This window comes from Daphnia pulicaria, chromosome 4 (genome assembly GCF_021234035.1).
Source record: "Daphnia pulicaria isolate SC F1-1A chromosome 4, SC_F0-13Bv2, whole genome shotgun sequence".
In the NCBI taxonomy this organism is placed as follows: domain Eukaryota; kingdom Metazoa; phylum Arthropoda; class Branchiopoda; order Diplostraca; family Daphniidae; genus Daphnia; species Daphnia pulicaria.
Genome location: NC_060916.1, coordinates 5,786,629 through 5,857,272, shown reverse-complemented (window position 1 = coordinate 5,857,272; position 70,644 = coordinate 5,786,629). Strand labels below are relative to the sequence as shown.

The 70,644-nt window shown below is 39.2% G+C and overlaps 4 protein-coding genes and 2 long non-coding RNA genes across 11 annotated transcripts; 3 read left to right on the top strand and 3 right to left on the bottom strand.

Moving 5' to 3' along the window:
• Window positions 1-5,594: 5,594 nt before the first annotated feature.
• On the bottom strand, window positions 5,595-7,652 carry LOC124338180 (trypsin alpha-3-like). Its single transcript, XM_046792254.1, has 8 exons — window positions 7,562-7,652; window positions 7,226-7,357; window positions 6,700-6,788; window positions 6,509-6,641; window positions 6,345-6,430; window positions 5,980-6,196; window positions 5,843-5,900; window positions 5,595-5,774 (listed from the first exon to the last, which is right to left on the bottom strand). Exons 2-8 carry the CDS (start codon window positions 7,355-7,357, stop codon window positions 5,689-5,691), a joined length of 801 nt encoding a protein of 266 aa, XP_046648210.1. The 5' UTR covers window positions 7,562-7,652; the 3' UTR covers window positions 5,595-5,688.
• A 6,774-nt stretch (window positions 7,653-14,426) lies between these two features.
• On the top strand, window positions 14,427-16,021 carry LOC124338502. 2 transcript variants are annotated; one of them, XR_006917857.1, is made up of 5 exons: window positions 14,427-14,651; window positions 14,711-14,995; window positions 15,054-15,332; window positions 15,394-15,700; window positions 15,758-16,021. XR_006917857.1 is itself a non-coding variant. In XM_046792581.1 (4 exons), exons 1-3 carry the CDS (start codon window positions 14,494-14,496, stop codon window positions 15,139-15,141), a joined length of 531 nt encoding a protein of 176 aa, XP_046648537.1. In that variant the 5' UTR covers window positions 14,427-14,493; the 3' UTR covers window positions 15,142-15,332; window positions 15,394-16,021. The 2 variants fall into 2 exon arrangements, 1 of the variants encoding a protein (XP_046648537.1); XM_046792581.1 differs by having other exon boundaries at window positions 15,394-16,021.
• A 2,526-nt stretch (window positions 16,022-18,547) lies between these two features.
• On the bottom strand, window positions 18,548-19,960 carry LOC124338179 (cuticle protein 38-like). 2 transcript variants are annotated; one of them, XM_046792253.1, is made up of 4 exons: window positions 19,854-19,960; window positions 19,063-19,654; window positions 18,817-18,991; window positions 18,548-18,718 (listed from the first exon to the last, which is right to left on the bottom strand). In XM_046792253.1, exons 1-3 carry the CDS (start codon window positions 19,863-19,865, stop codon window positions 18,861-18,863), a joined length of 735 nt encoding a protein of 244 aa, XP_046648209.1. In that variant the 5' UTR covers window positions 19,866-19,960; the 3' UTR covers window positions 18,548-18,718; window positions 18,817-18,860. The 2 variants fall into 2 exon arrangements, with proteins under 2 accessions (XP_046648209.1, XP_046648208.1); XM_046792252.1 differs by having other exon boundaries at window positions 18,548-18,991.
• Window positions 19,961-22,262: 2,302 nt separating this feature from the next.
• LOC124338185 lies at window positions 22,263-25,083 on the bottom strand. Its single transcript, XR_006917688.1, has 2 exons — window positions 24,963-25,083; window positions 22,263-23,771 (listed from the first exon to the last, which is right to left on the bottom strand). It is a non-coding gene; the product is annotated as an uncharacterized LOC124338185 (long non-coding RNA).
• Window positions 25,084-28,901: 3,818 nt separating this feature from the next.
• LOC124338088 lies at window positions 28,902-31,947 on the top strand. 2 transcript variants are annotated; one of them, XR_006917653.1, is made up of 3 exons: window positions 28,902-31,043; window positions 31,442-31,635; window positions 31,710-31,947. It is a non-coding gene; the product is annotated as an uncharacterized LOC124338088 (long non-coding RNA). The 2 variants fall into 2 exon arrangements; XR_006917652.1 differs by having other exon boundaries at window positions 31,442-31,947.
• A 5,498-nt stretch (window positions 31,948-37,445) lies between these two features.
• On the top strand, window positions 37,446-46,474 carry LOC124338087 (NPC intracellular cholesterol transporter 1-like). Of its 3 annotated transcripts, XM_046792150.1 has the most exons (22): window positions 37,446-37,857; window positions 38,224-38,440; window positions 38,503-38,872; window positions 38,963-39,110; window positions 39,182-39,374; window positions 39,926-40,135; window positions 41,331-41,483; window positions 41,543-41,760; window positions 41,835-41,933; window positions 42,005-42,195; window positions 42,260-42,514; window positions 42,592-42,793; window positions 42,866-43,163; window positions 43,226-43,353; window positions 43,427-43,690; window positions 43,755-44,049; window positions 44,120-44,274; window positions 44,350-44,763; window positions 44,825-44,938; window positions 45,007-45,169; window positions 45,516-45,613; window positions 45,964-46,474. In XM_046792150.1, exons 1-22 carry the CDS (start codon window positions 37,771-37,773, stop codon window positions 45,973-45,975), a joined length of 4,284 nt encoding a protein of 1,427 aa, XP_046648106.1. In that variant the 5' UTR covers window positions 37,446-37,770; the 3' UTR covers window positions 45,976-46,474. The 3 variants fall into 3 exon arrangements, with proteins under 3 accessions (XP_046648106.1, XP_046648105.1, XP_046648107.1); XM_046792149.1 differs by lacking the exon at window positions 45,516-45,613; XM_046792151.1 differs by lacking the exons at window positions 39,926-40,135; window positions 45,516-45,613 and having other exon boundaries at window positions 37,448-37,857.
• Window positions 46,475-70,644: the final 24,170 nt, after the last annotated feature.

Below are 70,644 nucleotides of genomic sequence, written 5' to 3'. Positions count from 1 at the left end.
CTTTTTTTTGGCGGAAGTAGTGTTTGATTTTGATTCTAAACTACAAATTTTTAAATTGTGTGGTCTATATTTTCTTTAAAAGCCGTTTTCATAAGGATGTAACATTTTAAAACTTATTTTTCCTGCGTGGCGTTTTTCATTTGTTTTGAGATTGCAACTGCCATTATTTTTTGGCTTTCACCAAACCAAAAGACCAATATTGAATTTTGAGCTTCGTCAGAATTATTGTGTATAGACGTTTTTTCCGTCCTTTATCGGGTGAGTAGGGTTGGGACCGAAGCGGCTGTTGCGCTTTGGTACAACACCGCTAGGGTGTCAACCCTGACGCACGGCTACGACCTTGACGCGTCGTATGCCAAATCCCGAAGTTTTTTCTTCAATTGAATTGGTGACGAACCCACCCACACATCCCTCGTCACCCACCACCCGTTCCTTGTCACCCACCACCCACCCAACTTCGAAGTTGAGTAGGTTGGTGGTGGGGTGACGAGATAAGAGAGAGAAAGAGACGAGATTTGGGAATTTGGCATCTTTTTCGAACTTTGCATTAGAAATACGCATTCTTCAGTTTATTTTAGAAATATTAAAAAATACCATGAGAATCAGGGTGACAAACTGATTCTTACCATGTATGTTTTAAAAAAACCTAAATTTCGTGCAACAACCCTATTTTAACGTACTTTTAGGGTTTCCAAAGTCTGTCGTCCAAATATACCAACTTCTTCTCCTTGATGTAGCGGGAGGACAATTTTCCTTTCCAAAATGGCACCAGAGATCCCCCTATACTAAAATGTGAATATAGTCTAAAATATCAAACTTAAAAAACAAAAATTTGGAGTGAATAATGTACCAGTCAACATTTTCCTCTTTATATAGAGTTTCATTTTTTAAATTTCAAGATTCGTCCGTAACAAAAATACGTAAACGGGCCGAGGCCCGAAGACTTGGACTGGTGCCAGAGTGTACAGGCCTCATTCTTCATCCCCTGTACAATAACAAACGATAAAGAAGAATAGCCCAGCCCCCAAAAAATATTTAGTCAAGTGAATCGCCCCCTTAAACTAAAATATCTGCAAAAAAACCAACACCACTATGAAGCAACTTTCGTGAGAGCCTGAAACTGTTGATTGGACTACCAATCATAGATCATCATCTCTCACTCTTTGAGCTTGAATTGGCCATTAGGTCCAGATATCACGGCGATATCCGTTTCAGACCGAGACAAAGGGGCCGTTAGGAAACTTCCCTAACAACCAACAGCAGCCTCAAGCAATCAAAGAAGTAGATGAAGAGAGATATGGATAACGAGGAAGAAGAAGACATCGTTAAGGTGCTCTGGGAAGAGCTTGCGCGAACCCCCACCGGAAGTAACCCCACCAGTCGGCAGCAGTCCATCCACATCACTTCAAGCACCCAGGGGAAGAGGATGGCCAATGACAAGGGTAGGAGCGGCAAGTTGAGAGGAGCTTATTCGCCGACTGGAGCAACTAAGAAGAATGAATAAATATTTGCTCCTCTTACAGTTTTGTATCCTTGAGATTGTTCTTGCTCACCTGTATGCACAAGTAAATGCAAATCTCCCCATACTAAAACTGGCCCACAAAATGATAACACTTAACCCCTTGTTCCTTATTAAGAACATCCGAGATTGCCTTTTTTGAACTCAATGCCATCTGCAGCTCAAATGCAAACCTTTTCTTTTCCTGAGCAAGCCAAGAAAAACCCAACATTCAGGCTCACTACAAAAATAAATTTTTGAACGCTGGCCACAGAATTCTTTCATTTGCCTCTTAAGATGTACTGAACTGATAATATAGAACAAACTACGTCGCTACGCTACACGTGGTGTCTAATTCTTTGTCCCTGTTCCTCAGCTCAAAGAAGCCAAAAAGGCATGTTCAGTCGCTACAATTGGTCTCAAGAAACCACTATAGAAAGTAAATTCGTCTGTTCTTTTCCTGTGACCTAGAGTCCATGCTTGTTGAACTCTAGAAGCAGATAGTTACGAGTCCTGTCATGATTTTATTCTTAACATTGGGCGTTTTTTGAATAAAACTCTCTTCAGTTTGTTAGTATATATATGTGTAGAACCGATTGCCCTTCTTGCCCAATTTGTGAAAGTGCTTGTTATTTCTAATTTCGAAATATTTCCGTTCTGCACTGCACTGTCATTCTGAGAGCAACTCTGATATGTCTAACTTGCATGGCTCTTGGCAAATATCATAAACTGCTTACTGTTATATTTCATAATCATTGTTGCTTATTGTTTTCCATTTGTGTCTGTATTTCCTAACTTTAGTTATTTTGGGCTGGGTGGCCACTCATGATTGCTCTTGCAATCCCAGGTATGATTTTTTATTGTTCTGTCCCTTTCCACATTATTAATTGATTCTTTGTTGATTAGCCACATACTACACAAAACATTCAAACAAGTCTTTACCATTTATTGTGTCGTGCATGAATCTCAACTTCAACGAATAAATTCCATGGCTGCTTATAACATTCTCTTTGAGGTTAATCTCTGAAGGCTCTCAAATTATTGCGTCGAAACAGTTTTTAATCAACAGTTCCACCATATCGAGTTCAGCTTAGAAGGGGTAGCAGCGAGATGGCTGTTGTGATTGATTTCTCGACCAAACACCATAGATGGATTACCTGTGGCTTTTAGGCGGCGTCATCGACACAATTATGCCATGGAGTTAGAGTCTCAAATACAACACATTTCATTTACAAGGGGTTAGGTTAGGTGATACCGGTGATCATATTCTTGATGATAAAGCGATGTTCAGGGGCATCAATTATGTTGACATGGAACTTCTTATGGCGATTTCAAACTTCCAAAGGGCAATTTGAATTGTAATCATGTTCTTATTTTCTTCAGGAAGAACTTCCTGAATTAGAAGAAGTTCCTAAAAATTGGAACGGCAAGACCAACTGGGTAGGAAAGTTGTATATCGAAGAAGAAAGTCAGACAGACACTACATGGAAATTTTGGAACTGGGACTGAGAGGGAGAAGAAGAAAGTTTGGGACAAGCCAAGGGAGAAGAAGAAGAGTGGGCAGCGAGGAAGAAAATGAAAATAATACAGAGGGAGCAGTATTCAGTCTTGAATAATAATTGAATCTTTCTGTTTTCCAAATGTTCTGTATGAGAAATATTAAAATACATGAAATTTAATAATACTTACAAGTTTTTGTTGTAAGTTTTTCCCCCCAACGCCCAACACTTAGATTGTATGGTCGAGTAGATTGTAAGGTTGAGTAACAAACACAAAATTTTAGTGTAACAAAATATTAAAAACAATTTGTTTAGATTATAATCACAGAAAACATACGCTTTAATTTTTAAGCCAAAGAAAAGACGTTGTATAAGGAAACGATTTTTCCAAATTAAAACAAAATGCAGACTTATTTTTTTTCTGCAAAGCATGCTTTAATTACGTTTTTTAGTTGCAATGCAATGCTACATCAACTCGAGGCCTTCCTTAGAGTGTAAAGAACCCAAAACATGTAGAAACTGTGGCAACCACCGTTCGCTGGGCTCCATATGGCTACCAGTGGAGCAGCTTATGGGTAATTCTTCTGCTGCCGTTAAGCTATATTCAAAACTAAAAGAAAAGAAGTTGGTGTGTGCTAAGAACTAAGATAAGAACTAATTAAGAAATAATACTTCTGCTGAACTAAGATTTTTTGCGTTTGGTTTTTTTATTTCAATAAGTGTAACAGTAGTAAGTAGAATATAGAAGTAAGTGTGAGCCAAAAATAACTGAAAAAAGAGGAAGACGAGACAAGCGAACTATGTGCTGTCTCAGAAATCAGATTTTAGACTGCCTCAAAATCGAAGATAAAAATGCGACAAAAATGTTGGGGAGGAAGGGCGAGCAAAGAAAAAAGTCGTCATGATGATGAAATGTGGAAGGGGTGATAAAAAAGAATCAAAATGTTGCAAAAGATGGGGGAATACAGCGTGGTAAAGAAAACATTGAAAGAAAAGCAAATAAAAATATTTTTGGCAGTCATGTCGGCCTATAGGCCGTTGGAAATTTGTAACTACACATAGCCTATTATATAGGCAATACTCATTAGAGCTGCGGTAAAAGTTATCATAGGAAGTTATGAACGATTTTTAAAACAAAAAACTAACTGAAAAACATGTTTATTCTAATTCAAATAATAGAACAAATAAAAAGAAAGCAAAATCCAACAAGACTGTCTGTAATTATTTAACAGTGCTGCCGGAATAATATTTTAAAATTTATTTATTCATTATTAATTTAAAAAAACAGTAGATTTTCTTTTTAGTAACTACAGAAAAAATGGTTATTAGGCTGGGAGGGAAAACGAACAACGAGCTGAGAGCTAAGGGCAAAAAATTACATTGAGTCATTGCGCAGCAGATAGCAGACGAACCTCTTCGTATGTCGTAAGTCGATTGAAGTAGCATGAGAAGGGTTGCAGGCTAGAGCCGTTGGGCTCTAATGGAAACTGGTTATCTGATTTTATGTGGTCTCTGCGTGGGTATGTATAGATAAATATGGATTTTACTTTTGAACTCCTATTTCAAATTGCCTAAAAACCCCCTAAATGATGATGAAAACCGTAGTTTTTAAAAACATTAATTAAAAAAAAGATTGATTAACCCTAAACCTAGGTAATTTCATCGAACGTGGTAGTACTAGGGTTCGGTCATAGATTTTTTTTTACAAAATGGCTTATCAAATATTCAAGATATCAATCAAATATTTAATCAATTTATTATATCAAGTATCAAATATTTTACAATCAATTATTCAAAGCTTTCTGTGGTGCTGCCTTTGCCTGTTGCCTGTTTCCTTTGCCTTCTGTGCTCGCCGTCTGTGCAATGTGTTATTTTATGGGAAAACAAGTGAAATGCGCAAAAATATCTCAAAGTAAGAAAAAGTGCTGAAAGGTGGCGTCTAATTTTACATTATTTCCATTACTGTTTTTAATTTTGTTTTTTTATTAAATATTTTTCTTTCAATTTTACTCATCTTTTAAGAACCACTTTCTCTTACATTTTCTTATAGATTAATAAAATCTAATTATCTAGCAAAAATTCACTACAAAATAATAATATCGTTCCCCATTTGTCTTATTCACTCAATCCCACGACATAAAATCAATTTGTTTTTCCCTTTTTTGTTTTTGTATGTGTCAAACTACAGCAATGATTTTTCTAGTCTTATTGATCTTCAAAAAGTAAAACCCAGTTTAATAATCAGAAGAAAAACCCTTGTGAATGTAATAGGAGGTTTTTTGTATGAAAAGAGGATTTTGTTCTTACAGTTATGGGTCGACACAGTTTATAACGCTGGTAACGTTAGTATTTTTATTTGTAAAATAGTCTAAGCAGGAGAATTCCGCTTTTAATTAAGGCTAAAAATACCAAACCCCACTTAAAAAAGTACAGCACACCATGTTTGTGGGGCGTTCCCTAAATTCTGATGAACTTTCTACGATCTTTATTCAAGTCACTGTTTTGTACTGCTTACAGCTCTCTTAGGCCCTCAGGGTTTGCAAACCTATTTTCCCTTTAGTCTTTTTGGCTATTTTGAGGATTGCCCGTTTTTTTTTGTGCATAGGATCGTGTATTTATAATATTTACGGTCCAAATAATTGATTTAAGAGAAAATCATTTCCTTTTAGCCACAATGAAAACAAAATGCCCTTAAACTAGGTTAAATCTAATCCAGGTGTAGAAAAAGGTCAGCCTAGTGTAGACTCCGGCATACTTGGGATCAGCACAACCATATCCTATTAGTTACACATTTGATGGTATATTATTATATGTATAAAATATAACCCCGTAAGAAACTACATACCCCAGCTGACAATGCCAATTTGAGTCCCTTCAACAATCAGGGGTCCACCCGAGTCACCCTTTTTTAAAATGAAAGGATGGCGATTAATTTCAGACATGCAAATTAGTAAAACTAATTACACAAAAATCTAATATTACTTGACAAGTATCGGTTCCGGCAGCGTAAGCGCATAACATTGAGGCGCTTATTTTCGTTTCTTTACTTTCGGAATACATTTCAGAGCAATTGGAATTACTAATGACTTGCAAGGACGATTCCATAAGCGTATTAGATCCGTTCCCGCTCGACTCATCTTCCGCCAGGGTTTTCAATGTACGTCCAAATCCTATTACTGTGGCCCACATACCGGAATAACTAAGTTGAAGAGCATAATCAGCTTTGTGACGTAGTAAGCACAAATCATTAAAATATCAGAGAATGTAACACTTAAAATATTTAAAAAATATTTAAAATTTGTTTCTGTTTTACACCTTTAATGAAAGGGAAATCAAGAATTAAATACCTCAAAGTAGATCCGATACGAGGTAAGGGTATGGGTTTTATATTTTCAACGGGAGAATCTAACGTAATTATGGCAATATCGTTAACCTACGTAGATTTTTAATGAAAAAGCACAAAAAAGAAAATTATAAAAATATATCGGTAAAAACTAGTTTTAATACATACACTAGTTGCTGAATTATAATTTCTATGATGTACAATCTTTTTCACCCCTCTATGAATCGCCCCATTGTCGGGTGGGTTGAGAGTAGATGTATTCAGTAAAAGTTGTATCAAACCGTAATCCTTAGGTTTGATACTTAAATAGTCATTTATGAAAATTCAACAATGATTTAGAAAAAAGTCAAATGTCTTACTAATCGACACAATGAGCAGCTGTCAGAATGTGATTTGCCGTAACAAGGGATCCGCCACAGAAACATTCCCCATCACGTAACAAAGCGGTCTGCAGTTACAAAATTATAAATTAACTCAGGTCAGCTCCAATTTCACAAAAATAGGTTCTTAAGAATCGCATCCGTTATTATTTAGTGGGGAAGCGAAATTGCAACAATGGCGTTTTGTCTCCTAAAGTGATAGACGTTATACTTCTCCCATGCCAACACATCCTCTCCCTTCGTTATATCCCTCATCAAGATAGATAAGTGATGACAGGTTACTCAGGTTCTTAAAGGCAAGATAAAGTAACTTAAGGTTAGGTTGGGAAATATTTTACATGTGTCACTTTTTTTTATAATAGGGCATGTAATGCCAGGATTCGTTTTTCGGTATAAGGATGTATCATCAATCCGTATCAAGACAAAGCGTTGAGGGATATAATATATCCTATTGTTACCTAACCCATCAAATAACCATAAATTAACATTTCACAACCAAACCTACCAAAAAGTTATAGCTGTATGAATTAGCCTTATGCCCACCGACAATGTGATCTATGTCTTCGTTATCATCATATGCGTTCGGAAATGCACAAGAAATCGTGAAAATAGTGAAGATTATAACCAATGTCTGCATCTAAACAGAAAACACAAAGGAAATAATAAGATGTATGGTTTCATTCTAAAAAGACCGAAATGATAATTTCAGCTTAAAGTTGAAATTCAGTCTCCCTTACTACTGCATCGTAGTTTTTCAACTATGAAATTTACTTAATTTTTCTGATGAGATATAAGCCTACTTAAAAACTCGTATTAAAATAATTTTTTGTATTAGCCTTACCTTTAGTTACACAAGAGATGTAACAATGTCTATTTCAGATGTAATTAGTACTGAACTGTGTCTAATACTAGGACATTGATAACTATGATAACTACATATGTAGTTTTAACGTCAAGGAAAGGAGATGAGAGTGACGCAGGTACAATTTGTGCTTATTTGCTCACACCTTATGGCGTTATTGACACCATCTGCACAATATGAGAAAATCAATAACAACTGTTTGAATTGGCCGTTCAACAGTTCTACTTTGTTCAGGTGTAAAAAAACGAAATTGGGACGAATACAGCCTCTCGGATTGGGTTGGGCTTCGGGATTTAGAATAAGCTCATAGGAAAGTAAATTCCTGTATTTTTAAGTTGGGAATGGATAAAATTCGTAAGACGTAATAAGACTTAGAACGAACGAAACAAATATCCGACACCAAAAGTCCAAAATGTAAATGGCCGTTTTTTCGTGTTTTTATTCCTCCCAAAGATTGAAGGAGTCACATAGTTTGATGTTTCATTTAACGAAACGTAGCATTGACTAATTTTGTCATACCCAAATTATGAAAACTTTACCTTACAAATACCCTTTAATCCTTTTTTTATGGTTTCCTCGATTCTGATTGTTGAAAAATTCCCAAAAAAAGACTTTCGGGGTGCCTCTCTCAGTATACTACTGTAACATGTGCTGCGTTAAGAGCCCCTAAACTTTCGGTAATTTAATAAATAAATCCCTTTGGACCGAAATATATACATATATTTAAATATGTCATTTTCTTACTTCAGTTTGCCTAAAAGTCCTTTCAACTTAGTATGGCGTAATGTGGATACACTACATGGCGCTCAAAATGACCTACACAAAGTTTTTAGTAGCTGAGAGCACTTCGAGGCCCTTTCATGTAATTTGAAGGATAATTCCGTCAAAAAATTCCCTCTAAATGTATGACATAATATTAACCCCAGCAAAGCCCTATAGTGTACGGAATTTACAATTTAACGTACTTAACGCTATTTGATAGAGTTCGTAAAGTCAAAGTTTCTAAATAATTTATACAATTGTGAATAATACAGCCAAAACATTACACTTAACTCTAAAAATGTGGCTGTTAAAAAAATTCTCTGAAAAAAAGATCTGTGGTATTTTTTCATTCTTGCCAACCCTTAAATATACTGGGCAATTGCAAAACCATTTCATTACATTTCAATCTATTTGTTCAGACATACATCGATTTTGAACCGACACGTCGCGAATCAACTCCAATGAAGCGCGATTTTTACCCGAATTGAGTTCCCAACCACAGCGCTAGAGCAGATTGTCACATCCCATTAACTACTACCACTAGTTAATTACGTTTGACAACATCCAGCAACTGCCTTTTTATCAAAAAATTCGAAAAATTACGTTGAAAAGAAATTCACTTGCCTGGTGGTGTATATATATGAGGGTGTCAATTATTGTTGCCTGGTTAAAAATAAGAATATCAGTTACTTGTTACTGTACACACTAATTTCGCTACTGTTAACACTTTTTCGTTGTCAATCATCTTTCTTCGTGTCATTCACCAACTACTCCCTGCCGTCCTTTGCATCCGGGCCATTCCATGGTAACTCGATTTTTTTTTCGTGGTATTTCCAATTTATTTCAGTGTATTATGTTATTGACATTCATTGGTGCAAAATGGTACTCCCTAACTTAAGATTTATTCGTACCATTGTTACTAATCAAATTTCAATCGCTTGTAGTTCGATGGCTTAGTTCTATAATTTTCCCACTCTGTTCATTGTTTGCCCAGAAACGTGTGTAAGTTCTGCACAACTGGTATGAGTTTATTTTCAACCTATATTCATATTAATGGGAATTTTTTTTTTAATTGGTTCAAAAAGTTAATTCTCTCTATGTGTGGAAACCAAACACCCTCTGTATTTCTAGTTTCTTGAAGGAATTGCCAACAAATTTCAATTCATCGTGCGCTCCTGACTCCTCAGGGAAGAGGCTCTTTGGAACAGGATTTCTCTTCCAAGGAAATGACTCAAACATGGATCTAAACTGTGTAGGGGATATTTAACTAGAAAATAAAAAACTGGTGTGTAAACTTTTATTCTTAAAATTAATTTTGTTCTACGAACTATAACATTAAAAAAGTTAAGTTGCAACAAGAATGGCAAAACTTGCAAACGGTTGGGACAAAATTTGAATTGAAAATTTCTTGAAGTATATTCTTGATGAAATCCCCCTGTAAAGCAGGGATTGAGTCTAATGGTGGACAAAAGAGTCAAATAAATAATGTTGCTGTTTCTCTGCTTTACAGTATTTATTTCTGAGTCTCAATTATTTTAAGTAACAGTTGATGGAATAATTGTTCAATATTATACTTAACTAATGGGAACTGTTGCTGAAATACAGAGTGATTCTGTAATGCATAGTATGACAGCTGTATTTGTTCTGTAAAGATACTGTGGGAACTTTTTGCAATTTACCAATGTCATTGATATACAATACGACATTGTTCAATACCGTTTATTTGATCGTTAATGTGAGAAAAAACATGCAAACTTGAAGCAGTCTGGGGTCAGAGTGGGTGAGTTTTTTTGTTAACATATAAAACGATGCTCGTTTGAGTTCATGTATTGCCGGAATCTGTCAGTTTAAGCAGTAATTCCTGTACATGAAAGATCTAGTTTTCTTCCTTGTGGCTGTGGGAAAAACGTGTTCTTTACCATTTGACTGCAACCGGGTAGTTTCCCATGTGTATAGCTTACGTTTTCCGATGATAGATTAAAAGACAAAGCGTAATCCACCTTTTTTGGATTGAATTTTTTAACGCCTCCCAATGCAGGAACGAGTGAATTGCCCCTGAGTAGTTGTTTCATATCCTTTTCCCCACGTCTGATTCAATTGCAAGTTGCAATTTCCCAATAAACTCAAAAATGGCTTGAGCAGTGCGGTATTCAGTATAGTTTTTACTTAAACCACCAGATATAACCTTATTCAACGAATTTTCCGAATGGAAGTTGCATGAAGTTTTATTGAGTTTCAGAATGATCACTTGAATTGCATTTTTAAACGAAGCGTTCAACTGCATTGGCCCACACAACGCTACTGATACTAGTCGTAAAATTTCTTGATACATATTAATCACTCTTTTTCTTACAGTTTTGCTTCTTGGGAATCTTCGTTCCATGTAAGTATAGCTGGCCTTATTTGAAATGATGATAGATGTCTTATAAGAGAAGAGTACTCGTCTGTCTGCAAAGCACGGAAAAGACTTCGATTGCATCAGAGGAATGCACAACGTGATAAGTAAATTCCTACTCTTTGCCTTCTGGTTCATTCGGGAGTTCACTTAGTTTTACAATCGTTCCGGGAGGATAGGAATCATCAAATCTACGGATTATTTTCCTATTCAAAGATCTTTTTAATATATAAGTAGGGGAGACTGGAGTAAAACGGGACGGTTTTTGTTTCCCCCCTATATCTCCCAAACTAATTATTGAATTTCTTTAAAATTTTGTTTTTATGTATTCCATATTGTAATGAACCCCCCATATTTTTTATATAATTTTATAATGAACCATTTCCCCATAAAATACCTTTAAAGTTTCCTCAGATTTGTGGGAGGGGCCTATTTTGGGGGGTAATTGAGGACACTGGGGTGGGTGATGAGGGACGTCCTCCGTTTTCGCCTTAAAATTCATCATTAAAATTAAAAAAAATTGAAAAAGTGTTCCACTGCATATACTCTTTGAGTTTATAAATGTTTCAAATTGATTATTGTGTTAATGAACCTTTTTTCTTATAAATACAAAAACCCTTATGGAGCAGTAGGACATCCTGCGTTGCTAGGTAACGAAATCGAGCCTCTTAAAAATGCTGTACGCTGATTGGTCCGTAACTGTCCCAAATTAGCCAAAAACAGCTGTCCCGATTTCCCGGTTTAGACACTTTTTTTTTAAAGTTCATACTGTCTAAACTAATCGATCTAAAATTATAATTTCTGTTTTAAACGATCAAGAAATGAATCAGCTTCATTTCCATATTAAATTTACATGCCATTAGCGTTTATTTGTTTCTTCAAACATAAAATGGCGGAGACAAAAATTTCTAAAAAAAAACCGTTTTTTTTGTTTTGTCAATAACTCATGCAGTTATTGACAAAAACCAACCAAATTTCATGCCAAATTAGATTATACAGATTTACATAACATACTAAAAATTTTTACAGTTTTATTAACATCTACTATTTTTCCCCCCACTGTCCCTTTTGACCCGGTGTCCCGTTTTACTCCAGTCTCCCCTACAAGCACAAAGACAGCACTTGTCGCATTACATTTCCTTTTTCTACACTTACAGTTTACCATTCCACATCTAAACAATTTAACTAATACTAAAATGGTATCGATTTTTTATGTAGATTAAAACAATTTATTTTTATGATATTCGATTACCGCTTTGTGAATGCCGTCCAAGGCCGGGTTCCTAACCCCCTTAGGCTTTTATTTCCAGTGCAGTCAAGTCAAAATGGGGGTTATCTAGAGCCAGTGTTGTGACTTGTTCCATCCATTGCTCCACCCACCGAGTTTTAGATTACATTTCGTGTTACGTGTTTGAACTTCCATCATCCTTCACCGTGAGCCAGTCGTCGTGTGTCATTTATAGTTGAATTTGGGCCACGGGGGTGCTCCTTCGGTAGCCCCAACCCCACAGGCTTGAGTCGTGGTGAAAGTATCCTCGGATTTTTTTATTACCTCGAACGCTATCTCCTATCTCTCGCATACTTCCCGTTTTTCTATTATCCATTATATCCATCCACCTCTTGTAACCTCCCCTCCCCTTTATATGTCAATCAAGGGAATAAGTCATCAACCACGTGAGCCAATTTTGATGAGTCATAGTTTGTTTTTCCTCCTTAGGCTTCGGTCCATTAAGTCCTTACTCCTGTCTGTTAGTAAAACTATCAAAACTCAGCGTCGTGATATGTAGAGATGTTGAAGAACCACTTATAAAGTATGTGGCATTACATTCAAAATGAAGACAGGCGACCATGCTCAAGTCGTCGGGTTCAATTCTGGTGTATGTTTAAGTAAATTAATGATGTGTTTGAAACAATAAAATTTTTGGACGGGTTTACGGATTTCTCCACATAAGTTTTTCATTTTGTGCGTACTTATATTGGTATAAGCTTGAACAACTGGCCGTAGTTTTTTGGACCCAATGCTTTAACCAATAAGCTGTTAAATTACGGTTATACGTAATCAGGGGAATAAGTCATGAACCACGCTAGCCAACATCGATGGTGCATAGTTATATTTGCCTTAAATAGAATTATTGATCGCACGACGTAAGATTTTGCCCCGTTATGTCTTATCTTCTGCCCGTAAGAACAACTGTTAAATATAAGCTTCGTGATACGTAGACGTGTTGAACAACCACTTGAATGATAAATATGTTTATACATGAATTGTGGTTAATTGGTTAGGGTTTTCTCTCAGCACGATAAAGTTTTCAGGTTTGATTCCAGTTAAATGTTAAAGTTAATGTTTATGGAGTACTTGAAAAATGAAACAGTTACCTTATCTTTACTTGATGTGGTAGAGGTTGTTTTTCATGACTTCAACTTAAATAATTTCTTATGAAAAGGTTGGTTCTAAACTTCTGGGCTGGGATTTTGTTTTACGTACTAAAAATAGTTAGATCAACGATAGGAATTGCAACCAACAGGCGGGGTTTTGGTGAGGGACGTTCTTTGGGTGCTTTATTGTATGGCGACTTATTTTTTGCTGGCAAGTCAACAAATATTTGTTTTTCACATTCGTTCTAAGCTTTCACCTGACAACATGTCCAACTCTAGTAAGTCATCCTCTAATTTTATGCAATTTTTCTTTTGTATTCATTGTTTTTTTGTGTTTTTTTTTTGCATGTTAGATCTGTCTGTTTCTTCTCCTTCGTCGCTTTCTCCCCTTGAGTGGTTGTCCGCAAAAATAAAATGGGTGACGACGAAGTTGACGGGGTGTTTGAATACATGGATATGGAAATGATTACTCCGCCGTCTTCCCCACCTGTTTCCTTTAAACATTCCTAGACTATCTCTGAACGTCAGAATATCAAAGAGAGGACAAGATCCAATATGATACGCCGTCTGCAGCTTAAAGTAACATATGAAAAAATGAAGAGAAACAGACAATAGTAAGTGCTAGTAAGTTATTTCATGTCTGTGTTTTTATTATTTTTTTTATTTTCAGTGCTGAAGCTAGTTTGGAGAGATTTTTGCGGAATGAGCCATTAGCCAAAAAGGAGCTGGCCTCATTCCATTCAAAGATCTGTAAAGATGAGGCTGAAGCACGACGGATGATTGGCGATGGTGTTTATTTTTTGTATTTAATTAGTTTTTTTCAATTTTTTCCTTTGTTGTTGTTTGTGTTTTTTTTTTGTTTTTTTTTGTTTTTCCTGTTATAACTGTTTATTTGTTATCCAATTCTTGTTGTCCCTATTATTTCTGGGTTCTTGGCAATCATTAATAGTCAGAATAATTGAAATTGCATTTAGTTTGCTTTTTTTCTTTATTCCCACTTGATAATAAATGTTTGAAAGAATGAAATCTGATACTTGCTGAATGAGAAATTTCAATCTGATTAAAATTCAAAGTGATTTCTATTTCCATTGATTTCAAGATTTGAATTTGAATTATTAGTGTTTGAAAGCGAATCTACTCTCCACTTTATCTTACGCTACAGTCTGTATGAATGATCTGATTTAACAAATCTGGAATTTCGAGTACCAATTTTACGTCGATTTTACTTCTTCAAATGTTGGATTTGAACCAAACATTTTAAATTTGAAGTGAAACTGTCGATTTTTTGAATTTTTCCTAAGCATTTTAAATACTAAGCCATGAAATATTGATCATAAAAAAGGAAGTAGTTGGCTTGAAACATCAATCTTTTCATTTAATGCAATTCATTACTCCGCCGTCTACCCCACCTTTCTCCTTTTTTCATTCCTGGACCATTTCAGAACGTCAAAAGATTGAGGAAAGGAGGAGATCAAATCTCATACGTGAGGTGCAGCTCAAAACTCGACATGAAAAATTGAAGAAAAACAGACAGTAGTAAGTGTTACCAAGTTATTTCATGTTTGTGTTTTTATGTATATTTTTTTTCTTTTCAGTGCTGAAGCTACTTTGGAGAGATTTAAGCGGAATGAGGCATTGGCCAAAAAGGAGCTGGCTCATTCCGAAATATTGATCATAAATAAAGGAAGTAGTCCAGGCTTGAAACACAAATCTTTTCATTTAATGCAATTCATTACTCCACCGTCTCCCCCACCTTTCTTCTTTCTTCATTCCTGGACCATTTCAGAACGTCAAAGGATTGAGGAAAGGGTGAGATCAAATCTCATACGTGAGGTGCAGCTCAAAACTCGACATGAAAAATTGAAGAAAAATAGACAGAAGTAAGTGTTACCAAGTTGTTTTATGTTGTGTTTTTATGCATATTTTTTTTCTTTTCAGTGCTGAAGCTACTTTGGAGAGATTTAAGCGGAATGAGGCATTGGCCAAAAAGGAGCTGGCCTCATTCCGAAATATTGATCATAAATAAAGGAAGTAGTCCAGGCTTGAAACATCAATCTTTTCATTTAATGCAATTCATTACTCCGCCGTCTTCCCCACCTTTCTTCATTCCTGGACCATTTCAGAACGTCAAAGGATTGAGGAAAGGAGGAGATCAAATCTCATACGTGAGGTGCAGCTCAAAACTCGACATGAAAAATTGAAGGAAAACAGACAGTAGTAAGTGTTACCAAGTTATTTCATGTTTGTGTTTTTATGTATATATTTTTTTTCTTTTCAGTGCTGAAGCTACTTTGGAGAGATTTAAGCGGAATGAGGCATTGGTCAAACAGGAGCTGGCCTCATTCCGCTCCAAAATGTGCAAAGATGAGGCTGAGGCTAAAAGGATGTTTGGCGATGCTGTTAAGTTGTTTGATTTGTTTGATTTGTTTTTTTCAATTTTTTCTATTTATGTTTGTTTTTGTGTATTTTGTTGGTTGTTCCTGTTATCACTGTTTATTTGTAATCCATAAAACAATGATACGTAGAATGCAGCTTAAACTTAAATATAAGAAAATGAAGAGAACAGTAAGTTCTAGTAAACAACAGTAAGTTCTAGTAAGTTATTTCTGGTTTGTGTTTTTCTATATTTGTTTTTCTTTCAGTGCTCAAGCAAGTTTGGAGAAATTTTTGCGGAATGAGGCATTGGCCAAAAAGGAACTTGCCTCATTCCACTCACAAATGTTTAATAAGGATGAAGCGGAAGCAGTACGGATATTAAGCACCATACACATTTTTTTATTCTATTAATATTTTTCTTTTTCTTGTGTTTGTGGTTATCCTGATGTTTTTTTTTGTTATTGGTTTTTTACGTAATCTGATTCAACTGGCATTGCCAACATTGTAAATATAGACATTGGTGAAGATTATTTTGAAAGTTCGAGGGTGAAAGTGTTCAGTCTGATTATTTTCCTCTAAAAGGGGGAACTTTGCTTATCCCTTTATATTTAACAGAAATTCCATGTGTTGTATATTTTGTTATAACGTTTTTTTTAAGGAATAGAAACTGGATTTAGACAGAGAAAATTTTCCCGCATCAGTTAAGAATACGAGGGCAACGACCGCCCATTGCATACAATTGTTTAAAATTGAATCGTATTTATCTCGCTGAAATTAAAGTTCTTGATCAAATTCTTTTGTGTTTTTGCACTTCTTTTTATTTCAAAAGAAGATAGATCGACATGTCCAAGGCTGGTCCCTGTTCTTATATCTACGAAGCTAGGTAAGAAGGACTTTTTTCCAAAGCACAATTTTTTATTCAAACAATTACTAAAAGTAAATGTTACATGTGACGTTGAAGTCGTTGTTTGTGACGAAGGATCATATGTTGTTTATTATTTTAGAGTTGGAGTCTATGATGTCATTTTTTTGCAAAGAGTCAACCATATTACCCCAGCCGGTAGTAGAGAGGAGTTCTTTTGCCGGCGTCTGGTGCCAACTCAATTGCAACCACCGTCGAATCATGGTTCAATTCAATGCCTACAAAAAGTCTATGCGATGCTACTCAAGTCGCCAGGAAGATGAAAGATGCTATGCTACTGGGCTTATTCTTCTGTCTTCCTATTACAGCTGCCAGGCCTGTTGACCCGAGATTCTTTGATATTGACGGGCTAGCAGCACAAGTAGGCGGAATAATGGAAAAGGAACTAACATTCCTTCAAGGATCCTTTGGCGTTGATGATTGGCACCAGGTTTTTGATATGGCCTATATTTAAAAAATATGGGTGGCCACTCATGCGTAAATGGTTTTGCTGCAATGCAATTTGCCCTCCCAAACCAAAAAAAAATATATCTTTTTAAATTACAAACAATAGATTAAGAATTCTTCTTTGTCAAAGAAAACGATGTTAAAATCCCATAATCGACTTTTTCTTGTAAATAATTATTTAATGTGGTATTTAGTATGCCAGTAATACCGCATCTCCCTAAAAACTGCCCTCTTGGCTCAGCGTTTAAGAAAGAAGTGAGAGATTCCAACTTGCTCCCTCTGCCTTTGCCTCAACCCTCTAGTGGTTGGCATACAGAACGATACAACGAGGTTATACATCTAGAGGTTATGAAAGAATGTAGTGTGTCAGTTTAGTTTTTGGAAATACAGAAACAAATATTTTAAAAATTTAATACTATTCGAATTAATAAATTTTTAATGCGTCTTTTAAGACTTACGTAAATCTTGTACTATTTTTGAAATGTGTTTGCGAAGTGTAGAAACATCTTGTTAATTTCATTTGAGATTTGACTATCCCAGGTTAAAAAAAAGTTCATGTATTAAAATTTACTTTTACAAGTAAAATTATATATTAATATTTGATTTTATATGTAACATGTCATGTCATTAAAGCTAGCTACATGTTAAAGTGATACATGTAAAATATCGTGTAATGAGTTGAATCTAGGAAAATCCAAAGCAATGGAGGACTTTGATTTATGTGATGCCAAAATGCACGGAAAAATTGTAAAGTTGAAAAGGAGAGGAAGAAGTATTTCTTAATTTTTTTTATTTTCTTCGTTTTGTGTATATGTCCTATTGTTATCTACTTACTGTAAATTGGAAGACAGAATAAATTTGAGAATATGATTGCTGCCAAAATCCTTGTAGTTGCTACACGATCGGCAAAATCTTTCATTCTGAAAAATTAGATTTTTTTTAAGATCTGGTTTGCCCGAAAACTGATGTCAAAAATCAGAAAAAACGCCACAATTTCTGGGGCTTGTCCCTTATTTTCCATTAAATAACTTAAAAATTATGCTAGCTAGAACATTGCGGATTTCACCATTGAGTTTTTCGTAAAATTCCGCACAAGATGGTTTATTCGGGGACTGGCTGCGATGTCTTGGTCACACTTTTCCAAAAATTGTAAACCCCCAAAACCCCCAATGTTGGCCTCTTTGAGTGTTGGGCTCAGTGTTAAATCTTCAATTGACTACAATTAATATGACGTGAAAAATCTGAAAGTAAACACTGTTGTTGAGCTTGTAAAGTTCTTCATTTCAGAGTTTTCCGGGTCTTCCTACCTTGACCCGTTCCGTTGTTATCCCCCTTTAAAGAACCCTAATTTGAAAATAGCTCAACGGAGCGTTCCCAAACTTAGGGCTCGATTAAAAACCCATCCTTCCCTTTGATAGGAAAAATCTAAAAAAAAATCAGCTTAATCCTACCCATAATGGCTACGGCCAAAAAAATTCGTCGCAATCCGACGAACATTGGATTTTTTGAAAATTGGAACGCCAAGAAAAACGCCTTTTTCCATAAAGGTTCTCTCGCGCGTTCCCAACCTTTAGGTAGGTACTGTATAGTTATATACGTTGTGGAGGAACTGGGTAATCAGGTAAAATGGCTTAAAGAAAACTTTTGCTAACACTAATTTCCGAAAACTTTTATGTACATGAATAGATATATGCAGACAACTTGTTTGTATTCAATTTTAGCATAGCATAAACACAAGATAAATCTGTTTCATGGTTGTGATAGGGCAATTGTAAGAGGACAATGGACATCCAAATATTCTGAGATGCATTCAGCTAGTCAAAGAAATCCATCAACTTTGTTGAAATTGGTTCGATAACTGAAAAAAATTAGAAACGCATTCCATAAGCAACCCATTTTGAAATAAAATTCGAGCGTTAAGCATATATAATATTTGTAACACTTGGTATATTTTACTTGGACTTATGTGAAATGGAGATCATGTGATCAACAGTAATAATTTATTCCTTGGTAGCGACCGGAAATCCAGGGAAAGCGTAGGATGGATAGGCGAAGGGGAAGTTTTCAGGCAAGTAAGAAGCGGATTGCTCCTTTGCGGAATCTCGAAACTTGAAGCTGTATGCACTGGGAGCTGTAACAAGAAAATTAGGCCTGTATAAAAATTCATTGCCGTATTATTTTGGAATGAAGGGAAATATTTACCATAACCGTAGCTGTATGGAAAACCGGTGTTCTGGTAGCCAGCATATTGCGGGGCGTAGGCGGCGTACTGTTGCTGCTTAGCCGCTCCGAAGGGATACGTTTGTGCGGCTCCAAATGGATACGTTTGTGCGGCAACAAATGGATACGCTTGCGCGGCTGCGAATGGATACGTTTGTGCGGCGAATTTGGCAGGCGCGGCAAAGGCAACGGGTGCAGCACCAACAGTTACGGGGGCAGTGTAACCGTAATAAGGGGCAGCATAGCCATAAAATGGAGCAGCAGTGTAGGCATTACCGTAAGGGGGGGCAGTGAATTTAGCGGAATTGGCACCATAGTCGAAGGGTGAAGCAGCGAATTTAGCAGGAACAGCGGTATAACCGTATGGAGCAGCAGCGGCATAACCGAAAGGAGCAGCAGCGTAAGCATAAGGAATAGCGAAGGCGTAAGCCTGTTGCAAGGCCTTCATATCGCGGACCTCCTTAGGTTCTTCAACAACGACTACTGCTTCATCTTTGGGATCTTGAGCAATGACTACAGTTTCTTTGGGTTCCTCGGCAGCAATCAAAGCAGCAAGGGCAAAGACAGCAATACACTAATTTGAGCATTAAAAACAATCTTATTACATTTTACACTTTGATGTATGGAATTTATCGAACATGTGAACAGTATGTGAATTACAAATGCAGAAATGTGAAAATAACTGAAAATAATCATTCTTTTCAAATTTATTCTTAAAAAAGTAAAACATTATACTAAAACAATAAAACAGTAAAAAGTCTTTGATTACTTACCACAGCCTTCATTTTCTATGAGATTTTCTAGTGAGAGCTGCTATACAAACCACCAAGAAGTACTGATGATGATATTTGTGGCCATCACGCCGTCTTTTATACTCCGTTCAAGCGTTTCATCCCCAGTGTTATGCTTGCATCAAGGTCGAAGGACAGCCTCTTCCCTTATTTACCCTTTCCTTGGATACAGTTCTTCCTTTTTTGTGCCTCCTCAAAGTCATTGGTTAGAAAGCACGACTGCTTAAATATTGCCTTATTCGTTTTTTTTTTGTTGTCTTTTTTTCTACCCGCAACCCGTCTTCTTTTATGCCCCGTAGGCCTTATCGCTGAGGTGCACAGCACAAAAGGAGAAAACCAAATGTTACGAACAAATATCAGGGCGGGGTTCTCTCTTTGGCTAACGTTCAACGACCAGGCATTCAAAAGGCATTCGAGTTATAGGAAACTGAAAATGTTCCAAAGCATCGTTCGTCAGTTCATGACCGGATCACGTGATTGGGATTCTTTTAAACTTGAAATGAGTTATTGAATAAATCATGAAAAATTGAAAATGCTATAAGAAAACTGTATAGTTAAGTCTGTACAGTGTATATAAAATATATATACAGTAGCTAATATATATAAGCTAATAATATAGCCTAGCTAATGTAACGAAAAAAAGATTGAAGCTCAATAGATTTGTAATTTAATTTCTAAACATTCGCGGTATGACCTAAACAAAGGAGTAAACTTATACGGGCGAACAATTTAAAGTCACAATCTTGAAGAATGTATGAGTGACTTTTTTCGAAAAGGACATGCTGGAAAAGTTATGTTGATTTGTTTTTTTTCGAGAAAATTAATGGTATAAGGAGAAAACACGACAAGAAAAAATAAATTCACGTTAGGATATTTAAATTTTATTTGCCCTGGAGTAAGGGCAAAGCGAGCGGTCGGAAACTTTCTCTGTTCGGTTATAGAAGGTCATCTTTTTTTTTCTTAACGACTGTACTAAAGTCATAGTAATATTTACTTAAGTTCAAATTGCAAGATTGTCTTATATGTTAGCCTATATCTCAAGTTTCAACAGAAGCATATTTTGTCAATGACTTAATTTTTATAGAAAAATTTAAAACTTAGATATGCTATGCCCTTTTAAAAAAATAACACTAGGATCCCGAAACGACACTTAGAATTTGGCGTCAGGGTGGCTTTTCGTCAGCATCTGCCAAATAGGAAACACACAAAACGAACTACAAAGTTATATCGAGATTTTATATAATCTCTTGACATTTGACAATTTATATTGTCCATAAAAGCGCAGCTGGAGGACTCAAAAGTCATTGAAAGACTTCTTGAGTTATTTCTTCGGTTAGCGACCTATGGGTGTCCTTGAATGTATACGAACCATTTCTATTTGGACGTGGTCAAAGAACTCTTCCTATATATTCTATATTAGTTTGTCCAAGTTACTCCTTTTGAATTCTAATACCTGTAGCTTTCTCTTCTGCATAAAGTTTGATTTTTTTTTCTTCCCTAACCGGCTTTTGATCAAACTTGTGTTCTTTGCCTTCAAACTTGTTTTTGTTCTCAAGGTGAGTTTAGATTTGATTGAATCCTGGTTCCTAGAAACCACGCACAAAGATTGCATGTACAACTGAACATCCCACACAGAATAGCCGCAGTTTGTCTCTTGATATAATATAGAACATACAGCAACCGACAGCAACCTTTCCCGTTGCTTTGTTGTCGCGTTTATAAAAAGAACTCTAATTTGAATATACCGTTTAAGTCGTCAATAAAAATTTCCCGAACATTAATTCTAATTGAATTTATCGCCGCCCAGTTCATATACATCCTAAATCAAGGGATTTTTAGGGTTTTCTTTCGCTCATCTGGCAACGTCCAGAGATTTCTGTTTTGTTTCCAAACTCAAAAGTCTTAAGACTTCTCTTTTCGGTTAGCGACCTATGCGTGTCCTTAAATACATACGAATCAATTTTATTTGTAAGTGGTCAAAGAAACCCTTCCTATATTCCATACTAGGTCGTCCAAGTTATACTTCTTTCGAATTATATTAGCTACTTGTAGCTTTTTCAATCAAACTTAGAGTGTCCTTTGCCGTCAAACTTGTTTTGGGTCTCATGGTGAGTTTAGATTTGATTGAATCCTGTTTCCTAGAAACCACGCATAAGGTCTGTGACTGAACATGCATCCGACAAAGAATAGATGTAGTTTGTCTCTTGATATAATATGGAATATACAGCAACCTTTCCCGTTGATTGTTGTGGCGAGTCTAAGGACTCTAATTTGAATACGGTATTTTTCGTCAATCAAAATTAGCCAAAAATGAATTCTAATTGAATTTGTAGCCGCCCAGTTCGTGCATCATCCTAAATCAAGAAAATAGTCGTATCCAAGCGTGCATCATAGTATAGCAACCCATGGCGGAATATGCCGGAGTTTATTGACATTTACTGTACAAATACAATTTATATTAGGGGACTTTTGGTCTTCATGAAGGAAGATGTTATTGGACAATAATTCTTTTTTCTTTCTTCTTCAATCTCTTCTTTCTTTTCTTTCTTTTTTTTTCTTTTTCTTTTTTGTAAACATGCTTGTGACTGGTGAGCTGATTCTTCTGAAAGCCCCCGGAGAAGGAACGTTATCATGAGGAGAAGTTGTGTGTACGTCGATGCGTTTCGCCGTTTCGTGTATATATTAATTGATGCAAAAAAAGACAATTTCTGACGTTGGGCCGTGTACACATATCGTAGGAAATTATAGAAGATGTATTGTAGATGCGAAACACGCTCGTCGCTCCCCAAACCATCAGAAAGGGGTGTGACGATGCTTCAAAGCGGCGTGATTTTTTTAAAGTCGTCACAGAGAACGAAATGGATAATTATAATCAAAACAGCACTCGGGGAAATATATGTGCCCCCCTCCCTCAAAACACGGTAATGATTAACGGGTGAAATCTGTTTGTTTTTTTGTTTTTTTTTAAATTTAAGTATTTCCAGTACGAAGGTATATCATAGAATAAGCCAGACGTAACACCGTGTTTTGGAGGTATATATAAATGACAAGACGAGACAAAACGCATCGGGTCCTTTTTCAATAATTGCGGCGCGATCAAATCATTCAAACGTTCTCTGTCATCGACAAAACGGCGATCATGTATGATTATGAGCAAAAGTATCGGTTGTACATCCACCAGCACAGCATGGCAACTTTACAAATATACACAGATATAAATATACAATACACATATATTGAATCCACGAAAAATCAAATTAGAATTGATCGTCAAGCGAGGAAGGATAGAAAAATGGATTAAACAAGTGAGAGAGAGAAAAGTATCTAGCGTCTGTTTGTGATGTGTAGAAATCAAAAGAAAAATGAGTTTGAAGTGCAGTGTCGAGTTCGTATATAGAAAAATTCCGTCTAATAGTTGGTTGATATGAGATGCTTCTCTCACGAAATTGCAAGTCTGATTTCATTGCAAAATATATATCAATTTAGATGGGTTGCATTTGGCTGGACAGACGATAGTGAAGCGGTCGGTGCAAAGAAAGGGTGCCGTGATGGGCCAGCGAAGCGTTGGCCTGCGCCACGGCAGCCGACGACGACGTCGTGTTCGTCGTGCTGGTCGTGTTGGTGTTGGCCATCGAGGAGCTGGTGACGGTGCCCTGGCGGGCGAATCCCTTGAAGCCGAAGAGGCGCAAGAAGCCGTTTCGGAACTTGGACGACATCAGATTATACAAGATCGGATTGATAGCCGAGTTGAGGTAGACCATGACGCGACAAAAATTGACCATCATGTAGAAAATTTCGGGACTAACACTTTCCGACTCCTGGAACAGACTCAGGAGCCGGTACGGTAGTAAACAGACGAAAAAGCTGACCACCACGGCCCCTAGCATCGCCACTACTTGCCTATATACACAAACATGTATGATTCATGGGGTCATTTTCTTTTTTATTGGATACTTTGGCCATATATAATATTTTTGGAAACTCATTTCCTAAAAGGAATCATTTCGTCCAAATTCAATCAAACATTTTTATGTATAGCTATTAATATTAGTGCATGCGTTATGGGCAAAAGTTAATTTTTTTATTGTGAACTTTCCAATTGTTGATTGATAGAAGTGCCACCTCAATCCTAAGCTTAATAACTGGCTTGAAATTTCTTTTATGTCTAATTTCTTTTGAAATAGACATAGTCGGCGATGATCCCAAACTGCTGGGCTCGCTATAACGTCCAACCTTTTGCTGGATGTCCATATACTAATAATAACTCATTATACTATATAGTCGCCTCGAGCTCTGCCTTCTGCTCTGCTGTCGGACGTGTTATACCAGTAGAAAATGTTATTACGGGTCGGGTCATTAAATGTGACACTTTTAGACACGAGAACATTTTTGCGCTTTTCGTGTGAAATTTAACCCATGAACAAGTTAATACTTGGAATTGGTCAAAATCGATTCCATCGCCCGTGGCAAATGGAAGAAAGATAAATAAAAGAAAACAGTTTTAGTTCGCACAGCTGGATCGCTGCCATTATATCCTGCTGCTGGAATGGATAACTTACCTACGGGTATTTAAGTTTCCTGGCGTCAACTGACTGCTAAAAGAACATTGTTACGAGTTGCGTAGCACGTACATCTACGGGATGAGTGGGACACTCATTTATATAAGAAATGAGCGTCATCTTTTTTTTTATCGCAGTGCAGGACTTTTATTTTAATTGCCTTATGAGTCCAAGTCATGACCGAACTTGGCACTCTGCTTCCTGCTGTTGTATTTTAAAAAGTGCAGTAGCCCATAACTTCTTTCCCCTGAATTGCGAAACTCACCCTCTTCACGCCCACGACTGTCTTCTAGTATAGGCTACATCGAAAAGGTTAATGACAAATTAATTCGACCACGCAAACGGATTCATTCATTTCTTCTCCCAAAAATGTAGTTTTTTTAATACGCTGTTCATTTCTAGCGTAAGATGGCGCTGCGTGGTTTGAAAACACGCAAATTACCACAAATGAAACGAGTCAAAATTTTTTGTAACTTTTTTAAAATCACAAGTATAGATTTAGAAATAGAAAATGGTATAGTGTGATTGTCACCTGCGTGCTCTATTCGGGTTTTGATGGCGCTGGATGCGGTTCCTCCTCCTCGGCTGCCGGTTGACGCTGCCGCCGCCCAAGGAGTGATTCTCTCCGGCAACGATGGCCGCCGCCGCTGACGCCGCCGAAGATAGGCCTACTCCGACCGAGGACGGATTGCTGATCCGCGCCGGTTCTCGGATCAGATGTTGGGCAATGAGCGCATAGAGGACCAGGAGAATGACGCAAGGAATGAGGAAAAACAGCGTGAACGAGGCCATATAGTAAAACTTGGTCCAATACTCGGCGGCCGAGGGTCCGCACGACGGCTCCGTGTCGCCAGGCATGATATCGTACTCTGTCAGGCCGATGATTGGACTGTCGGTGCCACAGGACAAAAGAAAAACAAGAAAAACCACAGGGAAAAAACGGAAAATACAAAAAAGAATTCTTGGGTTATTAATACGTGATATGGTGAGCCTTTAAGCCATCAGTACATTTGTGGAAAAATTCTCATCTAGACGCGGTATAAATCGTTCCGTATATCGGTCTTTATATATAGAAATGGCCATTGGTTCGTGCAATATGATTATAACGCTATAGTAGTGTGTGTTTTGGGTCGGAAGGCTTCCAGAATGAACCAGCCAAGCGCTCGATTGTTTTCCGCTGGGTCAAAAGGCATTCAACTAAATGAAGCGCGCAAACGGCAGCAAACAGAAACGGCCATATACCAATTTATAGACCAGTCGACGGTGCATGAACTCCATGAAGGCACGATATTATATTGGCAATTGCCAGTAAAGCTTCGTGATAATATTACGCGAGTGGACGACACCCACCAGGAATAGACGACGTCCGTCCATCCGTCTTTCTTTTTTCTTTTATTATATATTTTTGATTCTTTTAAAGGCCCATTTTTGTCGCTCTAGCTGCTCTACCGGGGAATGGCACGATCAGCGATCCTTTGACTCGCCAATTCCGGCGGCCGCTATAAAACTTTGAGCGCCGCCACGCCAACAATGATATAAAAAGCCGAAAAACGGGGGGGGGGGGGGGGGGGGGGAGGGATATCAACGTTTGGCCACTCGTGTCTATCTATTCATGTGCACATCTATACACTATTGATACTACTATATACTGCTCGGTCTGATGGGTGTATGTAATGTAGATGTGAATTTCTTTCAGCAGAAAATAACCAATGGCGTCGGGAGAGAAATTGACCACACGATCGTCTGATGCTGCTGCTGACCTGGGCCGTTAGACTGCCATTTGCGTCACCGCATCTCTTATTTCCTCCCAAGAGTCAAACGATCTGGAGAAGGGCAACGAGAGCTAGGCGAAGGGGAAGTTCCTTTTGTTTGGAAATAATCTTATCGCGGGGCTGCGGGAATCTGACCAATGCTACTCTACAACCACCACAGACCGCACAGCCACTATACTATAATAAATAAACAAAAGGCTAAAAAAGTGCCGTTCATTGGCAGAAGCCAATTAAAACAACGGCAAACAACAAAACCCAAAAGAAGAAAGATATCAAAAGGGGGGCTGTGAAAAAAAAATACTTAGAGTATAAAAATAAGCAAGAAGAAGAAGAAGAAGAAGAAGCCGTAAAAGGCGAGAGAGAAGAACTATACTATAGACGCGTCCGTCGGCCAGTGCGCTGTATTTTGTTTTCTCTCTCTTTTGTTTGCCGAGTGATGGCAGGCAGGCAGGCAGCAGCGAGTCTTCCACACACATCAAAGACGTAGATGGTATAGATGGGTGAGCCATTTCTCCGTTCGTTGCCATGTGGTACCCCGCAAACTCTCTGCTTTCCACTAGTTTGGCCGCCGTTTCCAATTGGCTTGCCTATATAGAAACTGGTGTAGTATATAGTTTTTAATTATACCTCTTTGATGATTATTGGGACCGCAGTATAGTATAGCTGGACAACTCGGACCCGCTATCGTCGACTATATCCTCCTCCCACGCAAATGCCAATCCAAAGTGAAGACGCAATAAGACGACGCCATTTTTCTTCCTGGTGACTGGCAGTCGAAAGGTCGAAATATCCAAAGGCAATTACAAAACATTTTGTAGAGTTTAACTGACAATCTATTGACGCCTCAATGGCTCTCGGTCGTGACAAGTTTTCCAGCACAGCAGTACACACGTCTGCCAGTAGTTTGGTAATAAAAAGAAACCTTTCCATCAGCGATAGAACTAAAACATTTTTACCATTGCCAATAGCATAAGATCTACTATATAGTATATAGACCTAAAATATACAAGTCTCTTCTACCAGCAGCAGCACCGTATAGAAATACAAATATGTTGGTTGTGAAGCGTAACGACATTAGGAAGCGTAGCGCCCGACTAGGGTGACGGTGACTACATAGCGCGACTACATAGCCTCTCTCTCTGGCGGCGGCGCTGGGATATGGACGACTGGCACTCGGTCGTCCTTCATCGATAATGACCCGACTGCATGAAATCAGCTTTAGATATTGTTTCACCCGTATGCCCGTTCCGTGTGTGTCTACCCTATATAGACATAAGTCACGGGGTGCCAACGGGGTAGACGGTTATGTTATTATTGCCAGTTGAGAGCATATATCGTATCGTTTTCATATTAACTGGAAGAGATCGGGTATTATCTAATAAGGACTCATTTACCGTACTTGGAACACCCAAAAACCAGCTGCTGTGATGTGATGCGCGTGTAGACTCTACACGCATATCGCCAATTTCCATGGAACCACACCAGATATGACCCTGTCGTATAGTAGGTGTAGGGCCTACTAGACTTATTCGTGATCGGTTGATGATCGAGTTTCCAGCAGCACCAGCGCGCTCCTTATTTCATTTCTTCTTTATCTTTTGATTCTTTATTTTTGATATTGGCAACTTTTTTCTTTTTTTTTTTCGGTCGAGCCCAGCAGTCACGAGAGATGGATACCATACCCGTTCGGCAGCTTCCATTTTCGCTCGCCTGTTATAGCCTATGACTGTGTGCCGTTGCCCGTTGGCAATGGTTGACTGCTGGTCGGTTTCAGTTTTGTTTGACAACCGGATCTGATGACTTTCGCCCTGGCCATCAGCAGCAGCAGATCGGCGGTTTTTCCCGTTTAGCCGCGTCAATTCTTTTCTGACGGTCGTAAAGAAATGCGTTGCTGCTGTAGTACACTCGACGTCGAAATATATAAGCTGCAGCCAGCAGAGATATGTAGAGACAAAAGGCAGAAGAACTCCCAGGAGAAAAATCAAAAAGTTTGAAATTTCATCGTCATCATAATCTAGCCGTAGAGAAGACCACATAGTATGAATGCCGTTTCACATATTTCGGAATATTTGTGTAACTGTTTCAGTACGTACTAGAATGCAACGGACGTCATAGCTAGCTATATTAGACACGTGCAGAAGAAGCAGCTGTAGACGCCAGCAGGTCGGTGAAGAAAGTCCGGAATATTTTTCTTCTGCGTGGGCTCTAATTGATAATAAATGACTGTACGCACAAAGTCGAAATGACAAAGCTGCAGGTTTTTCGTTTTTGTACAAGTTTTACAAAGACAATTGGCGCCGAGATGCGCCGACAGAAAGGAGAAAAAAAAAGAAAAGGAAAACTTGGCGATCTATGTTCAGTTATGAGACGTGTGTAACAGGGCGTCGGTGTGACTATGGCGACGTTCTTTTCTATGCACTCCTTGACTGTATAAGTGTATATAGTGTACAAGGGAGTGGGTATATGGCTGGGCAGCAGCATCCTTTTCATTCCTTATTCTTTTTCTTCTTTCATTTTCTTCTTCTTCTTCTCCTCTTTTTTCTTGTTCTATCCTTTCTATACACACACGCGTGTATACAACAAAACAGGCGCTCACCACACTCTCTCTTCTTGATGCCAGCGGTTTGTGTGTGAACGTCACTCTTAAATAAAGGCTGGCAACGGTGACGCGGCCAGAGTCAGTCGACTATCAACCAGCAGCAGTGCAGCGGTGCGGCTGCTTCTGGCAACGACGCTCCTGCAGCATTACGCCAGACAACTATCGCCACCACCAACTTTGATTGTTTGTTTGTTTGTTTTTTCTGACATTCCATATTTTAATATCCACGACCGTTCACCGCCGTCACACAGCAATCCGGCCCCCACGCCGTTAATTCTGTTGGCCGTTTTATTATTCGTTATCGGTTCTTCTTTTTTTTCGGTTGATAAATGCGGAATACGTTGGACGCTCTCATCGTCGTATCAGAGTCTTGCGAATGAATGGGACTTGCTACAGTATAGCCCATAAGGCACATAGGAAACGGTTTGATGCATCGTCACCAGCTCAGTTGTATCGATTGCAGCGGATTCGACTTGATTTGACATGCAAAAGAGGCCGCTGGGGAGCCAACGATCCAGACGGGCGAAACAAAGGCAATAAGAAGAAAAGGAAGGAAAGAAGGAAAAAAGAAGCCGCCCAATCCCGCGCGTTTGCATGTTGATGGGGGCGGCGTGAATGGGAGAAAACGACGACACCAACGTACGTCAACGTTCCAAGTGAGCCATCGGCCTCCTCGGCTCCTGCTCGCCCCTTTGCTCGAATTTTCCCACTCGTGAGAGACAAACTGTCTTTTCCCAACGCGTGACTTGATCTCTTTTCCCCACTGACGAAAAATTTCTGGGAAAAACAAACGAAACAAACGTTATCAATAAATCAAATCAAATCAATCAAAGAAAAGGCGCCCGGGCTGATCCCGCGTTCGAATTTATTTCTCTCTCGTCGGCGCAAACAAAAAGCAAAATTCGACCAATTATTAACCGGAGCAACGCGGCAGTGTGTGTATACGAGTGCTTTGAGCCCAACATTTGGAACATAATTTAGTCAAATGGAGTTGCTGGAGCACGGCGAGAACAGGCGTGAAAGTTTCGTACTGCGTTCCTCTCTTTGAATTAAAAAAATTAATACAATTTCAGAAAGAAAAGTAAACGAATTCGTCTGATATAAAAGCGGAAAATAGTGGCAGTCGTAATCATCATCATCATCGCACAACTTGGCAAGGCGATAACAGCGATCTAACGGTTACTGGATAGGAGCACGCGCGACGTTTTGCATGTATAATGTTCCAAGAGGCCAACTCCAAGTCTTGCTCGGTCGTCGTTTGTTGAATTGCTTGCTCCTAGATATACTCGACACAGCGCAGTGCCTGCCGCCGAGATAGATCCAAAAAAGAAAAAAGAAAAAAGAAAAGAAAAAAAGAGAGCGAGTGAAAGAGATAGAGAACACAGGGCCAAGAGAGTCGGAGTAGCAGTGGCTGAAAGGAATAGAGCAACTATAGCTGCTGGGCTGGCTGCTCCCTTTGCTCTGCATCTCGCTGCATCTGACTGCTCATTTTCGTAGCTCACCCGACTCTTTCCGATGTTGTTTCTCTCCTGATCTTTTCGACTTAATAGTGAAACGCGTGACCGTTCGAAAAGCGGCTAGAGAGCCCAGCAATTGCCCTCCTTCTTTGCGGTTTACCCGAAACTCATTGCTTGGATTGTGTTGGTCAAAGGTGAAATTGCCCCCTTACGCGCGCTGGCCCCGGCCGCCCACTTGTGAAGTTGCGCTCTTTTTAATCTGTGTAAACATTTTTCTTGACGCTCGGATCCTCCTCGCTCCCGTCACAGACTGAGCGGCGTGACGGTGTTTGCCTTTTTCCTGGAACTGTGGATTTTTTTTGGGGTGAAAATTCAGTGGATGTTATTTTTCGATTGGCCGTGTAAGCAAACAGCTAGCGAAGGGGTTGACCGTGGCCAGCGTTCGACGCTGATCGAAATTGCAATTAGTGATTATGTAATCGTGAAGTGCAATAAGTGTAAGTTGCAAGTCACAGTCACCCCCCCCCCCCCCGCCGAAAGGATTAATTATAGAACGAAGTTTCTGCATATTAAACTTAGATAGTGCCGAGTGAATATTAGAATTGCACATTAGACAGCAGTCTCAGTGCTGGCATTGAATGGCCGGCCAGAAGAAGAGTTCCCAGCTCTTGTCTTCGAGTTGCGGCCCGCTGGGTTGGATTCCAAACTCCATCGGAGTCTCATCAGCACCACCTCCGGCCAACTTCAATTCAAGAGCTGGCCTGACAGCTGAGACACGACAACATGTAGGTGTATATACAGACATTATCATACTAATATCCTCCTCCGTATGCACGGTCGTCCATCTGTATATTTTCATTTCGTTTTTCTTTTCTTATTCTCAAATGTAATATTATACGCATTTGACATTTTCTGTCTCTTTCGTATCCATGTACAAACTATGTGTTTGGCTGAGAAAGGATTTGGACATGGAGACTCTTGATGTTGAATAATTTACGCAAATGTAGCGCCCATCTGCGCAGTGAAAGCGCATCACACGTAGAGCCCACTTGTGTCTCCCATCTGTCTTTTCTTTATTCTGCTCATTAGGAAAAAAAAATTCCCCTCGCATAATGGTGCCAATCATTCACAAGTGCGTCTAATCTTCTCCTTCTTTCTCACGATCACGGCGGTTCTTGCATAGGTCTACCTATCTCACTCGAGGTGATCTTTTCGGACGAAATGAATTATAGTCTAGCTGCTGCTGCCTAGACAGAAAACCGAGTGGCATATATTTGAATTTCTCCTTCCTTGTAGACCGTTGCAACCTCGTCTCTCGTCAAAGAATTCGACCAAAAGAAGAAGATTCCAGCAGCGCCCGTAAAAACCAACCAAAGGGTTCGAAAATTTGATTACATAATAGCTTCTAAACTTTAATTTTCTTTGATGTTTTCTATGATAATTATTCACAGACAACCAAACCCCTAATAAAATCGTTCGGAACGAGCGGTTGGCTCACTCAAGAGTCAAGAGTCATCATTATTAATTCATTGGGAATGGCGGGATATTCGATATAGGCGAGGAGCATTACTCAGCATGACCGGAGTCTTTTGTTCCGTTGTTCGCTGTTTTTTTCTTTTTTCTTTTCTTCCCTATCAATATATGTACTCCCACCAGCAGCCCAAAAACCAATCAACAGTTTACGATGTTGCGCGCACCGGATGAGTATTTAATATTGGGTGTTGTGATGGCTGGACAGCATTTAATGCCAGTCGATACACCAAAACGAATGCGTGTATAACAGAGTTTAGAACAGAGAGAGAGAGAGAGTGCAGAGGGAAAATAGGAAAGTATATATAAATGAAGAGAAGAAAAATGACCACCAGGAGAAATCTGCAGTTGGCCGCGGGGGTTGTAATATATAATACAACTCCCGTTTGTTTTGTTTTTGGTTTTGGTTTTCCCCGGCCGCGCCTCTCTGTTGTAACCGGTTATTTACCCGCACGTATAATCGGGTTTGATGAGGCAGTTAGGCTGATTAGAATGTGACGACTAGAGGCGCAGCAGCCACAGCGCCCATGGTCCAGAAGAGTCTCTCTAGCGCTCGATCCTTTTCTCTCTCTCTCTTCACTTTGTCTCTTCTCTGTTATTCTCCTTCATTTCCTTTAAGGTAACAAGAAAACAAGACTCGCAAAAAGAGCCCATGTCCTCAGCCTTTAGCCACACACACACACACACACACACATGTTTCAAAGTTTTATTTTTCTACGGCGACCGAGAGTATAGACAAATTAAAATCGGCTAATTGATTTTGATTTGACCGTGCGATCCTTCCCGATCAAAAACCCGACGATGCAGAATAATTTCGAAGAAGAAGAAGAAGAAGAAGAAGAAGAAGAAGAAGAAGAAGAAGAAGAAGAAGAGGAGGAGGAACTCAACGCCGCAAAGGAAGACCATGAGAATACGAAGAGCCGATCGTCGCTCGTCGTCACCAGCAGCGCTATAGGAAAGCCAAGACATTTATTGGCGGTCGGACGATGCGCTTGAGTGGCAAGAGACGGAAAAGCGCCGGGACACGCTGGATCTGGTGACTTATTCATCAGTGGCTCTGCCGCTAGTTGAGACATCCGTCGCTCTTCCACAGCCGACGAATAGTCCGTCAGACGGGCCAGCTTCGAGGACTCGCGTCCACTGCCGGCCAAGACCAATTACGAGCTGGGGCGGTGCAAGAGCGAAGTCGCCCAACCGCGCGTCTGATCCGTCCGATCCAGCCCCCGTCGGGCACAGCTCAAAACGCGCTCACGTCCAAAGACAAAATCCAGGCAAAGTTTCATTCATTTCTTTGTTTTTCCCCTTCCGCTACTTAATCATTTCTACATTTGAACAAGTAGTCCACACGTCAGCGAGAATTGAGTGTGATTGATTACAAGTCTCTCGTGTAATTAGTTCTGTGAAGAATCTCATTTCACCAATCACCACGAAATGGGCTGTAGTAATTGAATCCATTCGAAAGATAATATCTTTATATATCCAGTAGGCTACCAGACGGCTGGTATTTGTATATATATTTAAAAAAAAAAAGGTTAGACAATGCTTGTGTAACAACTTGTACAAAAAATAACTTTCCAGTTGGTCACGTTCTTATATATACGGACCGATAAGGACTTGTCGCCAAGTAGAAAAACAACAAAAACAGAGCTGTCGTTTTTTAAAAATATTTGAAATAACACTTTTGAACAGGAATGTATAGATCGAGAGCTAATCAAATGTATGATCCATTAAAGGAACGAGACAAAACAATAAGAAAAAAAAAAGAGAAAAGGCCTTTTTTCAAAAATGGTTTTGTCTTTCGAACAGGCGCGTTGTGTTGGCTCGGTTGCCGCGCGTTATTAGTCAAGAAATGGAAGTCATGGGAGATAATTAGCAGCAAATGATTTCGATCAAAACTCGTTGATATTTCGAGGTTGAAGCGAGAGTCAAAAAGATTCAAATTAAGATATTCGACACAGACTGGAATGACGGGCTGATGGCGTGTCAAGTCACACGTCATGACGTCAAGTCCTTCACAGTCATGGAAGCAATTTTATTCGTGTATATATACAAAACCGGCGCCGCATTTCGAAATCAAAGTGTATATAGACTTTAAAAGGCGCGAAGCCAGACTAACAAAGACATAGATAAATATAATGTATTGGGAAATGTATTTTTAAAATAGAGAGTTTTTTTAAATTTTAATTTAAAAAGAAAAAAAAAATGGGGATTACCCTACAAATTCGTCAAAATCTTCGAAAGTCGATATTAGTCTAGAAAATTTTACCCGAAATCAATCAAAATGAAATAAAAAGGGAGTATTCCCTCCAATAGGATGTTTAATTTTATAAATAGGATGATAACAGAGATAATTCATTGCGAGAATTGTCAAATCTTTTGTCAAATTTTTAGAGACTTTTGCTGGGATATAAATCAGGTTAAATACGAAATTCAGATTTGAAAAAGAAATTTAAATTCTGATTGGTAACGAAGCTCGATTTCTACCGCAAAATTTTCTTTCTTTAATTTTTTTTTTAGTAAATTATAAAATGTCGAAATATTCTTTCGGGAGGAAGAATTTAACGAGGAGAATTACAAGCAAATTGCAACATAAAAAACGAAGACAAGATTAATTGCGACAGACGGGAAGAATGAGAGATGCAATAAGAATGAGGGAGGGCTTCTAAATCCACAGATGAATAAAAAAATCAATGACAAAAGAATAAATTGCTATCTGACGTTTATAAACCGCTTTTAGAATGTACCGGCTACAACTGAGATGTGGCCCTACTTTGCATGCAATAAATTATGCTTGATTTCTATCTTACGGTAACGGTACGACCCATCTGGGGTGGAAAACAACAAGAAGAAAACCCCGAAAAAAGCAGCGCATGGCATATTCTCTCTCCTCTCGTTTAGAATACAGCGGTCGGGATATGAATTCAGAATAACTTGCATACATAAAACAAAAAATACAGTCCCGATGGGAGAGAAAAAAGATTGTTTCTATTAACGGACATGTAAATGATAGAATAAAAAAAGGAAAAATGAAGCCGAAAAAAGGTCATCCATTTAGATGAGTCTCATTGTTATTAATTGAAAAATATTGGGATTGTGTAGGTAGGCCAAGATAAGAACGGTATATATACAGTACGTAGGTACATACCAGCCTCTTTCGGCGTTCAACGATGTTTTTGTTAATTTTTTAAAATGATATTATTTATACATGGCCATGACGTCGAGAGTCGGCACAGCGGCCCACATTAGCCCAGCCTGACTCACTGTTTTATTTATCGATCGTTTTTATACATGAACGACGTCCGTCGCGCGGTCTGTACGTTCCTAATAGAAAAGGGTTCTTTTGTTGCTGCGCCGTCCGGTCGTGATCGTTCGTGCAATCATCCACTCGCAGCGCCTAATTAAAGCAAAATTCTGCCTTATTTGGTTGACGACCTTTTCTGGCCGTCTCTCGCGCACAGTCAGCACTGCTGTGCTGCTGCGTTCTGCCCACCCCAACTCTGTTTCTATATTTTCTCTTTTTCTCCATACTCTTCTTCTTCCTCCACCTCTCTCCTCTATATCTCATTCCCTCCGCTGCACACCTGCATCTGCATTATTCTCTTCGAAATTCAGTTCGAATTCTTCTTCTTCCTGTATTCCTTTTTCCTTGCTGGCATTGCCCATTTTGGCCAATAATGGACACAAAAAGCGCCAGGGCCGTCCAAACCAGGGCGTATCCCAACTATAGCTATTCGTTTAGAGTATTATAAAGGCACCGCGCGAGTGTATGATTCGGGTCGATCGATTGAAAAATCTAATTCACAGTTCACGCCAACAAACGAGCCAACGACTGCGGCTAGCCAGCGGTTCGGACACAATAACGAAACAACTCGAATAGCTCAGTCTCAGTGTATTATATCAGAGGCCTATATAGTAAACGCGTATATATATATATAGGGCTCACTCTCTATTGATGTTTTACGAGTGAAACTTGTTTAGGCTGGACGCCAAATGACCATCAGTTCCAGTACAAGCGCACACGCTGAATCAATGGTCTATAATCTCGGCTGTATTATATATAGCATTATAGCTGGTCGACATTTCGTGTCTATTGCCTATATAAACCGTGTCGACGGGAAGCTTCCGGCCACAACTCCTCCGCCCAAAGGTCAATCGCTGGTATGGCCGAATCAAATCATGGCTGAAACCCAGATTAGATTAGGCCTATATAGAATACTGCTGCTGGATATTATATATAGAAATGACTGATCTTATGATAAACTACTTATATTTTAGAGACACGTATATATTTCTAATTTTTCTAACGAGACTTTATACGTTGGCTCGTTAGGCGTTCGCTCGAATGGCCCGATAGTTGCGAACTTTGAAGCTTCATTATTCGTCATGCAATATTAGTCGCCATGCAATGGCATGAAAACTACCATTTTGGTTTTGATTGACGGGAGCATATTTCTTCCCGTGCCGACTTGGCCACGGGACGTTTGTCTGCGGGGACGACCCGTGTTGTCGGGACTCGGGACAACCTATTTTTGAATACAAATCGAAGGAAGGGGAACAAAAAAGATGGGGGCGGAGAGTCCGGGGGTGGTGTCACGCGCATTAGGCGCTATTAACAGTTGATGGTTTCTTCTCTTTCTCTATTATAACCTCTTATCCGTGGTGCCGTTTCGGGACCAACATTTTGGCAACCGTGAGATAGCAGGAGGCTCTCACGTTCCGCGTCCTTGTCGTGATATCTTACTGTAGCGTCTTTAAGGAATATATATACACCTTACACTGTAATCACTTGTTATTTCACGCATCAAAACGTTTGCGCTCATTCACGCAGCAGAAATGCTGACCAACTGACCATGGTGTGATGAATCTCCGTTCTCGCTAAATGGCGCCACGGCGCTCTCTCCTTTCTTTTTTTCCCCAAATTTTTTTGTATATTTTAATTTTTAAACTTGTTTTTACTTTTTACCCTTTCGGCGTGCTATAATTTTATATTCTTTTCTAATTTAAATTATTTTGGAAAAAAATTTTATTTGGAAAAAGGGGCGGTTTTGGGCCATCATGCAACTCAGCATCCGATGTTTCAAAGAATCTCTGAATCTGTTCTACATGTTCTACACTTCTACCACAGACTAAGATTATAAAGACGACTATCTCCTATACAGCCAGTGAGGATCATGCTCGTGGCTCCCGCTGCGGCGCTGCGATCGACTTGGAGGAGACTTTTCTGTGAATTTTCCTTTATCCCTACTGATTGGAGTCTTCACACACCTTAATTTTAAAAAATTACTATTTGTGCTACATTTTTACTTTTCCCTGTGTAATTTTGTTTGTGATTTCTTGATTATGTAATAAAAATGTCAAATAGATTGGTTTATTTGTTGGTGCCTTAAAAAATTGGTTTTTTAGACACCCTTTCTCGCTTATTTTGTGACGATTTATAGTGAATCGTGAAACGCTGGACTAATAGACTATTCATTTGGCGCCTAAATTGTCCTTCTTTCCCAACGGCACAAGAATCCATCGTTTCACGATTCATTATAAATCGTCACAAAATAAGCGAGAAAGGGTGTCTAAAAAACCAATTTTTTAAGGCACCAACAAATAAACCAATCTATTTGACATTTTTATTACATAATCAAGAAATCACAAACAAAATTACACAGGGAAAAGTAAAAATGTAGCACAAATAGTAATTTTTTAAAATTAAGGTGTGTGAAGACTCCAATCAGTAGGGATAAAGGAAAATTCACAGAAAAGTCTCCTCCAAGTCGATCGCAGCGCCGCAGCGGGAGCCACGAGCATGATCCAGACGGTTCCTCTCAGCCCTATAGGGACGATCGTGGTCTTTTCCTCTTATTCTGTGCTTCTACTCTACTTCAATCTAAGTTGCTGACTTGCTGAAGGCCTACTGTACTGTCAGGTCCAAATAAATGGTTAGAAACACTTGTTAATTTTTTCGATATTGAGTGTAACAGGAACAACAAAATGAGGCGAGACGTGACCTTCGTCTTCATGTTTTTCCTGTTCTCGATTTGGTACGGCCAAGTCACCTCTGAAACTGCCGATAATGAGGTAAGTGAAAGAATTTCTCCAATTCATAAATTTTTTGTCAGGACTGGTTTGCTCTCGCGATAATTCTAACATTAGCTAAAGGGTTTATGGCACCAAAAGAATGTCGTGTTGTTTAAGATCCCAAAATTTACTGCCCAACGAAGTAGTAACAATGAGGCGTCTTACAAAGTCTACATTCTATCAGACCAACCATCTGCTCTTACTGTAAGCAGGCTGTCAGTGCAATAAATTAGAAAGTACAAAAGGATTTAAACACTGATTTCAGGTTTTGCAATAATCTTATGCAGTAATATGCTGAAGTTATGATCTCGTACAATTTCAACTTTTTATGCATTTGTTTTTCCTCTTTTCTGATGGATTGCCCAGTTGTTCCATGATTCTGAAGCTCAACACCACAGCATTTGGTCACCGAAAGCATTAGCCAAAAGCAGCAAAGATGAACAGGGCCACTGTGTCTGGTATGGCACCTGCAGCGACTGTGAATATGCCTACAATTATGCCTACTCAGGTGAAGCTATGCCAATAGCCAACACTGATCATGCAGCACTCTATTCAGTGTGTCCTGAACTCTTTGAACAATTTGGTAATTTAACTGTGAAGGAATCACCACTAGTTGCCAAATAACTGAATTTCTTTTGTTATCAGGTCCTGGAGAAGAACCACATTTTTGCTGTGATTCAAGGCAAATCAACGATTTGATTGTTAACTTTGGGCAGGCCCTCAATTTGGTGGGACGATGCCCGAGTTGCGCCCGCAACTTGCGGATGATCTTTTGTACTATGACCTGCGATCCGCATCACAGTCGATTCCTCTCGTACAACACGACAGAAGAGCACTCAAATCCTGAACCGGTTACGAATTCTACCGTAGTCGTCAAAGCGTTGGAATATTACATCTCCGATACTTATGTGACTGAGATGTACGACTCGTGCAAGGAAGTTACAAATCCTTCTTCAAACAGTCTTGTTATGCCAACCATTTGTGGCCAGTGGGGCGAAGACTGCTCTCCTCGCAGGTATGAAAAGTCTACACTTTGATAAAAGATTGCAATTGATAAAAGTCTATCCATTTAATAAAAATCACCTTTATGTAATTTTGTCTATAGATTGTTGGATTTCATGGGACTTGGAATGGCTAATCAAGGATTCTCGCCCTTTGACATCTACTTCCAGTACATTCCTGACGGAGAGACTGTCACCGATGTTGTCGAACCTTTTGCTCCTCCAGCTATCCCTTGCTACGAAGTTATTAGTGTAAATATCAACGTCGAATCATTATTTTATTTTTTGGTTTGAAATTATAATATGCTTTTGCATCTCTTTAGAACTCGAGTGGAACCTGCTCTTGCGTCGATTGTACTGGCAGTTGTCCGGTACCTAAGCCGTGGCCGCCTCTGCCTGAGCCGTGGACCATCGGTTCCATGTATGGCGTCTCTTTCGTCATGTTGATGGTCTTCCTCGCAGTTTCCGGCACCTTCTTGGTGACTGTTTTCTGGAAGTGGCACGTGGACCAAGTCGGTAAGTCATTTCATCGGAATTTTTATAATCGCCTGCGGTGGACTGAGACGACACTTTCGTTGTCCCCAAAAATTCACAGCGACTAAAATAATGGGGGCACCAAAGACTTGGTTAAAAAAATGGACATGCCGTAATTTATTGAAAAGACACTGACGTATGACGCAACTGTGGGACTTGATTAACAACAACACCTTCTCACCAAAGGAATCGCTTGTTCCATTCAGGGGTCCCATTTAGTCGTCGCTGCTCCCGTATTGCCCCATCCATTGTGTATGTTTGCTGGGTCATCGTCTTTTTTTTTTAAATTTTGATTAAAGAAAAATCTCATGACCCGTGCAGGGCTTTTGTCTGTGTGGGGAATATGCCAATTAAATGAGGGAACTGTAAGAAATTGTAAAATGATTGAACTCGGGTAGGGTCACACTCCGTTGGGTCGTCATGATGGTGTCCGTATCTGGTTTTATTGATCGTATTGTCCCCCAATGTCTTTGGTGCCAAAACCAAAAGACACCAAGCTTCTATGTGTATAACGGTCCGGTGTGTACGTGTAGTCATTCTTGACGACGGGCTGGAGACGATCAGCCGAGGGTGGGATTCGGTGGGGAGGCGCCTTGCCGGCGCCGCCACTCATACCCTTTCGCTACCAGCACTCGACGACGAAATAGAACCACTGCACCCACCTAAAACCACCACTGCAACTCCCACTTCGGCGACACAAGCTTCTTCTGGCCAAGGACCAGCTCAACACCTAAACAATCATTGTAGGTGGATCCGCCGGTTTACTTTTAAGCCTCTTTCTCTCTCTCTCTCTCTCTCTCTCTATCTCTCTTTCTATTCTCTTTATACATTTTCTTATCAACCTCAAACCCCATCACACTTGCCAACTAGGATCTTCGCTGGATCTGCAGATATATCGATTGAGGTTTTGCACGTATTTTGATATTTTTCTTGTGTCGTTTCTCGTAGTTATGAGTGTGTGTTGATATGCTTCGTTTGTGTGTGTGTGTGTGCTGACTGGCGGTTGCCGCTGCGTGTCATTATGATGGTGGATAGCGGTGAGACGGAAAAGAGAAAAGAGAAGGCCTAGTTTTATTCATGCCCGCCGTTTGCTTGTCGACGGAACGAAACCTACTGACCCACTTGAAGAAAAGCCAGTTCGCCTTATTAGTATTAGTATCTTTTTACGTATCGTCTATGGGTGGCGTGATGTAGACTTTTCTTTTTTTGGAAATTCCAACGCGGCCTTATTTTCAGATGCACATCGGCAAGCATAATTGTACTCTGTTTAATGGGTGGCTTTTGTTATAAATTTAACTTTTTTTTACTCCTGTGATCTATTTCGCGTTTCTTTTAGTCGTTGACGTCATTGCGATTGATTGTTTCACTTGTCTTTAAAAAAGAAGAAGCTTCATAATTGACGAATCACCGTCCCACGATTACTGCATGCACTGGTTAATAGCTTGAGGTTTTGATGAAATCTTTTTTTTCTACGTAGTGTCATAGTGTTGTCTTCATATTTCACTGTTTTATTCCTACACTATTTTATCGGGGATATTTTATTTTTCTTAATCTGCTTGATTGCGCTCCGTGAGCTTTACACGGTAATACGGCAACACTATGCGTCGACTGCTTTTACGATTGTTTCAACATAATCTAATTTTGTTTTGATCAAATCCCCTATTTCTTTCCTTACAACCTGATCATTCCGCTACAAGTTTTTAACTTTGATAATATTGCTGCATCAAACTTTCACTTTCCATTTCGACGACCCGAAGCATCGCCACGCCTTCCGACTTATTTACAAGTTGAATAGTGTAACACGTGGGACTTATTAGAACGGTCCCCGTAATAAATTGGTGTGGCGATATTTTGCAAGTCAATTGGATTCGAGCGAAAGTTTGATTGAAGACTTTTTGTGTTTCTAAACTGTGCTTGACGTCTTGCTTTTGAATTCAGCGCGCGGAGTCAAACGTCGTTCGTTGCAGCCTACCATCTCTACCACGTCATCGACTGACTCCCAGTATGAATACGTCGAGGGATCTTTTATGGAACGAGCTGGAGCATCGATGGAAAAGGCTTTGGAATCCTTCTTCACCGCTTGGGGAACTTGTAAGTGATTGTGAAGGTTGATGATACTTTTCAGTGAATAACATGTTGAGGTTTGACAGTCTGTGCCAGGTGGCCGTGGATGGTGCTCATTTTCGGTTTGTCGGTTGCCGCCGCCCTAACAGTGGGCGTTGTCTTCCTTGAAGTGACGATCGATCCCGTTGAGTTGTGGGCTTCCCCGGAGAGTCGCTCTCGTCAAGAAAAGGATTATTTTGACAAAAGTTTCACCCCGTTCTTCCGTACCGAACAAGTTATCCTTCACGCCGAAGGAATTGAGGGCGTAAGTTTACCAAAAGGACAAATGGTGACAATCGAAAACTCAATTTTATATTTCTTTTTTTTCCCTACCATCAGTTTGACTATGAAACACTGTCGGGGACTAAAAGGTTTGGACCCGCATTTCAACTAGACTTTCTTCTAGAAGTTTTGCACTTGCAACACGATATCGAAGCGGTGGGTGTTTCCCTTCTGATGGATTGTCATAGTCGTAGTCATCTAAAGTTTTTTTTTTTTTTTAAACACAGTTGATGGGAGATAACGGCACACATTTGAATGACATTTGCTACATGCCCATGAAACCCGATGTCAATGAATGTACCATCCAAAGCGTGCTGGGCTGGTGGCAGGGTCGTGAAGACTATTTGCTGAAATCAGTTGTAGGAACAACGAATGGTTACAACTACACGTATTTGGATCACGCCATTTACTGCTCCAAGTATAGATACGCACATTTCGATTTTAATAAACCCAACTAATGTTTTATTTATCTGTTCTTGCAGAAATCCATTGATGCCCTACGATAATAACTTTAAATGGCAAAATGAAAACGGTACCTTGGAACAAATTGGTTGTATGGCAGAATATGGTGGTCCGGCATTCCCGTACGTTGTCCTGGGTGGTTTCCGAAATGGAGAAAACGAGTCCGTTACTGACGAATCGCTCTACATGAACGCTACTGCTCTTATTTTGACCTTTATCGTCCAAAACATTGCAGACAAAGACCAATTAGGTCCGGCTAAAGACTGGGAAAAAAAGTAATGCCTACAAAGAAACTAGGACTTTTGTGCCAGATCTAATTTCACCTTTCCGCCTTTCCGCCTATCCTTTCTAGGTTTTTGGAATACATGAAATTCTGGAAGAAGAACAAGATGCCAAAGTACATGTCGGTGGCTTACATGGCGGAGCGTTCCATCGAAGACGAATTAACGCGGGCCAGCCAGTCGGACGTCATCACCATCGCTATCTCTTACTGTATCATGTTTGCGTATATTGCTATCGCTCTTGGTCAAGCTAGATCCTTTTCCAGACTTTTGGTGAGACATTTGATTTTTGTTTTCAAGTGTTTGGCCAGCTTAATTTAACGAAATTGTTTTTTAAAATTACAGGTTGACAGCAAGATTACGCTGGGTATCGCAGGTGTCATCATTGTGCTTCTGTCTGTCGTCGCCTCTATCGGCTTTTACGGTTACGTTGGTGTGCCCGCCACACTGATCATTATCGAAGTCATCCCCTTCTTGGTGTTGGCCGTGGGTGTTGACAATATTTTCATCCTGGTTCAAACGTACCAACGTGAACCCCGTCGCGCCAACGAGACGCACGAAGAGCATATTGGCCGAATTGTCGGTGAAGTGGCACCTTCCATGTTGCTCTCTTCGATATCCGAAGCCTTTTGCTTTTTCCTCGGTTAATAATTTCTGATTTTCTTAATTTAGATTATCCAAATTAATATTATTATTCTTCAAAAGGTGCTTTATCGGGAATGCCCGCCGTGAAAGCGTTCGCCCTTTATGCTGGCATGGCCCTACTGCTTGCCTTTTTGCTCCAGATGACTTGCTTTATCGGATTGTTCTCCCTCGATACAGCTAGACAAGAGGTAAATTTCCATCTGTTTTAAAAACATTTTCCCGGTTTTCCTTAACTTATCGATTTGACCTAAATGCCGACAGAGTAATCGCTTGGACATTTTCTGTTGCGTTCAAGTTGGTAAGAAGAACGATCCAAAAGATGCTGCGGCCGCCGAAGGAGCCCTCTACAAACTTTTCCAGCATGCCTACGCTCCTTTCATCTTGTCGAAACCTATGCGAGCCATTGTAATGGTCGTTTTCTTTGGCTGGTTGTGCGCGTCGGTGGCTCTCACTCCCCGAGTTGAAGTCGGACTCGATCAGGAACTTTCAATGCCTGAAGACTCGTACATGTTGGATTACTTTAGCGTGAGTCTCCACTCAAGTCAATTGAAATGCCCAAAACTAAATTTTATTTTGATTACGTCGACAGTATCTTGCCAAGTATCTGTCTGTTGGTGCTCCCGTTTACTTCGTCGTCAAGGAAAGCAATTTCAACTACACGGATCAGCTGGCGCAGAAAAAACTGTGCGGTGGTCGTGGCTGCGACGCCGACTCTCTCGTCACTCAAATCTATTTGGCTTCCAAGAACAAGAGTCGCTCATACATCGCCGCTACGCCCGCCTCTTGGATCGATGACTACCTTGATTGGTTTAGAATCTCAGAGTGTTGCAAAACTAAACTTGACGAACATGGACAATTCGAATTCTGTCCCGCCTTCCAACCTGGTGCACTTATTTTATTGGCAACACTTCGCATTCATATTTTAACGGTGCTTTTATTTTCTAAATTAATTAGATCCTTTCTTGGACTGCAACGAATGCAACAAGACCTTCATCGACGAGGAAAACCTTTGGCCCGATCCAAAAACGATTAATTTTTGGTTGCCATATTTTTTAAAAGATAACCCTTGTGAAAATTGTCCAAAGGGTGGCCACGCAGCTTACGGACAGGTAAACCTTCCATACGAATTAGCGTGTGACAAAACTAGCAATCTAACGTATATTTTGTTTTTGACTCTATTTTAGGCTATGCAATACGACAATGTAACAGAGGTGGTTGGTGCCAATTACTTTATGACTTACCATACAATCCTCCGGACGTCTAAAGATTTCTATTCGTCCCTGATTGAAGCCCGAGTCATTGCCGACAGCATTTCCGAAACGTTGTCGAATATTACCAACAGCAATGTGGAGGTGTTCCCCTACAGTATTTTCTACGTTTACTACGAGCAATACTTGACCATGTGGCGCGATGTGCTGGTTAGTCTCAGCATTTCGATCGGTGCTATCTTCGTGGTAACGTTCATCCTTCTCGGTCTTGACATCCACTCATCCGTTGTTGTCCTCATCACAATCATCATGATTCTGGTCGACCTGTTCGGCCTTATGTACTTGTGGGACATTACACTCAATGCGGTGTCTCTCGTCAACCTTGTTATGGTAAGGTTCTCTACAGGTTTCAACCCTACGCGGTTTAATTCAACTTGTTTCATTTGAATAGGCTGTCGGTATTTCTGTCGAGTTCTGCAGTCACATCGTCCGTGCCTTTGCCATGTCAATTGAACCTACTCGTATCGCAAGATCCAAGGAGTCTCTCGTCAGAATGGGAAGCTCGGTAAACCACATTCCTCCCCAGTTTTAAGGCTGCACAATTGATTACTAAAAGATAAATTTTTAACTCAGGTTCTGTCTGGCATCACGCTGACCAAATTCGGAGGAATAGTCGTCTTGGCATTTGCCAAATCACAGATTTTCCAGGTCTTTTACTTCCGCATGTACTTGGGTATCGTCTTGATTGGCGCCGCCCACGGTCTCATCTTCTTGCCCGTTTTGCTGTCGTTCATCGGTAAGAACTTCATTTTCTATCCGCGTACGAAATGATGCGTTTCCAGTGTGTATTTTTTGTCGCTGTATTTTCCGTCTCTTGACTTTCTATTCAATTGCGAAACACACGAGAATATTCCGATGGTATACGGAAGTCGTCACTTAACACGAGTCCATTACCTAGGGGTTTGTTTCCAAGGGATAGTAACAATGCCTTTGCAAACTGAAGAGATAGACTGGTAGTTTCGTCACATCGCCATGTCGATGTTCTATTTGCGGGAAGATGTTTGTCATATTTTTTTTTTACTCGGGTGTGTGTTCGTTCCGTTTTGTCTAACTGGTGAATCACCGTATGATCGCGTTTTCAGGACCCCCTCAAAATAAGCTGAAGGCGTGGCAGCACAGCGTCTCCTTACAACGACGAACCGTTCACGTAACACTGAGCCAAGCTGAAACCGAGAATAACGTAAGGCTCTCCTCCAAAACTTCATGCCTGCTGTTTCATGTTTTAGTCGTTTGAAATCTGCCTGCGTTTTTATTATATTATTTTTTTCAATGTTTAAAACTCTTTTCCATTACTCACATTTCCTTACTTTAGTACTTATTAACGCTGATTTTTTCCGTTTTTTTTTGCGTGTGTCGATCCTTCATTTTGTTTAACTTTTCACGACAGTTAACTAGGGTTGAGGTATTCGGATTCGTGTTTTGCTCGCTTTTCTCTCAGTTTTGTTTTCTTATTTTCTCTTCTTATTGTGGTGGTGATGACGGTTGACTACTTCAACGTGAATTAACAAATTTTTATTTTTAAATTCGCAGGACCTGGCGTAAATCGTCACAAGCTGTTTTTGAAAAATTGTAAATTGGGCAACGTGTCTCCGTCGCCGACGCAAAATCTAAGTTATCCGCAATTTTCTGATATTCCGAACGAGTGACGTGAGGATGAGCTCCACCGCCATAACGACAGGGTTGTTGATGTTCATAGCGAGACTGATGTGGCCAAGGCGTTGCATCCACATCCTCCCTCATAATCGTCGTTCGTTCCAGACTGTTATTGATGGATGGAATGTGAATCTTGCTTTGATCTCGATATCCGTTTCTGTCGCTTGTCTTATCCTTATCTACCCCCCCCCCCCCCCTCACGCTCCTCGTTCACGTCTCACCTCCCCCCATACGTTGTTCTGTATGTCACATGTCTTCGTGCTTGTGGTGATTAGTTGCTATTGTAATTTTCTTTTTCCTGGTCATCACCTTAAATGTATACCGTGCCTCTCTTATGTTCCAAGTGTGGACGGTAAATGTCGCTCAACAAGAAAGTATTCCTCCTCTTTTTGATTTAATTTTTATTTCATCGCCTGATTTTTATTTCTGAGGGGTTTAATTTTTTTTAACATTCCCGTCCTTTGAAACTGTTTTTTTCTTCTCTTCGAGGAATGACGTAATATCTACAATAGCTGTACTAGCAATGGCCGTACCTAGTCGGCTCTGATAATTCGTATAAACGTCGATAGATTGTTTTCGATGATATCGTCACGTCTACGAAAAATTCATATAATAATTTCCTCCCCCCCCCCCCAAAGTGTTGCAAGGGGGAAATAGGGATAGATTGAAAAACAGTTGACGCTTTTTGCTGTACAATAAGAATTTAGGGGATATCATCTCTATTGAGAGCCCTTTTATTTGCGGTGACTTTTTCTCTTTTGTCTCTTTTGTTTTTTTTACTTGATTATTAATCAACAATAGGGTGCAAAAATCTTAACGAAAAAAAAAAATATTGTATTACATAAATTCGTTCGCCTTCTAGCGGTGTTGCCCTACACTCTATTAGCTATTCAAAGCCACAAAACCAGTGTCAAGGCCCTCTGGTCCCATTAGCCTCAGACCTTTTTAAGCTCTAGTACCGTTAAAATGTCAATTTAAGGAGATGGGAGTAACGATTTGCAAGGCTCGCAACGCCCACCAGACGACACCGAGATAGATTTAGGCCTCAATCAGGAGGAGTTTCCAGATAAGAAAAATAGTGATTCCCCAAAGAAAAGGAAGAGATCGGAATTCCCTTCAAGTGGCAGCAGTACATCCGAGTCGTCGTCTTCAAGCTCTTCCGACGAGTCTCATAGCTCGGCAGCCAAGAAGAAGAAATCGCCTAAGAAAAAGAAGTTATTTCCTGTAAGGTACTCCGTCATCAAGCTAAGTTAGCCAAAACAGTTATGGCAAGAGGCCTACAGCTAGCAAAAGTTAAACTTCTTCGGAACAAGTATGATTTATCAGTTAGTTCTAAATATGCGTTGAAAGGGACCGTGGGTATTAAATATTGTCTCTTACGGCCTTCAAATTGATTTTATGTCTACACCTACGCTAAGGTCCCCCCTCCAAATAAAGTGACAGGCGATTTGCAACTAGAGATTATAGAATCCGAAATCAGCGCGCTTTTGGAGAAACGGGCGATTGAATAAACACAAGAAATAGGGTTTATAAGTAGCATTTTTACAATTCCCAAAAAATCAGGAGATTTTCTTCCCGTGATTAACCTTAAAGCGCTTAATAACTTTGTAGTATACAGTACCCACCAAACTATTAGGTACACCCCCCTGTTTTCAGTGCATTCTTATGGCACTACGTATCCTAGAAAAAATGCAATAACTCTTGAACCGCTTGGGCTAGATTTTTTTCCTTTTGGCCCTGAGTAGATCTAATGATGATCTACATTTTTTCTACACATTAAGTTGTCGTAGGATTAACCCCCACAGCGCTACGGTATCGTTCAGTTTATTAGGTACACCCGTTTTCCCCCATATGCGCCGTGTTAAATACGGCGTTTTCAAAAATTTACAAAAAATACTAAAAGTAAAGCTAAAATCTTTTTCTTTGTGCCAAAAGAAGCACAATTCTTCACTCTATACGAATTTAAAGAATGATTTACAATAAAATCAACTCAGAGAACCTTTCCCTATACCCTAAAGTTTTCCACTTCAAAATTTGTACTTTTTACTACACACTTGCACTGTCGCCCCCATAGGCATTAGAAATTTCGACAAATTTTGAAGTGGAAAACTTTGAGGTATAGGGAAGGGTTCTCTGAGTTGATTTTATTGTAAATCATTCTTTATATTCGTATAGAGTGATGAATTGTGCTTCTTTTGGCACAAAGAAAAAAATGTTAGCTTTACTTTTAGTATTTTTTGTAAATTTTTGAAAACGCCGTATTTAACACGGCGCGTATGGGGGAAAACTGGTGTACCTAATAAACTGAACGATACCGTAGCGCCGTGGGGGTTAATCCTACGACAACTTCATGTGTAGAAAAAATGTAGATCATCATTAGATCCACTCAGGGCCTAAAGGAAAAAAATCTAGCCCAAGCGGTTCAAGAGTTATTGCATTTTTTCTAGGACACGTAGTGCCATAAAAATGCACTGAAAATAGGATGGTGTACCTAATAGTTTGGTGGGTACTGTATATACATTTCAAAATGGAGGGCTTGCCAACAGTGAAAAGCATTATACAAGCGAAAGATTGGTTAGCAAAAATCGACTTCACAGATGCGTATTTAACAGTGCCGATGCACCAGTCCCACCGCCGCTTTTTGCAATTCACATGGAAGGGGGAGATCTATCAGTTCACTTGTCTAACATTTGGGTTATCTTCCGCACCGCGAATATTTACCAAACTTTTAAAACCCGTAGTGGCCTTTTTGAGGAAGAAAGGAATAGGGGGATGATTTATCTTGATTACATCCTCATCATGAATTCGGATCGGGACGATTTAACCAGAGATGTCGAAATAGTCAAATCAACGCTAGAGGAAGCAGGGCTTATTAATAAACGTTCAAAATCGGAAACCGAGCCCACCCGAAGTATAGAATTTTTGAAGCTGATCGTAGACACTGTCCACTCGACTCTCGACTCTCGGCTCTGACCTCAGGGAAGGCCTTTTTACAAGCATGTAAAAGACTTCTGTCCTTGTTACTGGGTAACTTCAATTGGGCCACAGTGGCGGTCCCGTTTGCCCAAGCTAATCTTCGGAATATCCAGAATTTGTACATTTACCATTCAAAGATGGCAGGAGGAAATTTAGGGGTAAAAACAACTCTAACGGAGGATGCCAGGACAGACCTGAACTGGTGGGTTCAACATTTAGATCAGGCAACCGGAAATCTTTCTTAACCGCAAACCCGGACTTAGTGCTTTTTTCGGACGCATCCATGACTGGCAATTTCTGTAGCACAGGGGGGAAATGCTCCAAGCAAAATACCGGGCGCCATATCAATGAACTTGAATTATCGGCAGCTTTCTTGGCATTACAATATTTTGCAAGCGCTTCGCGGAATTGTTCCATCAGAATTAATATTGACAATACGACAGCAGTAGCTCACATCAATAAAAGCGGGGGAACAAGATCGCATAATCTCTTAGAAATAGCACTAAAATCGCCAAATGGAGCGAAGTGAGAAAAATAAAACTAGAGGCAAAATATCTACCCGGCGCTCTTAATATCGTGGCAGATATGGAATCCAGGAGATCGTTTCAGGACAGGGGGGACTGGTAGCTAAATCGTCTGATTTTTCAAAAGATCTGGGAGCGCTGGCACCCGAAAATAGATCATTTTGCGTTGCAGTGGAACGCCTAGTTGCCGGAGTTTGTCTGCTGGCACCCCGATCCAGCGGAATGGATGATAGATGCCTTCTCACTCAATTGGAAGTACATCAAGGGGTATGCATTCCCACCATCTAATCTGATAAGGCACTGCATCTGGAAGATGCGCTAAGATCAGGCCCAGTTGACGCTAGTTTGCTCGTATTGGCCCAGCCAACCCTGGTTCCCGTTGCTCCTGGAGACGCCAGTCGATGTACCGAGGATCCTTCCGTACCGCGAGGACCTGCTGTTGGATGCGAACGGGGAAGCCCACCCACTTCTGACAACCAACGCTCTGTGCCTAATCACATGGAGATTATCAGGAGTCGCTTCAGAAGCGAGGGAATTCAGGACCAGGCTACCGACCTTATACTGGCCAGCAACCGACCAGCCACACACTGGCTACGAAGCCGCCTGGAACCAGTGGACAGATTGGTGCAATAGGAACGGTCACCATCCCCTGCATGGCTCTCTAATTAATGTAATTAACTTTTTGTCCGATTCATTTCAGAACGGGAAAGCATACATCACCATAAAGGTCTATCGGTCCATGCTATCGGGTACTCTACCGCAGGTGAACGGACAGGATTTAGGAAAACATCCGACCGTTCTTAAACTCATGAAAGGAATCTTTAATTCCAACCCACCAAAGCCAAAGTACTCGGGTAGATACGATGTGGATCTAGTAATAAATCTCTTTAAATCCGCCCCACCCAACAAGGAACTGTCGTTGATCCAGCTATCACGTAAGACAGCTATGCTTTTGGCCTTGGTGACCATGTTTCGAGTCTCAGAACTGGCAGCGATCGGCGTCGCTAGTTTTTTCATATGGTGGTCTTCAGTTTAGTCTATCTAAGCTTAGGAAGTCGCAAAAAGCCGGACCTCTTCTCTCTCGTACTATAACCCGTCTACAAGACGCCAAGATATGCCTGGTTACAATGACGGAAGATTATTGGAAAGCGACACTCGCTTTACGTAAGCTAGGTGAGAGCGGAAATCTTTTTTTGGGCTCGGTCAAACCGCACAGTCAAGTGAAAGGGTCGACGATTGGGCATTGGATCAAAAAGACTTTAGATTTGGCGGGAGTAGACACGTCGATCTACTCGGCTCATTCCACCCGAGGAGCCTCCGCTTCGAAAGCGGCTAAGAAGGGCGTACCAACAGACTCAATTTTGAAAATGGCAAGTTGGACATCCGAATCAACCTTCGTTAGATACTATAGGAAAGAGATCCCCCAGCATGATGTGGGGACAACAATTCTATCCGAAAATTAATGTGGGTAACTTATATACATTTGGATCGGCTTAGGTGCTTTGCAAATTGCAATCACCGCTAGAAGGTAAACGAATTTATGTAGTACACTTATTAAATTGTTCTAGGTAGCGCGAAGCGCTACCGATGGACAATTAGGATTGTATGAAATAAATAAATGAAGCCTTATAGCGGTATCCTACCCATCCATCCGCATTCCAAAGGATAACCGCTTTTTCCTTTTTTAGCCTACTTTTGATTTGATTTATTTGTAACGCGCATTATCCAAATAAAGTTCTTATTACGCGGAAAGTACAGTCATGGTAAGATTCACAGAAAAAGCATAAGACACATCAATCGAAAAGGTGCTTGAATAAAAGAGAACGAAACTTGGGGAGTGTGGTGGCATTACGAACAGCAAGAGGGAGTCGGTTCCAGATGGAAGGAGCGACCCTTGCAAAAGATCGATCACCAAGATTAACATGGCGAGTGCGAGGAACGCGAAGTAGAGCAGATGAAGATGAGCACTTTACAATTATCATCAATCAAGAGGTCGTGGCTGCGGAAGGAACTACCAGCAAGACAATCGCGAGCAGAACAAACATTAAGACGACCAAAATGTTATAAGTTTATTCTCTTGTTTGTAAAAAGGTCTGAGGCTAATGGGACCAGAGGGCCTTGACAATGGTTTTGTGGCTTTGAATAGCTAATAGAGTCTAGGTCAACACCGCTATAAGGCTTCCTTTATTTATTTCATACAATCCCAATTGTCCATCGGCAGCGCTTCGCGCTGCCTCGAACAATTTATTAATTCTTTAACGGAAAATTTGAAATACGGCAAACACCGGTGCCATCTAGGAACCAAACCTCCTGAGCTCTGGTTATTTTGCAAGCAGATGCCCATGCATGCATACCGAGAGAAAGAGAGACCACTCTCTTGCCTCTAGTCCTCTGACATAGTTGCCTAACTATCTTTTACCTTGTAGCGTATATTCTTAAGAGCTTAGGGTGTTTGGCTGCTAGATGGCACCGGTGTTTTGTCCTTTTATCCCTACTCCATAAAATAAATTTATAATATCTTAATGATTAGTTTATTTCACTACGATTTATATCCATAGTTAAAATCAGCGAAAAAACTGAATTAAATGATATTTTTTATATATGTTTTCATGAAAATACCCCACCCAACTAGGCTAGTGTCGGTGTTGTGACTAGGTGTAGTGTTGTTATAGCTAGTCGGACTAGCTATAACAAGGCAGGATAGGCGAAGAATCCCGTCCTTAATTAGAAAAGTCCATGCTTCGTGTGTGCCATAGCCAACATTCAGTCGACTAGTGCGCACCGTGGCGGGGGATAGCCGAAACAGAGCCATTAAGGGGGAGTCAGTAAGCTCTATAAGACGTTTGTCCATAAGACCACGCGACAGAGAAAGCTACGAGTACGCTGCTGCCTCTTGTGGGTGTGTGGTGAACTACCACACGGGAAACTAAATCCTTCTAGTCTAAGTCCTTGCAGATAATCGCACTAGTGCTTTGTGAATTAGGTTAATGCAGGTACGTAAAAGAAGCGTAAGTCACAGTAATTAAGTATTGTTTTGTCAGCTAAAATTATTTTAAAATTAAAAGACAAAAAATTTGAAAGAATCTATACATAATAAAAGAACAAGCTTTTGGGGGAGGAGCCTGTGTCTGTCACGGATAATGTGTCAACACAGGCTCCTCCCCCAAAATGGAACATGCCCAAACATGCCAATCACCACCAGATGTCGTCGCCGTGATGACGCAATCTTTGATGACGCAACAACCATCATCACCACCAGATGAACAACATTCTTCATTTTCAGATTTTTCGCTTCATATTTTATGTAGTCATTTAAAATTTAAAACGGTTATTTGCCCGTTCTAGTCCCTTTCTCCCCCCTTCATTTCCAACCCACGCGCCTTTTTCTCTGTTAAACAGAGAAAACGCGCGCTTATAAGGGGGCGAAAACCCAGCGTGGGTGGAAATGAGGGGGAGGGGAGAGGGACAAACACAGGCAAACAAAAATAAATTCTGTTTTGGATTCCCAATTGAGCACATTAATTATGACGCGAAAAATCTGAAAATGAAGAGCGTTGTTCAGCTTGTGAAGCTCTTCATGTTACAGTTTTCCGCGTCGTCCTACGAACCAAATACTGTTAACAATCATAGAGTATCAATTGCGTCCCTGAGGAACTTTTATCTTGATCGCGTATGAATTAATTCTGTTTTTTATGTTATTGATTATCGAGCTGTGTTATTTGAATAGTAATTAACTACATGGTCTCTTTTTCAAAAATCAACGCTGTGAAAAAAAAATTTTTCTCATCAATACTAGTGGAAACCGGGGCTAGTTGGCCTAGGGGTAGATCGCTCTCTTCTGATTTATTTAATGAAAATTGAAATTGAGCTAATTTCAGGATAGCCAAATTGTGTAGTTTGATAATTACAATGTTTTGACCTATGTACTGTATGCCTGCTGTAAAGAATTAGATTTTAAGGGGGAAAACGAATTTTTGACTAACTTCTAACTTTTTTTACGCTATTAATTTTTCTCCCACGTATTGGGTAATCAACTAGTATATATGATGTTTTGCAGACAGAAAGCTTATTGTCTTGGCTAAACTTTGTGTATTTTGGTTTTCTATTTAAAGGTGCATAACTATTTCATTTTTAATTATGAAACCGAATACCTACCATGGGGTAAATCGGCCATTTATTTTTGGGGCAAGTTGCCTCATTCACTTAACATTGTCTGCTAGCTGGGGCAGGTTGACCAATTATTTTCGTCAGCTTTTACTGTTCTCTTGATGGCTTACTTTCCCCTGGTAGCGGTGGTGATTTTTCCTAAAAGCAAAGTGATAAACCACTCAATACTACTATATATTTAAAACTTTTACGTATTTTTTTACGCTAAATTTTAGCCAAGATTTAAGATTTTAGCTTTAATTTAAAAAAAAATTTTACTATTCCAGAGAAAATTACGGAATGTAGGCGGGTTTATCGCGGGGGTCTAAATTTAATTTGATTTTGTTAAAATTGGTACAAACATGTAGTTTTACTAGTTTAATAATAATATGTTAAGGCCCGATTTTAAAAACTAGTGCGCAAGTCAAGCGCGTCCAAAAACCGTTAAAAATCCACTATTTTGACACTTTCTCAGTCGGCGGAGGGTAAAGATTTTATTTTGCTTCAGAAAAAATAGGGGAGTTATTCAACATATGAGTAACCTCGATCCACAACGGCCCAGATTAAAATAAAAAAAAATGAGGGAATGAAACAGACTAGTATAGATGTTATTCCAACCAAAAAGTAGCAATTTGCACCACTGGGCTTGCTGCCGTAAAAAGAAAGATAATTTTAGTTATGATTGATACATGATGTTTCCTTCAACTACAAGGAAAAAGAGTCTGCAGAAATGGAATGGATTCGTTTTCAACACCCTTTTCGTATTTCACATTTAGGCCCTAAGGGAAAAAGAGGGTTGTAGGCAGCACGAAAAGGGTGATTTTGGTGATCATCGTCTACAAATTCATGAAATTAAGCAACGCCCATCAAAAATGGCTGAGGGCCCGTTTAAAATGGGAGGAGTTTATTCAAACTTTGCATTAGAAATACACATACTTCAGTTCATTTAAAAAATATTTGAAAATACCATGAGAATCACCGCGAAATTTTATTCTAACCATGTATGGTTTACAAATCTAAATTTCATGCAACAATCCTATTTAATATTGATGATTACTATCAGTCATATCTATACAACACGTATTGACAACGCCTTGATCGTGACGCAAAACATTTGTAATGATGCTTCGCAAGGTTATGAAGGTTGTTCCTTTACTCAGTACCAGAAAATATTGGTTTTACTATTCCAATGAGCGAAAACGAAGATATTCTTATTAAATACAAATAAAAATTAAACAAACTTTATCTAAAAATAAACAATATTTGCTCCGCCTTTCCAATGAAACAAATTTTGGCGGCTCTACGGCAAGAATAAAGTCTCCAAATGGAAGTTACGAAATCGACTTTGATTGTAAAAAACAGGTTTGATTTTTGATATATTTGACTTCTAATGAGGATGCGAATGCGAGCCGATTTAAATTATGAACCTGACATTGGTTAACACTGAAAAACTAAAAAAGGCGAAATTCGTTGCGATACAATTAATAAGCGCTGTTTCAAAATTTTTACCAATATTCGCAAAATTCACGTCCATAATTACATCACCAGAGAAAACACACAAAATTAAGATTAAAATATTTCAAATAAAGAACTGCATTGATTGGCATTATATGTCACATCATAAAATCTGTTACAGATGTCTGCAGACGTAAAGCCATGCACTGTAAATTGACGTTTATGGCATTCGCGCAACACTTTGACAACGCCCAATAAAAGCTAAATGAGTGTAATTTATTCCAATTATGAATCAGTGGAACTCGCTAACATTCTTAACTGAGTTATGACAGTGTTGTTGGAATAGATTAAATTAACCAAATGAAAGTCAATACCGATGAGGAAAGACTGATGCTGAAGCACTGTGATAAATGGTAAAATCCTGTGATGCTTTGCACGCCAAACGTGAATGTTGAATTGAACCACTCATGGTGCTCGTTAATTTAGCATCGCGTTTTTTAAGCATCTATAGTCTTGATTCCGAACAAAATGTAACAACAAAATGGTTGTACGTGTAATATGAATCACCTTCAAAATCCAAACAATCATCTGATGCATTTTTTCTAGACAATTAGCTAGAGATCTTTAAATTTTTATAATAAACAAAAGGCACTGACATCTAGAGGTCGTGGTAGAATGTAATTTGAAGAGGTAATGCTGGTCACCGGTAAATAAAAGTATTAAAACAGTTTTTTTTCAAAATAAAGAAGCCGATGGCTGGCACGATTGTTCTTGTGGTTGTCTGGAAATTATATAGCGTTATATTTGAATGTTTTTTTTTAAATCCTGGGTAAACTATTGGTTCAAGGATTTCCCAAATTAAATTTGAACTCGTTTTACGGGCTTTTCCGCTCATTTGCACACACTAAACCTTATATTAAAAATGATCAGAAAAAAGACCTACAATCCTATATTAGTCAATTTTCGATGTGAGAAAACTTGTCTCAATAGGGAAGAGCCGACAGGATAACACCGGCACCTAGGACTGCAACACATTTCAGAATAATAACAGAAATTGTCTGGTACAACAATTCAGTAACAGGCTAATAAAAACCCATGTACACGTTGGGCAGCGATGAAGAGACTCTAATGAAGCTAGTTGAGTAGCTTAACATAGCTGGTTCTCTACGTTGCCTCCTGCACCAATGAAAACTAGCGTGTTAGAAGAATGGAAACAGTCACTCTAGGCAATGTATGCGAAAAGAAGGCATCCCCAATTGAATTGAGTCTGCCTTCTCCAGTGGCAGAATCCAAATCCTCTGTAGTGGACGGGACATCTAAATTAATGTTATTTTTCTAAGAGTAAATTTTTTAACAAGTGTTCTCTACAGAAAGACCGAACAGCAACTTCCACAACGTCCTGCCCAGGTCAATAGTCTTAGCCCGTAGATAAATCTTCAAAGAACTTTTCAGTTGCTGCCAGTACACAACACTGGGGAAAAAAGGGGGGTGGACATTCGCATTACACATGCCTGTTCAGTTCACACTTACGCTGTTTCAACTACTTAAGCTCCACAGCTTGAAGGCGTAATGGAGAATGAAAACTCTGCAATATTGCAAGCAATTCACTGCATGGAAACTACCACGAAGTACAAGGTCTTGCGTTTGCCGTTGACGCATTCCGGTAGGAAGCCGTAGAGATGGTACAATATCCTCAAAAGAAATCCGAACGCAATTTTTTTCAAAAAGCCTCCAACCCATATTGCGGGGAACTGTGTTTGGCTTTCAGCCCACATTTAGAAGGTTAGGAACAAAGTGAAAGGTAGGAAGAAAGAACCCTCCTCCCTTCAAAAAATAAAAAGAATGAAACCAGACAGGCTTCCTGTATAGCCTTAGGCTCGCTGTCAATTTTTGAACAATTGACGACCAAAACCAAAGAGCTACCCATTCTTGCATCCCAAAGCGGAAAAAGTTCAAAGAAATCGCCTTAAGTCACTTGTCAAATAATCGGCAATGAGCTTAAGTCAATTTTTCGCGCCATGAAAATTCCAGATAGCCCGTCTGATTTCATTCATATTTTTTGGGGGGAGGGAGGTGGGACACATGGCCAGTGGCTAATTACATCTTTTTCTTTCTTCCCACCTTTTGCTTTCTTCCTTGCCCCCCAATTTGGTCTCAAAGCCAAACACAGTTCCCTGCAATATGGAAAGAGGACTTTTTTTAAATCACGGATTTTTTTTTAGGATACTGTACATGTAACGGCTTATGAAATCCATCAGATTTTTTCCACCCCCTGCCGCCATCTTGAGAAATCCCCGGCAGAGTAAAAAACGTGCATTTTTGTAAACAAAGGACAATTCAACAACCCTAATCTTTACAATTAAAAAACGAACTTTCAAACGTCTTCGGTGTCAATCAACAGGGGAATCCAGTGGCTGTTGGCAGTAAAAAAAACAGGAATTAAAATGATTCCCCTCACTAACATTTTTACTGCTTGCCTGATTGAGGCGTCGTTTTGTTGCTACAATGAGAAAAAAAACATAATAATTAAATGAGTTTAAACCGCAATTACTTATGCGAGGAATGATATACGTAAAAAAATCAAAAATTTCGCGTGATTCGCGATGATTCAATTGAGTTGTGTGGAAATCTTGAATCATGGCAGCCTAGAAGCCCGACCGAAAGAAAAGCATGCATTACTGATGTATTTGTACCTGTCGTTCATCGAGGTTCATCCGTTCAACTGGAAGACGTCGCTCTGGAGCAGAGAAATCCTTCCCAGCCCGTCGTCGGCTAACGTTGTGATTGCCGGCAAACTGGCTGTCTCATCTTTGCAGCCCAAGTTTCGGTTGTGAAAACGATTGTTCTCGGCTCTGCATCAGCACTTAATGTAGGATGACTGCCTGCCACGGGGACAAACGGGTCCAAGCTCACCACGGGTGACATCAGCAGCATTGAGAGCTGAAACATCTGTGGGCATTTAAATAAATGAGTAATTGCAAAGAAACAAGAGAAAGTTTTTGTTACCGCTTTTGTTTGGAGAGTTAGCGGCCGCGGCGTTGATACCCACGACAATAAGAGGGTCGCTAGATGACGGTGGCAGGTTGAATGCATTTTACATTCTTTAGTATCTTCTGCTACACTTGCATTCCTCTTTTAATGCAATAATATACCACTCTGGTATGCAACAATTAATATTCGTGGTACAGTTGGCCCCCGAATTTACCTCAAAGTGGGAAGTGCCAGGAAAGGTGATGACGTACTGGCTAGGTTCGTGCTTAATGCATTGATACGGGGTTGTAGAGTTGCTGCCTTCAAAATCTGCAGCAGCACTACAAATGCCTAGTGCTTGTTCACAAAATGAGACATAACCAATTAAACCACTAGTTAAATTTGGGAAACAGTGTGAAAAACAACAAATTCTTCGCTGTAAGCACACGCCTCGTATTCGAGGGAGAATTTCCTCTTCAACAGATCCAGTAGTTGTTCGTCGTACTTCACCGCAACGGTAGAATTGGGCGTCATATCACAACATTAAGACATTTGAAAAGAAACAAAAATTGCCTCGAACATGATCCAGTATTTGGTGTTACCGTAGTGCATGTAATTGATGCTTGGCATTTGAAGGTTTTCTACGTCACATCCGGTGAAGCTCTGTAATTTCCGAACAGCAGTTGACTGGCTTTAATGCCTGACATCCGTATTGTGCTTTCCTTTTCATATTAAGAAAAAGTCCCCCTCAAAGGTGTTCAATGCCTAAAAAGTACCCAATCAGTGAACGCCTTCAACATTGCGGAGAAAGGATGTGGAAAAGTAAATGAGAAAAACTTGCCAATCGCTGCCTTTGGGTGGAAAAAGTGATGAATCTTTGTCAACAACGTAGGTAGGATACGACTTGTATCCTTTTTTATCCAGGACATCGAACAATTTAAATGTAGTTTTCCAGAAAGGTATCTCTTTTCCGAAGGCACATGCCCAGTTCTATGCATCTCTAGAATTTTGCATGGTGAAGCGAAATCTCGGCAATCGGTTTGGTCTTTATCTTTGGGCATTACTTCGAAAACTCCTTCATCCAGCTTATTGTTATAGGTTTGCCACGAGGGATAATTGGTTTTTTTTTTCTAAACCCTTCACACGTTGAGGTGGGTTAGTGGGCGGGATGGCGAAGACCAACCCCCCCCCCCCCCCACACTATGGTTCTTTTATTTTACACAAAGCTATTGATAGGCCCACAACATACATAACTCAATCAAAATTCGTTTTCTACCTTATATCAATGGTATGTTTACACAAAAATGTTTTAAAGAGTAAAATAAGTAATAAAACTTTTGTTCTCATGTAGGATAAAGGAGAGGAAATAAATATATTTAATTGACATTAAGAAAATATTGAATAGTTAGCTAGGGATTTGTGATAATTGCTACCACAGAAATTACCTCACCATGTTATCCGTAGAAAACTGAAGAGTTAAAACGAATTTAAGACCAGCACCTATCATAAAATTGTGAATATAGTCTTTGTGATTGTCCTCATGATCATGTGTTGAATATTTTATACAAACATATAGCTACGAGGAACATATCAGGATCAGAACTCTCCCAAGAGAAATTAAACCCTCTCCTAAAGAAATTAAAAAACATAATGTGCAACGTTACTTATATTTTTTTTATTTTTACAAAACCAATATGTATTGAAACACATTTTTCAATAACTATCGAAGAAAAATTTAGCCTTAGGAAATTTTCCATTCTGACTTAAGTAAAATAGAGAAAGGGGAAGTATTATCTCTAAAACACCACATACTAATAAAGTTATATGATGGTCAAAAACGAATGTGTACAACCACATTGTTTTTTTTAACGCAGCATGTACAAATACAGCAATCAATATCAGCACCTAAAATGACTACAAATTTTGGAACGGATTTGAAGATGAAATCGAGAAAGTAGTTATTTCAAATTTGTAATAAACATCTTATGTTTATAGAACATTTAACGCCGAACAGAAATATAATCAGCAATATTGTATATTCATGTAACGTACAAGATTGCAAGTGATATCGAAAAATTATTCTTTCATTTTAATGTTGGGCGGATGTTCATATAACCTTCCAGTTTGTACAAATGGGTATATGATTTTAGATATTTTGCGCCACTACAGCAAATGAAATATTTAATATGCCGGAAATTTAAAATTTGAATATTTCCGTTGTATTTTTTGCCGCCTTATGTCATAAATGAAGAATATTGGCGATTATTGATTTTATGGTTCAATATGAGAACGAAAAAAAGAATTTATTTTCGGGAGAAAAACTGGAACTCTATTAAGACATTTAAACAGTATACAAATGTACTGTATGTACTGGGTGAATTTCTAAAGATGGAGAAAGGGTTGACACGACAAAGTTCAAATGCATTTAAGGAAGCAAGAGGATAATAAAAAAAACTTTCTACGTTGAGATATCTTCTCCATATAACATAAACTATTGTTGATTAAGCTGCGCAATATGTTTAATGAGAAAAAATGTCCGGGAATCGATAGCTCAATTTTGTAAACTGGCCAATACAATATCCTGTGAATCGGTTTTTGCTGTTGGTGCATTATCTTGCTGTTGATCAACAACTATTACAGTGTCGTTGTTCTGCCAGTATCCAGCATCTTCAGCATTATTGCTAAAAGTATATATCGCTAAAAATTTTTTATATAATGAAACAAATTTTTAATATAAATAAACCATTTTTTATATATAATGAAACTACTTTTAATATAATAAACTCCATACCATGCAGGTCAGGAGTATGAATAGAACGGAATGGATGGTTCTAGTGTTCACGTCCAGCAGTGTTAATTGAAGTCGATTAAAGTAGTCCGTGGTTCACGTATATAGGCACCAATCCAACGGCCATCTTTTCCATTGTTTCTCATTTTTCTCAAAATCTCTAATTTTGGACTTTTAGTTGTATGTATTTGGTAAAAAGCTGTATTGCGCATATCCAAAGCTAAAATATTCTAATTCCCGTAATCGGGAAATATAAGTAACAGTCAGGCAGTATCCTAGCCCAAATTGGTCATCCTGGCCTGCAATTCACCGAAGAGATTTTGGTATTTTGTTATTTTTTGACAAGGCTATACTATTTCCTTCATTTGCTGTTTATGTAGATATCCATTTATCTATTGTTTGGCAGCTGATGATTATGCTGATGATTATGCTTCTGCTTCTAAATACAGGAATAAATGGTGAGAATACAAATAACAATATAAGAGAGACAAATAATGTATGGATTTTGTATGTTCAATGAACATACCAAAGGGTGTTCAGAATAGAACTATAATCGTATATGACTAAATAGACAATGAATGAGCGGCAATAGGGAATCAAAAATGAACATTCTATTCATATACCTTTTTAACATCCACATACATTTTTTGAATCTTAAATTAATATGCAATGAACGTCGACGTTTTAGTAGGGATGAATCGAATGATCCAAGGATAGACTCCCAGCTTTTACAACTTCATTTTATGGATAGAAACCAATTCAGTTTTAGTGCCAAAAATATGCTTGATAGTAATCTTATTTTGTCGCTAGTTTAGACTTTATATTGAGAATTAATAAAATTAGTCATTTTTGTTGATATACAGGAAAGGATGAATCAATCGTAATAATTCTCTCTTTCGTGAGCAGGGGAGAAACTGTTACCTCCTATTATTTGCTGTTCTTTGTTAGTTAGTTTTTTTAGTTCTTAGTTCGAAAAAGAATAATATCAATGAAGAATAAGAAGTATGTATAATAGTATAATAGTTTAACCGAGGTGATTTGATTTTGAAAAAAGGAAAACATATTTTTGGTGTGGTTTTTGTGGAATTTTTTTAAAATTAATTGTATGTAATAGGGTTCATGAGTGACTCAATGTAATTTGGAATAAAAATGTATTAAATATTGAAAAGACAAAAAAAAATGTTTGCTTTGGGTTGGTTGGTTTATGTAATGAAGATCAAATGGAATAGTAACTAACGGTTCTTATTATCTCGCAGGTTTTGACCAAGCTTACACCTCCGGTATAACCGCAGATTCATCAATTTCTTCCGAAAGAGAAAACAAGTTAGTACCGGTCTAGCCACTGTACAACTAGGGTAGAAAGGTAGAAACGAACCCACCGAGAGAAATAATAGCTGGAATACCACACGGCTCAGTGGCTACTTCACATGTCAAGACATACTAAAAGAGTGGTCTTCCAACCATTATTTTTGACTAACACAATGGAATTTAATGAGGCTCACCATATTCTCGGGTATTGTCTATACCCGCAATACGGACCTTTACAAGTCCAATAATCGAGGTTTCGTAGGTAACATCGTACAATAGTGTGCGACTATGATCAGGTTGATGTGAACAAGACTGGGGAAAGTATGGATACCCTTCTCTGTATAGCGGATCCTGTGGAGGTATGCGATCTCATATTATCTCCACATTGCTCATCTTATCACGATTTCTGGTGGGCAATGTGGCTCGCTTGCTGCTATTTTCACCAATCAGGAAAATACACCTCCCTGATAAAATGTGAAGTAAAGAGAATTCTAGATGTCGTGATAGGGGATACTTAAACAGGGTTCTCATTCGAGGTTTTATTCAACCGAAGGAAGAACTCGACCCGGATACTGAAGACCCACGATCGACCCTGGGATACTACAAATAATGTGGCTATTGAAGTCCATCAGTATCATCAGCTAAATCAAAGATTCCACCCCTTTATTGAGAATTCAAAGATCACATAGTACTCTCCACCCTCTAGGGGATGCCACGTTGCTTGAAAGGGAGCTGGACACACCGGAGAGGTTGGATCATCAAGCACTGCCCTTAGTGGAAATTTAGTTCCAAATATAGAATTGGAAATGGAGCAAGACATGGCTCTCAATTTAGCAAAAAACTTGTGCGTTCGTCAGATTCCTAGACATAAAAAGCAACAAAACTACGAGGTATTTTCTGCTGCTTCCCACGCAACTTGAACGTAGTAATTAAAGATTGGTTAAAAATTTCCATCTTCAAGAACTGATGAATATTATCAGAGTTATTGTTTCCTATTTCAATGGAAGGGATGGTGGACATTCAGCCGAGGAAACATTCAAGCCAGTGTCCGGGGAAATTCAAGCCAAAGAAAAAATAGCTGTATTGCTTGGAAGGAAACCAATCATTGTATATTTATTAATGTCAAAAAACGTTTAAATCAAATAATTTCAATGTTTGCACTTTTAGTTCAATATAAAAAATTATATACCGAATAAATGTACTAGAAAACATATTGTCAACGTTCAATTGGGTTTCTGTCGCTGTGCACAAACCGTTTACATTCAATTTTCGTATACTTAAAATGGTTTCAGCTCTAATTGATGTGTTCATCGCGATGTTTTAATCTGCAAAGTGACATTTAGAGGAAGGAATCCTCAAGTTGTGTCTTCTATTGCTGTGTGTGGCACGAAGTTTTCCACCGTACTTTTTTACCAGAAGCATTGTCCAGTACGGATTACGTTCGAGTAAACAAATACAAGAAAGAATACTTATAAATACAAATGTGCTGCCTGCTTTGGTCGTCTTCACGGTACTATTTCACCTTCACTTGATTTTCGTAAAAGAAAGCAACCTGCCTTGAAAACAATCAAGCCCTCCTCAAAAAAGGTTCGGAAAGTTCCAGATGCTGAACCGACACAGCAACCTTCCAATCCTCGTCGTGTAGAGTACAAGGTCTAGTGCAATTTTACTGAGGTCACGCCAGAAAAAGGGCCAAGGCATATGATGCTTTTGAAAAACCTCTTAAAAGCCAAAATATCGATCTGCAACGAATTATCTTGGATTCCGACACTCGTTGGTTATCCAATTTGGCAATGCTTACTCGGTTTCTCGAAATTTAGCAGTTAGTTCACCAAATTATTGAGAATTCTGGAAATTTGACAGCTACATTTGCCTTCAGTCTCATAAATGAAGGAGCTAAAATGGTGGTCAAAATTTTGGAGCCATTCCAGGTTTTGACTGACTGACTTTGTTATCTAAGACTAAGGTGTCTTAGTCTTGATGTCTTTGTTTTTAAAAAAAGAAATTTGCTAAAAATCTGAGAAATACGCACTTTAAGTACTCTAGGCTACGTCTTAACTTGAAACGAGGCAGTCTGGAATGCTAAAAAGGGCGTTTTTCCGATTTTCACCAAGTTTTACTTTTTTTGGTCAGGAAAGTAAATCAATTTCTTTAGCCTACAGCCTTTTTCTTAAAATCAAAGACTTGAATTTTTCTGACCAGCCACTAGGTGGTTTTGGACAGAAAAATCGCAGTCCCAATTTCTGTGCAGGATACTGTACAATAAAAAAATCTAAATTTCATATTTACACAGGAAAATCATACATCAAACTATTGGCATCGGTGACAGACAGCGGATTGGGTGGCTGACGGGAACGCCGTTCGCGTTGAAGGGTAGCGCGAATGGTGGCGAAAGGAAAATCTCTTATGTTCATTCTGAATTTTAAATAGATTTCAAGTGAAGAAATTTTCAAAGTAAAACCGAATATCTGGAAAATTTCCCCACATATTAGTTTTCAGAACCCAAAAAGTAAAAATAGTTTAACCATCCCACATAATTCGTGGAAAATTAAGTAAATATTCGTGTTTTTCTACATATTTCATAGCAAAGACTAATAATATATCTGTTATTCTTTATACATACTTGCAACTGGAGTTATACCCAAAGTGTATTTGCATTTTGAAAATTTTTGGACGATAACCAATATTTCTCTAGTAAAAGCTCCGTTCCTGGAAGATATAAGTCTGATACGGGTGCTTTAAGGTATAAGTCGTTTTTACGATAACCTATCCATCTAAACAAATGAATTCACAAGCAACTTACTGATAAGGTCAACGCATACTTGGAGGCAATTTGGGTTACATTGTTATTGTTGTTACACCACTGACTCGTATCTCGTATCAGGATTAAAATTCACAACAACTGATAAATTGCTGTTCTGGATTCCTCAGATTGCCATTTCCTGTAGATTTTGGTTTCCTGTTGATACTAGGTATCTCTTATTTTTTGCAACAATGTTTTAACGTGAGCGTGCATTCCGGAAACTTCCATTTCGTTTTAGAATTCCAATTTCGTGGTGGGTGCAATGGTTCTATTTCGTCGTCAAGTGCTGGTAGAGTGGTTGCGATGGCAAGGTGCCTCCCCACCTAATTGAACCCTCAGCTGATCGTCTTCAACCCGTTGTCCAGAATGACTACACGTACACATCGACCTTTATACAGATAAAAGCTTGTTGTCTTTAGGTTTTAGCACAGAAGACATTTGGAGACCATATTATCAATAACAACAGATACGGATACCATCATAACGACCCAAACGAGTGGGACCCTACCCGAGTTCAATCATTTTAAAATTTCCCTCATTTAATTGGCATTTTCCTCCCATTCAGACGAAAATACTTCCGGCGACAAAAAACTTCCACGTGTAAAAAGATTCTCCTTTTTTAAAATTTAAATAAACAACAAGACGATGACCCAGCAAACATACACAATGGATGGGGCAATACGGGAGCAGCGACGACTAAATTTGACCCCCGAATGGAACAAGCGATTCCTTTGGTGAGAAGGTGTTGTTGTTAATCAAGTCCCACAGTTGCGTCATACGTCAGTTTCTTTTCAATAAATTACGGCATGTCCATTTTTTTAACCAAGTCTTTGGTGCCCCCATTATTTTAGTCGCTGTCAATTTTTGAGGGACAACGAAAGTGTCGTCTCAGTTCAACGCAGGCGATTATATAAATTCCGATTATTAATGACTTACTGACTCGGTCCACGTGCCACTTCAAGAAAACAGTCACCAAGAAGATGCCACAAACTGCGAGGAAGACAAGTAACATATATTATATATTAGAGGGTGTGTTACTCGTCTTAAGGCGAGTGTTAACCGGACAAGAGACAAGTAACATGACGAAAGAGACGCAATACATGAAACCGATGGTTCACGACTCAGGCAGAGGCGGCAACGGCTTGGGTACCGGGGAACTGCCAGTACAATCGAAGCAAGAGCAGGTTCCACTCGTGTTCTAAAGATATGCAAAAGAATATGATATAATAACAATAAAAAGAAATAGATCGAAGTTGATATTTACACTAATAACTTTGTAGAAGGGATAGCTGGAGGAGTATAAGGTTCGACAGTCTCTCAGTCAGGAATGTACTGGAAGTAGATGAATTTCACTTTCCTTGCATGAGTCGTATATTTCAGTCACATAAGTGTCGGAGCTATAATATTCTATCATTTTGATTATTTTAGTAGAATTCGGTACTGGTTCAGGAGTTGAGTTCTCTTCCGTCGTGTTCTACAAGAGGAATTGACTGTGATGTGGATCGCAGGTCATGATTCAAAAGATCATCCGCAAGTAGCGGGCGCTACTGGTGGTGGAATTGGTGGAACTGTTATCGTTCCACCAATTGAGGACTTGCCCAAAGTTGATAATCAAATTTTTGCATTGCCTTGAATCACCAAAAAACTGGTTTTCTCCAGGACATAATAAAAAAAAATTCAGTTATTTGGCATCAGTCGTTGATTACTTCATCACCTTAAACTCGCCGGAATTCGTCGAAAAGTTCGGGACACACTGAATAGAGGGTTCCATGATCAGTGTCTGCTATTGGCATTGTTTCGCCAGAGTATGCAATATTTTAGGCATATTCACAGTCGTTGCAGGTGCCATACCAGACACAATGTCCCTGTTCATCATTGCTGCGTTTGGCCAACACCTTTGGTGACCAAATGCTGTGGTGCTGAGATTCAGATTCTTGGAATAACTGCTGGGGAACATCAGAATTAAGAAAGGAAAAAAATTAACACTTTTTGTCTGCATCAGACGAAAACACGCGAAATTTAATCACAGAGATTTTTTACGACACTTGGACTGAATCGGTAAATTATTATACGTGGCATTGATATTTGCCAATAAAAAAGTCATTACCAAACTTGAAAGCAAGTGTTTACGTCCCTGTACCCTCTACTTTGCAGACAACATGGGAGACAGCTGGCACTGCAGTAGCAGCATGATCAGAGCATTGTAACAGACTAACAGCTAATAGCCAGTCTGCTAGACTTTTTAGATGGTAAGACCAAGGAAGCTTTCAATCCTCACGTGGTTAGTTACTTACCTCGTTGGGAAGTAGTTGTAACCTTAAACAACACTCTTTTGCTGCTCTAAATCTTGCGCTAAGTATAGAATGATCAGCGAGAGCTAACCGGTCATAAAAAAAGTAGATGAATAGGTGAAATTTATTCACTAACTTCCTTAGAAGCGATTTCAGATATGACTAGGCTGTGCCATAAAGAGCACAGGACCAAAATGAAGACGAAGACTGTGTCTCTCCCCATTTTCTTTATCGCTCAATATCTAAAAAAAAATTACAAAATACAAGTAAGTGAATGTTTCTAGAAGTTTTCTAGAAATGACGGTGGGAAGTGGCCTAGAGTGGTACGGAATCTCCAATCTAATCAAATGCCATTCGATAGAGCTCGTTAAGCCGATTCGAATGGTATAAGAGAAAGTTTGTGCAAATGATTTATTTCTGAGTAAATCGACTTTAAAGTTTTTGGTTTACAGGGGTTCCGTAGCGTCCTTGGCCGGCCCTTAGCCCACCCCCTGAGCCCACCCCTCGTCCCTTGAGGAATCAAACCCCCCCCCCCCCTTTTGGGGGGCAAGAAGATGAGACCGTGGGTGGCGCCAATCAAGACGATTCCCAAGTACATGTGGAAGTAAAAGACCTGGAAAATCTGCGATTTGGCAAATGCCAAGACGACTATTACTTTGAATTTGGTCACTGCAGGTTCTATACCAGACACAGTGGCCCTGTTCATAATTGCTGATTTTGGCTACTGCTTTCGGTAACCAAATGGTGTGGTGTTGAGCTTCAGATTACTGGAATAACTGTGCAAAGGAGAAAGCAATCAATACTTGTACGATATCAAAACTCATTTCATCACGGAGAAACTGATTTTCACTAACACCTGGACTGAATCGAAAAATTATCAAGTTTCGCAGGAATTTTTCAACAATTTGAAAAATCCTTGCAAAACCTGAAAACTTGTGTTTACTTCCATGTAATTTCTTATTTGCAGGTGGCTCGGTCTGGCTAGGGTGGCTAGATTTTCTAGACGGAGAAAAGAGTCCTTATATGGTTTTACCTACTCATATTGGAATCCTGAGTAGATAAAGAACGCTCTTGTGCTTCTATAAACGTTTGGGCCAAGGTTGGAAAGGCCGAGCGACTTGAAAAGGCTCAGCTCTTTCCTTCGGCTGTCGAATCAACGACAAGAGCATTCTCCCATTGAATTTCTAAAACTTTTTGCCTTTTTCCACTTAGAAATGCTTCTTTTAAGAAAATGTGATATCATTCAGCCCGATATTTGTGTGGTACTCGTCGACAGTAACCATATGTTGCACCGAGGCGACTTGGGTTTCTGCTCCTTTTTTCCTCGTTTCCTCCTTCTTCTTGGATGACTACATCGAGGACAATAAAAAAATAAGTCTCTCAACGGTCAGAGAAGTGAGAGTGTGTCTCTCTACCGTTGCAAGTCGACCTTGTTACGGCAGAAGTGGGTACTAAAAAAATCTCAAAAAAGAATGGGCTTTGGTAATCAGCCAGGTGAAGTTTTTTAAAAACCTGTTGATGGACGGAGATGAAGGTAAAACACCAGCTTTTTTGAAATATTTTTCCTCTTTTAAGACACAAGGTCAATCTCAGCAGCTATAATTTTTTTTATCACCTCTGACGACTTTAACAATAAGATTTCTTGGAAATTCAACAACCGATTTTAGTTTAATTTTTTATTATTATTAGTTATTTTTTTATTAGTTATTCTGTGTCTATTTCCATCAGCAAAAGTTTGTTTTTTTTAATTAACTAGCTCAACCTCTACCATAGGCTTACACCATCCGCCAATATACAGCAAAAAGGCGGGTTTTTGAGCTACACGTATAGAAACTTTCAGCCGCGATTGTATAAGCAATATTTTTCATTACCAAATCGAAAAGAATATCTGCTCTCTTTGGAAGGTGTCAATGATTGAATGGAAGTAAGCGGTTCGTTTGATCTGAAGTCCTGTTAGATTTCTTTGATACAATTGCCGCTTGAATTTGAATCACGATCTGCAACTTCAGGTTCAGTAATGCCATCACCGTTTGTTATTGTAAGTTTTTTGCGCAGATGAATCCTCAGCATTTTTGTCTTCATCTTTCCCTCAACGGAATTTTCGATCTGGTAAATTTTCAATATTGCTGTGAGTTAAAAGTTGTAAAGTGTTGCTACACATTCCTTGGACACTAGATGAATACCGTACATGTACAGTACCCTAAAAAAATCCGAATGCGATTTATTGTCAAAAAGCCTTCTATTCATATTGCAGGGAATTTTGTTGGGCTTTTAGTCCAAATTTGTAGGTCTAGGAAGAAAGCAAAAGGTGGGAAGAAAGGAAAAGAATTAATTAGCCGCTGGCCATGTCTTCTCCCTCCCTCCCCTCCCCCCCCCCAAAAAAAAACTATGAATGAAATCCATCAGACAGTCTGGAATAGTGGTGGCAACCTAGTCACATAGTTTTCGACAAATTAAGATAGCAGCGGCATTTTTCTTTTGAGTAGCCTCCCCCTTAAAAGCACTTTTATTTTCAAAGTATAGTTCAATGTGGTCAAATATAAAAAAGAGGAGTAAAGGGGGGTGTTTTTTAAAATAGAAAAATGCCGCTGCTATCTTAATTTGTCGAAAACTAGGTAACTAGGTTGCCACCACTAGTCTGGAATTTTCATGGCACGAAAAACTGATTGAACCGGATTGAACCGACTTAAGCTATTGGTCGATTGTTAAACAAGTGACTTAAGGCGGTTTCTTTGAGTTTTTCCCGGTTTGTGATGGAAGATTTGGAAGCTTTTGGGTTTTCTCGTCACTTGTTCAAAAATTGACAGTGAGACTAAGGCTATTCCTTTTATATACTTCATGTCTCAAGCATGAAGTAGGAAGTACAGTAGTAGTTGTTGACTACTGCTATATTTCTTGAGCGTTTGTACTATAGGACTGCAATTGAACGCTTGGTTAATTCCTGCAAAGCAGCTGAAGCATTTTGGAAGTCCTATCATAAAATCAATAATAGAGAAAGGCAGTATTTAACAATTTTCCTAATCGCTTTAAAAGAAATATAGATGGGTATAATGAGGTAATCGGAACACATTTGAAGGTGGAATTACATTTGAAACTTTACTTTTAATACCTTTAATAATTGTTCAAATGCACCATGGTTCTTTATAATATTTGGAATCGAACCAAAATGATTTCACACTGCTAACCTGAGATATCCATAGGATCCATAGGATGTGCAATTTTTACGGCTCAAAGACGGAAATATTGTGGATGCATTTAGGACAGATAATACTGTCCTATTGATATTCATTGACCCGC

Excerpts from the sequence above, each read along its gene's own strand:
- LOC124338179 (XM_046792252.1), bottom strand. Across the intron at positions 18,992-19,062 it reads TCCATACAGCTACGGTTATG|CTCCCAGTGCATACAGCTTC; the intron begins GTAAATATTTCC and ends TTCTTGTTACAG.
- LOC124338502 (XM_046792581.1), top strand. The coding sequence starts at position 14,494 with ATGCAATTCATTACTCCGCCGTCTACCCCACCTTTCTCCTTTTTTCAT. Across the intron at positions 14,652-14,710 it reads TTGAAGAAAAACAGACAGTA|TGCTGAAGCTACTTTGGAGA; the intron begins GTAAGTGTTACC and ends TTTTCTTTTCAG. Across the intron at positions 14,996-15,053 it reads TTGAAGAAAAATAGACAGAA|TGCTGAAGCTACTTTGGAGA; the intron begins GTAAGTGTTACC and ends TTTTCTTTTCAG.
- LOC124338180 (XM_046792254.1), bottom strand. The coding sequence starts at position 7,357 with ATGCAGACATTGGTTATAATCTTCACTATTTTCACGATTTCTTGTGCA. Across the intron at positions 6,431-6,508 it reads ATTATAATTCAGCAACTAGT|GTTAACGATATTGCCATAAT; the intron begins GTATGTATTAAA and ends AAATCTACGTAG. Across the intron at positions 5,775-5,842 it reads AATTGGCATTGTCAGCTGGG|GATATGGTTGTGCTGATCCC; the intron begins GTATGTAGTTTC and ends TGTAACTAATAG.
- LOC124338087 (XM_046792149.1), top strand. The coding sequence starts at position 37,771 with ATGAGGCGAGACGTGACCTTCGTCTTCATGTTTTTCCTGTTCTCGATT. Across the intron at positions 41,761-41,834 it reads ACGCCGAAGGAATTGAGGGC|TTTGACTATGAAACACTGTC; the intron begins GTAAGTTTACCA and ends CCCTACCATCAG. Across the intron at positions 43,164-43,225 it reads AGCCTTTTGCTTTTTCCTCG|GTGCTTTATCGGGAATGCCC; the intron begins GTTAATAATTTC and ends ATTCTTCAAAAG.